The following is a 72,089-nucleotide window of genomic DNA, read 5'->3' on the forward strand; positions in this document are numbered from 1 at the left end:
CCATGTCATAGTTTGGCACGAAGCACATCAAAAGTACTTCTGTTAAAGCATTCATAGTGTAATCCTCATTCTCAACCATGTTATCTAACTAAAATACACATTTATTCTTAAAATTTGTTTACTTTTTGAAAACCTATCGTGCCCGATATCCCATATATATTCATAATCATTTAAACAATACATTGTTTTCACTCATAACCCCCAGTGGCGGAGCCAGAAAATTTTTCTTATGGTGTCATTTTTTATGGATACACCGGTTTATAGTAACCCGGAGTCGAACTTTTTGGACTGGTTCAGATCTAGTCGGGTCAAATCATATAATAAAAGCAAATATCACACTAAAAGTACAATGTCATTGAATAAAAACACATAATAAAATTACAAAGTCATTTAAAATATATAATAAAATGCATTTAATCGTTACTCTGTACGCATTTTCATGTTTCGAGATTCATAATGTTTCAATGGCAACTTGCAAAAAAAAACTCTTTTTCATTATAACAAACTAGTGCACGCATCATTCAAAATGATCATCAAATATCCTAATTGAAACAAAACCAATTAGACATGGGGATATAATGCTTACTGGATTAGAAAAAAAATAAAAATTGAGCATGGACCTTTAATGATTTAAAGTATACTAATTAAATTCAAGTAACTGGGCTTAATTTTTTAAATATAAATTTGTTTATTATGTAATTCTTGTAGAAGAAAACAAAAAAAATGGTGTCGTTTGTAAAAAAGACAATGGTGTCGCTCGTAAAAAAACAATGGTGTCGCTCAAATTTTTCCTATTATACTTTGTATTTGCTGCACAAAATTCAATGGTGTCGGACGACACCGTTGTCCAAAGTGTGGCTCCGCCACTGATAACCCCTCAAAAATATGGAATAGGATGAATAACAAACCCCAAATATAAGTGTTTACTTTAGTTTTTCATATGATTTTGGATATGAGGTATGTGGATGACGACACCAAATCCTTCAATAGTTCAATGCATAGTGGAAGTTAAGTATAGAAACTTCACATTTTGAGTGCTCTAAAATTTTTATTATCAAATGTTCTTTGATCAATCAAAGTGTTCTTTCCTTCTAACTTCCTCTTCCTTCAAGATTAAATGCTGCCCGATGAAATTGTAACAATAAATATGTGACACAATAGAGGCTTTCTAAAGCTACTTTTGTATCTTATATTAGGTTTCTTGTATTCTATTTTTTAGTCAATCCTATTAGCGGTGGATGGAGAAAATTAGAAAGATATTTTTTATGGACACATTATTGACGTTTTGTGGGTCCCTTCACGTTGTCGTGCTAGCATGTCACTTAACATTATATCATCATTATTTTAACAGTTAATAGAACAATTCCTTCTGTCGTGTATCCTCGATTAATGCAGCCTCAGATGCTATGTTTCAAATCTCGATTCTAGTATTGAGCGAAGGGTTATACCTATCGTCCTCGAGATCTACTGGAACAAGTGTGGATATTTCTTTTGCATTTCTGATTCAAGTTCCCATGTGTATTCAGGTCCTCTTTTGGAGTCCCATTTCACTTTAACCAGAACTAATCTCTTATGCTTGAGATTCTTAATTTTTCTATCTTCAATCTGTAGAGGCTTCTCTACAAATTTGAGTTGTTCATTAACCTCTATATCTTTGAGAGGTACTACGAGTGATTCATCAGCTAGACACTTTTTGAGATTAGATACATGAAATACATCATGTATTGCTGCCATTTCCTCTGGCAGTTGTAGCTGATAGGCTACAGGTCCTACTCTTTTAAGAATTTTGAAAGGTCCAATATACCTGGGACTAAGCTTTCCTCTCTTGATGAATCTTACTACTCATTTCCAGGGAGAGACTTTTAATAATACTTTATCTCCTTCTTGAAATTCTAATGGTTTGCGTCTGTTATCAGCATAGCTCTTTTGTCGATCACGCGCTGCTTTCAGTCGTTCCTTGACTTGAATGATTTTATCAGTTGTTTCCTGTACTATCTCGGGTCCAGATAATTGTTTTTCCCCAATTTCTGCCCAACAGACTGGGGTTCTGCACTTTCGTCCATAAAGTGCTTCGAATGGTGCAGCATTGATACTTGTGTGATAACTGTTATTATAAGAAAATTCTATTAAAGGTAAGTGTTCGTCCCAATTACCTCCAAAATCAATTACACAAGCTCTAAGCATGTCCTCCATTGTCTGAATTGTTCTTTCGCTTTGCCCGTCTGTTTGAGGATGATAAGCTGTGCTTAGATTTAACCTGGTTCCCATTGCTTTTTGGAAACTTGACCAAAAATGAGAAGTAAAACGACTATCTCTATCGGAAACAATTGATAAAGGAATGCCATGTAAAGAAACGATTTCATTTACATATAATTTGGCTAATTGTTCCATACTAAAGGTTTCTTTCATTGGTAAGAAATAAGCTGACTTGGTTAACCTATCTACAATTACCCAGATTGTATCATTACCTTTCCTTGTTTTAGGCAATTTGGTAACAAAATCCATTGTTATCAATTCCCATTTCCAAACTGGTATTTCTAATTGTTGTAACAAACCTGAGGGTTTCTGATGTTCAGCTTTAACTTGTGAGCAAGTTAAACATTTAGAAACATAAGCTGCTACATCCTTTTTCCTTCCTATCCACCAGAAATTTTTCCTTAAATCCTGGTACATTTTATCACTTCCTGGATGTATCGTATATTTAGACTTATGAGCTATAAATATAAACGGGACAAAATCATAATTTGGCAAAAAAAAAAAAAATCAAATGGTGGCAGGTGGCCGCCCACCTCCACCAATCCAATGCAACAGCTATTGCGGGCACTGTATTTTGTTGCAGTAGATAATAATTTAGACTGTGGGGTATGGTGGGCTTGGGTTGGGGCATGGGTTGGGGCATTTGTTGACACGTGGAATGGGAAAAAAATGGGAAAAAAACTCACGCCCATGGGGTATGGTGGGGCTTGAGTTGGGAGCTTGGGTTGGGGGCATGAGTTGACACATAGCCATTGAGAGCCTGCCATGTCACCTTGCTAGCCCGCCCCACGCCCGGCTTCAAACCCACGAAAAAGGGGCCACGCCCAAACCCATGCCCACCCGGGGTGGTGGCTTAGGCGTTTTCAGCCCACCCACGCCCAAACCCCCGCCCCATACCCCGCAGTCTTAATATCGCTTCAGATCAAGTAGGCTTTTTCCAGGAAGTGTATGCAAGAATCATGGTGTTAAACGTGTCTTTTTAAATTTTAGATTGGAATAGTATGATGCTTTTTTCTTTCTTGAACTAGTCTTTCCTTTTGATAGATGTTTTTTTCTTTCTTGAAATAGCTTTTCCTTTGATTTTCAACACGGTATAATTTTTCATACAATAATATTTTAAAAAAAATACACCGTATTAAAAGTATTTCATTATTTTTAATTTAAGCAAACTATTGTTATAGTTTCTTAGTTTTTAAAAAATTTATTTTACAAACTACAAAGTTACGTTATTAAGTTCCAATACGTAATTGCGTACCACATGTACAAACAGTAACAAATGCTCAATGTGACTCTACATCTACATGTAACAAGTATAATGTTATGTGATTTTGTATCATTACGTTATTATAGTTTTTTTAATTGTATAATGTTTTTTATATTAAAATTATGCTTATTACGTGATTATAAATTTAGTATAACGAGAACTTAATTGTTTTTATGCTATTACGTGATTTGATCTGTAATATGAGTCGTTACGTAATTATAGATGTAGTGTTACATTGAGCATTTGTTACTGCTTGCACACATGGTAAGTGGTTATTACATTCAACATTTGTTACTGCTTTGTACACATAGTACATGATTCTTACATTGAGTATTTGTTACTGCTTTTACAAACATGATATGTGGATTATAGATTTAGGTATACATTTGAGTATCAGATACGTGATTATAGATGCAGTGTTACATTAAGAATTTTTTACTGATTGCACATATGGTACGTGATTTAGGTATTCATTGACTATGTTCCAGTACGTAATTACGTACTGAAACATAATCACGTAACCTTACACAATCACGTAACTTTATAGTTTGTAAAACAAAACTTTTAAAAAATTAAAAAAAAAAACTATAGGAATAACATACTCAAATTATAAAAAATAAAATGTTCGTTAATAAAATGTTGTTTTTCAGTTGAAGCCCCTTTAGAGCCCCATATCATGTAATCTAATAGCAAATGACTTCTTTCTGTTTATTAACATTTTTTTCCTCTTATCATATATTCATAGCTGACATTCCATTTGCCATCAAATAACTAACAGCTTCTTTCTCTAATTGTTAAATTTTTTTAAATAGAGTTAATTACATAGTTAGTCTATGTGGTTTGCACAAAATAACATACTTAGGTACTGATGAAACAATGGTTAACCGGGCAAGGTTAACACACTGGTCTCGTCAAGAAGGGTTAACCCCTTCCTCTCGAGGATCGCTGGCTAGATCGTCCGCCGGTTGATCTCCTGCACAAGGAAACAAGCCGTGACTCGTAACAAGGAGGATGGGGTGGGGGGGGGGTGCTCCTTGTTACCACTCTCCGGCGTGAGAATCAGTAATTTGCTTGTGACGCAAAGTGTGATAGTAGTAGTAGTGAGAGAGTTGTGAAGAGATACCTCAAACCTGGTTTGGGGTTGGTATTTATAGCCGAGGAGTGAAGGAGGAGTTGAAACGACGGACTGACGACGTGCAGCCCTTATGCAGGTGTGTCAGGCTTGTCAGTTGTGGAGGTGAAGCCACGTCCTACTGCAGTGTCAGTCTGTTGCTTACGTATGGCCTGACAGGCGACTGTCATTGGTGCTACTTGCTCTGTACTGTCAGTCCCACTTGCTCTGTACTGTCAGTCCCACTTGCTCTGTACTGTCAGTCCCACTTGCCTTGTGGGCATGATGCGGTGCCGCGCCGCATCGCTACCTGCGGTAACTGTCGTTGTTCCCGCGTTGTCCTTATAGCAAAGACTGTGGGATGCGGTGCCAGCCGCATCGCCACTTGTGGTGACTGTTGCTGTTACCCAGATCCCTTGTATTGATAGAAATGTTCACAGAATGCGGTGCTAGGCCGCATCGCTATGTGTACACCGTTTTCATACGCCAGATGTGGTGCCATGCTGCATTACTATACCGTTCTCATACTCTAGGTAAGTCCTCTTCCATCATTGGGCAGATTGGATTCGACTTCTGTGTTTGCGCGTGCCCGCGCGGACACAGATAAGTCTTTAGCTAGTGGGGGTTTTGATAAGGGTAATGGTCACTCGCGGTCATGCTGAAGCGAGATCTGGGACCATACCCCTTCAAGTGCCCCTAGTCTAGTGTTGTTTCCGTATGCAAGTTGCATGTGGGAGGAGTACTGGACTATGGTGTCTAGAAGGTAGTGCGTATGTTGTAGAAGATTCTAGGCCATGTAGATGGCTCCTGCTTCTAGAAAATCAAGCGGGGGATCCGATAGAGTCGTGTGATGCCTCTTCCGTACCGGTGAGCAAGTTTCGTCTGATGCGAAATTCTCAGCCGAGGGTTTTGATCTGGTAGCGCGGGCTACCTGTTTCTGATGTCATCACGGTTAGGTGCCACCTGTTGGTGTGTCGAACCAACCGCTGAAATCGTGGCTGAAGATGTCCACAAACTTCGAACCAACCTTTGAGGCGGTGAATGAAGAAGAGAGTAGGATTCGAACCAACCTTTGTAACGGTGACGGAGGATACCCGCAGCCGCAACTCTAGTTGTAACCTTTGTGGTAGCTGACGCAATGCTCCGGGTGGCTTTGCTCAAGCTCTATGTTCAGCAATTGGACATGTAATGATGATCCCTACTTTGTGGAGTTTTCATGTTCTCCCAATTAGCTCTCAAGTAACTGCACGTCCTTTGCGGTTACCTCGTTCCTTTGCATTGTTGGCCATGTTTGGTCGAACAATGTGGGGTATTTGCGTCATTGTTGGCCGTGTTTGGTCGAAAATTTGAATCTGGATAGTGGTCAAATAAACATGGTCATAGGCATGGGTATGCCCACCACTGTTTATTCTATCCATCTCACAAGCGGGCAAACAAAGTCATAAGCAGACTTGTTACCACTATTCGTTCGCTTGTTGCTCAACGAGGGCTCTCGAGATGATTGGACATTTCGTTCGCGCTCGTTCTGTAGCCACTTTCCTTCACGCTTCAATGGGAATCAGTTTTCCTTGAAGTAGGTTCGTTCATCTGTGTAATGACTTAGTCGTGGCTCTTCCGTAGCTACCATTCGCGTAGCTGGATATATGACCGCAGTGACTCATGAGTGTCTACGGTTTCTTTCAGAATACTCGCTTTGAAGGAAGGTTTCCCTTTGATGTAGCTCTTGAAGGATCAGGAGTCAGGGTTGCTGATGTGCGTTCGCGTACATTCCCATCCTTTTTCCCTACGGAGAAACTGTTTGCGTACCCTCTGTGGTTGTGAACCGGACACGAGGGATTTGAAGCTTAAAGAACTTTAAGGTGATGCGGTTTACCTGTTCCTGAGATGCGGTTCTCGCAGTCCAAAGAATAACGCTGGTTCTGAGTATCTGACACACCTGTGCGGGCTCGTGCGTGTCATCTCCGCATATTCCACGTGTGCTCGTGGGAATGTGAGGATATTATTTATACCCCTTTACATATGTAGAGATATATATTTTTTTTGCCTTTTTTGAGGGGTATGTAAAAAACAACATGCGGTATGGGTTATGGCGTGGTTATACCAGAGAAACCGCATGCCGCTTATATTTGGATAATGTTGTCGCTTTTTTGTTGCACACATGGCTGAACGCACGTGTGACTTGGTGAAAGTTGGTAGGATTTTCTGCATGTGCGGATAGGAAAGGACGTTTGCACTGCCTAATGTCATTAATGCACTGTAGCAGGAGTGTAAACGTCTCATTTGTCAGGCGCGTGGGCGGCCACGCGCGCGTGGTAACCGTCAGCGGGGTTGTCGCTGGACACGTGTCGCCGCGTAACTCGTTCTTTTTGATCGTGATGATTCAGTTACCCCTCCGCATTTATTGCGATGAGTCTATAAGGGGAAACCGTTCGTGGTTTCCCCTCACTTGTTCAAAATCTCAAAAATTTCCCAGTGAGAGAAAGAAAGTTCCTTCGTCTTCTCTGATCAATTGCTTGAAGTTTCCGGTGAGGTTTCCAAGTTCTTTGAGAACTCGTTTTCTATTCTCTGTTCCCAATAGTGCTATGGTTGAACCATCTAATCCTCACAATATGGAGGGTGAAAACCCTGAACATTCGTCGCCGGCGGCGGCTGAAGAAGATGAAGATGATGGTGGTGCACCCGGCGGTGGCCTACCGGTATTAAAGTGGTCAAAGGGTCAATTTGAGACCCTGATGACCAGTATTCAAATGCCCAGAGAGTTTGGGGGCTACATACCCACAAGAGGGTGACACCGGTGCCGATGCTCCGGCGGGATTCATCACCCTAGGGCTGACTTCTTCTATGATGGCAACCTCCGACTGCCATTAACGGTGTTTGTTGCCGAGGTGTTGGAGTACTATCATATTCATATCTCCCAACTGAGTCCGTTTGGGATGTTTTAGATCAGAAATTTCGAGTACACCTTTCATATCTCCCAGCTAACGGTGAACACCGGATTCTTCTCCTTCAATCAACGGTATGGGAGCACCAAGCTGATGACCCCTCCCAAGGGTATCACGAAGTGGAAGAAGAAATTTTTCTACGTTAAGGCTATCGCGGTCGTTGCTAACATGACCCTGCGGAATGTAAATGAGGCCATTCCTGCGGAGGATATTGCTCTTCCCACCGCAAAGACGGTGGATTGGTTTCCCAGGCTGAGACCCATTGAACTCAAAAAATTGGACAACTCTGAGCTGTGGGTGCTGCGGATGATGTTGAGAAGGCCTGATAGGAGGGCAAGGCCCGTTGTGCGGGAAAAGAGTGGTGGTAAGTACCTTCTGTTTGGTGCGGTTTTTCTTATTCCCTTACATGTTACTGAATTGTAAATGTATTATCAGAGGATGCTGCCATATTGAGGATATTTGATCCGGAATTCAAGGGCAAGGTTGAGTTACTTCCGTGCGCGGAAGGTGAAGGTTTTAATCTGGGCATTGTTGGCAACTTTCGCGTTCCCAAGCGTGATGCGCTGAATGGACCCCTGCCGTAAGGCAAAGGTATAATCCATAACCTTTGTAATTGCTTTGTAAAGTGCACCCTTGTGATTTGATTGCTTGATTGTTTAAACGTAGGTAATCTTGGAGCTCTGGGGAAGTTTGAAGTGAAGATTGTCCCCAAGAAGCATGCGGAGAAAAAGCATGCAGAAAAACTTGTGCGGGGCCGTTAGAAGAAAAAATTTGAGGCTACTGCTGTGCCTTCTTTGGTGCCGCATGCGGCAGGTATCTCTCGTTCTTGTTACCGTAGACATACCGATTACGTGGTAGTATCTGAAACCCTTGAGGGTTTGGGTGTTCCAGGTGGTGGTGCGGCTGCAGGTGGGACCTCTGCGGGTTCTAAGCCTGTTGATGAGAGGAAGAGAAAACCAGAGAAGGCTGCTGATGCTAGTGAGAAAAAGCGTTCGCGGATACAGACCAAGCGGACAACTGTTTTTTCTCAGGCAAAGCCTGTGGTTGCGGCTGGTAAGTGATCTTTAACCTTTGTAAGTATTTGTCGTTGTAACTTATTTGATGGGTTATTGTTGCTTTGTTCGCAGAACCGCAAGATGAAGGGTTCTCTATCTTTGATGCTCCCCACTCTCCCCCGCATGACACGGCTGCGGATGCGGGGGTTAACAAGGAATTTTCAAGCCCTTTCGTCAAGGTGGTGAGTGAGCCCTCTGTGTGGGCAGAGGATACTAGGAGGAAAACCGTGGCTCATATCTTTGACACGGTTGATTCCTCCGATAATCTTATCTCCCCGAATGACACCGATGATCTGAACTTAAAGTTTTCGGATGCTGATAAGCAAAAGCCTGATGGGGAGAAGCAACAGTCTGATGCTGAAAAGCACGAGACTCCTGCTGCCGACAAGGCTTCTAGTTTCGCTTCTGGGGGTGCGGGTTATAAAGGACCTCCTATTCAGCCTGGAGAGTCTGAATTGGAGTTTTATTTCCACACCTATACGGAGGATAGTAGTACGACCTACCACCGACCCCCCTGGAGTGTTATGCAGGGGGATGGCATTTCAAGTGATCCTTCTGCTTGTAAGGAGATTTTGGGTGGCTTAGGCACTCCGTTTGAAGTTAACCGTGCCCACGCCCTGCCCTGTGAGCTCAGTATCAACCAACTCTCTTCCATGCTTGTGGGGAGTTCCATAGTGGCGAATGCCATTATGGAAGATTACAAGGTGCTGGGGTGCAGGGAGGAGGAAACTGCTCGCTTGCGGGCTGAGCCTGAAGAGTTGGTGAAGGCAGCTCGTGTGGGTGCAGAGCAGCTCAAAAGGGATAAGGCTTCCTTTGGGCAACATAAGCAGACTGAGGAGTGGGCTGCAACTGCTGGCCTTAAACAGGTTCGTACTCTCGCCAAGTTACTTTCTGATGAGCGCAAGAGTTGGAAAGAAACACTTTCTAATGAGCGCAAGAGCTGGAAGGAATCATGGGCAAAACAAAATGAAACGCTGTTTCGTGTTCGTCAGGATCTGACTAATGCCAAGGCAGCGAATGCTACTTTGGTCAAGGAGAAGGCCGCAGCTGAGGCGGTTGCCCAAAAGGCTAAGGAGGCTGAGTCCCACATTGCCAAGGCTCTTGAAGATGTAAAGGGAGCGGAAGCCCGCGCTGCCAGGGCGCTTGAGGAGGCAAATGCTGACCGTGCCAACTTAAACAAGACTGTTGAGGGCCTCCAGGTATGAGTTGTTTTTGATCTTGAATTTGTCTCTTTCATAAGTGTGTTTATATACTTGTTTTCTTTGTTTGTTGAAAGGCTGAAGTACAGAACCAGGTGACCATTGTTGCTGAGGTCACTGCCCGCGCGGCCGAAGCTGAAGCGCGGGCAAGGGAGGTTGCTGAGGCTAGAGATAGCCTTGTGTCTTCATTTAATCAGCTCAAGGACGATCGCGATTGGATGCGTGATCACGGTATCGGGCATGTAAATATTCGATGTCTTTGTTTTTGCTTATGTTTGCTTATGATAACCTTATTGCTTGTGCTTCGCAGATTGTTAAGGCTATCCTTGATGCCCCTGAGAACGCAACTGGTGTAGACCAGATTAGGCAGCGCGCGCGGGATGCTGGTTATAATCAATGCATCAGTCATATCAACGTTCTATCCCGAGGCGGGTATACTGATGAAAGGTCCGGGTTCCATGGCGTTGATACGGAAGGGCTTCTTGTTGCCGCTCTTGCCGCCTATCACAACATGTCTATTTCCGCCCTTGAGAAGCTTGACGAATGTTTGGATGCGGAAGACTTTGTAGACCGTTTACGGATGTTGTATGCTGATGCTGGAGAGTCGGAAGAGGAAGAGACTGCTGGTGACGGCAAAGGTGGCGCGGGCACCAGCGGTACAAAAAAGGACTAGGTTGGCCTACGTGCCCTTTTTTGTTTCCTGAATGTAAGTTTTAAGACTTTATGTAACTCTCTTGTACACCGCGTGGGTGTAGAAATTTATGGAATATAAAGTTTAACCGTTTTTTGTTCAATTTGTACAAGCGTTTCTATTACTTGCATGTTTGCACTCGTATGAGTTAATGTTATTGTGAATAACACTAACTCTGAATTTGCCCTTTGCATATCTAGGTGATATGCAAGTATGAAGAACTCTACCGGCTGTGAAGTGCGGTTGAGTATACTCTACACCTTTGTCATATGAGTATTAGTCAATTCCTGTGTTTGTCCCGTTAAGGTTTAGGAATTGTGTAGGTTTTGTAAAAACCGTATGTGTGTATCCGGCCGGATAGACACTTAATGTTTTGCCTTTGTTGGCCTATTACAATATTTGTGTGTGGTCACCACTTTGTGTGGGTATCGCGAATGAAGATTTTGCCAATCTGTTTTTGCAGATACCGCAAGGTGGAACACGCATTTATAATAGTAGTAACAAACAATATTGCATTGAATCGTTCATTTATTTGTTTGCGAATGGCCTGCGGCCCGATAGGTTACATGGAAAATGTAAAAACATGGCTTACATGTAACAGCGTCGAAGCTGTTGTGCATTCCATGTGCGTGCATAGTTTCGCCCTCTAACGTTTATAGTTTATACGCGCCTTTGCCCAAGACCTCCTGGATGAGGTAGGGTCCTTCCCACTTGGGGGCAAGTTTTCCTAGGCGTTCAGCGTTACATGCTTCGTTATCGCGAAGGACGTAGTCTCCCGGGTTAAAAGTACAAACGCGCACGCGTGAATTGTAGTATTTTTCAAGCTTGGTTTTGTACTTGGCCTCGTTGATGGCCGCGTTTTCACGCCTTTCTTCTAGGAGGTCCAAGTCAAGCCTGCGTGCCTCATTGTTGGCTATTTTGTTGATAGCCAACATCCGAGGTGAGGGAATACCTTCTTCCGCGGGGATCACCGCTTCCGAGCCATAGACCAGGCTGAAGGGTGTCTCGCTGTGACTTATTTTTGGGCTTGTCCTGTGGGCCCATAAGATACTTGGGAGTTCATCGACCCAGCCGTGTCTGGCTGTTCCCAACCGTGCTTTGATGCCTTCGACTAGACTTTTATTGATACTCTCAACTTGGCCATTCCCTTGCGGATGTGCCACTGAGGAGAATATGTGTTCAATGTGTAGTTCTTTTAGCCATTTTTGAAAGTCGTCGGCAGCGAAGTTGGTGCCGTTGTCGGTAACGATGCACATCGGTAGACCGAACCGGCAGATGATGTGTTCCCAGATGAATTTCCTTGTTATCATAGCGGTGGTTGAGGCGAGTGGTTTTGCTTCTACCCATTTTGTGAAGTAATCCACAGCTACCATGATAAATTTCACCGCACCTGGTGCGTTTGGAAATGGTCCTACCACGTCAATCGCCCATTTCTGGAAGGGCCATGCGGTGGTGACAGGGATCAAGTTGTTCTTGGGGCGCAAGGTCTTGGGAGCATGTCGCTGACAATTGAAACACTTGCACAAGACTTTGACTACATACAAGTGCATGCCGGGCCAGTAATACCCAACATTCATAATCTTGGCCACTACCACGCGTGGACCTGCGTGTATGCCACATATTCCCTCGTGTATCTCTCTGATAAGGTATGTAGCATCTTGGGGATCGACGCAGCGTAGGAGTGGGCCCAAGTATGATTTACGGTATAGGATACCGTCTCCCATTTGATAATGGCACGCTTTGTATTGCAACTTACGTGCCTCTGACTTGCTTTCGAGAGTAACACCTGATTGCAAGTATGCAATGATTGGTGTCATCCAGGATGTTGTACCGTACTGGATGACATTGACTTGGCGTAGGGGTACTGAGGGATTTTGCAGAATCTCAATGCGTATTTCCTTTGCCAGGTGTTGGAAGCTGGTGGATGCGAGTTTTGAAAGTGGATCCGCGGATTTGTTTTCACTTCTGTTGATATATCGGATATTGAAGGAAGTGAATTTTGATTTCAGTTGCAAGGCTTGCTCGAGGTAGAGGATCATGATATCCCCTTTTGCGGCATAGTCACCGCGCACTTGCCCTGCAACTAACAAGGAGTCGACGTTTGCTTCCAGATGTTGTACGCCAAGCTTAACTGCCAGACGTAGCCCTGCCAATAGAGCCTCATATTCTGCCTCGTTATTTGTGCTTTTGAAATCGAGGCGGATTGCATAGGTAAGCTCTTGGCCATCGGGGCTGACGAGTCGCAGAACCGCACCTACACCATCATCGTTGGATGCACCATCAGTATATAGTGCCCAGGTTTCTGAAGAGGATGGTGGTGGTGCAGGGTGTTGTTCTTCTTCGCATTCTTGGATGCGATTTGCCGGTACTTCGGCAAGGAAATCAGCCATAACTTGGCCTTTGATTGCGGGGCGCGGCTTATAGTTCAGCGTGTGTGCGCCAGTTCAATTGCCCATTTTGCTAATTTTCCAGAGATGTCAGGTTTTGATAGGATCGGGCCGATCCTATAGTTGGTTAGCACCGTGATGACGTGGTTTGCGAAGTAACGTCGCAACCGTCTTGACGCGTGCACTAGTGCGAGCACCAACTTCTCCATGATGGAGTATCTTGTCTCTGGGTCGTTGAGCATTTTGCTGATGTAGTAGATAGATGTTTGAACTCCCTCTCGTTCCACTATGAGTACCGCGCCTACCGCATTGTCTGCGGCAGATAGGTATAAGATAAGTGGTTCTTTCTTGCGTGGTGCGGTTAGAGTTGTGAGTTGTATCAAACACTCTTTCATCTCTCGGAAAGCGTTTTCGGCCTCTACGGTCCATTGGAATTGCTACTTTTTTAAACAATTCCGCAGGGTTTTGATGAAAGGATAGGACTTAGCTGCGTAATTGGCTAAGAACCTATTCAGTGCGGCTAGCCTGCCGGCTATTCGTTGCATTTCTTTCATCGTGGAAGGCGATAGCATGCGCTCGATCGCCTGAACTTTTTCCGGGTTTACCCTGAATCCATCTTTTGTTACGATGAATCCAAGGAACTTGCCTTCTTCCATTCCAAACGAGCATTTCCCTGGATTGAGCTTCATATTGAAGCTTCGCAGAGTTTGGAATGGTCTTTCAATATCGGTGAGCATGGTATCCTCCTCCATGCTCATAACGACCAGGTCGTCCATATAGATCTCGACACTTTTGCTGATTTTTTCCGCGAAAAGTGTCGTTCATCAATTTTTGATAGGTTGCGCCTGCATTGCGCAACCCGAATGACATTTTTGTGTAGCAGTAATTCCCGGTGGGCGTACGAAATGCCATTTTATCTTCGTCCTCGATTGCCATTTGTACCTGTTGGTAGCCTTTGTAACAATCGAGAAAACACTTCCATCGAAATGGTGCGAGGTTATCGACTTTTTCATCGATCTCTGGAAGTGCGTAACAATCCTTGGGGCAAGCTTTGATTAGATATTTATAATCGACGCCCATGCGCTAGCCCCCGGATGGTTTTTCTACCATGACTGGGTTGGACAACCAAGTCTGGTATTGGACTTCCCGTAGGATGCCTGCGGAGAGCAGTTCCTTGACCCGCTCATGCATCGCCTCGTTTTTTGCGGATCCAAGGTGGCGTTGGCCTTGGATCACTAGTTTGATACCTGGTAAGGTATTCAAGAAATGTTGCGCAATTTCACGTGGGATTCCTGTCATGTCTGCAGGCGTCCACGCGAAAATATTCTTGTTCCTGAAGAGTAGCTGCTTCAGGTGCGCTCTGGTGTTAGGTGACAAGGCGTGGCCCAACGTGACCGTTTGCTCTAGGTGTCTCGCGTTGAGAACCCATTTTTCTGGTTGGGTGTTGGGGGTAGGCCTTGCCATCTTGGTCGGACGCAGCTCATCCGACGACATGACTTCTCTACGTGCATAGATTATCGCGACCCCCGTTTCGGTTGGGAAACCGACCGCAGAGTGGGGTACCGATGTAATCATGTTGAAGTCGCCTTGGGATTCCCTCCCGAGAAGCACGTCATATTTGGAGGTGTGAGGTTAAACCATGAAGTTCACCTCCTCCGTTCTTGTGTGCCTTCCGTTGGTGAGGCGCACATGAAAAGTAATTTGGCCCAGGAGGAAAACAGTTTCCCCTGCGAACCCGGTCAAAGGGTAGTCCACCGCTTGCAACCGATCCTTGTCTTCCTGATCGAACTGGTTGAAGCACTGCTCGTATATGATGTCAGAAGTACTGCCCGGGTCGATGAATAATCGCTCAGTGCAGTAGTGAGCCAGGTGGCCTGTAATAACGACGGCGCGCCTGTCACGCGGACCGCTTCGGACTTTTGGAAAGACGACAAGCTCGTCTTTCCAGTCATTGTCCGGTCTTCTCGCCGCCTTGCGCAGCCTTCCTTTGCCTCCGTTGATCATGTGGGTTGAGGCCACGTACATGGTTCTCTTGCCCGTGTAGGTGCACTAGTTGTGGGGGGTGATGCGCTTGGTTGGCTTTTGCGCACCGGGCAACAGATGTTGTAGCTTCCCCTCCTTTAGGGCCCGCTCAATCTCCAGCCGGAGACTGATGCAGTTGTTTGTTGTGTGGCCCGAGTCCTTGTGGTACTCACAATAGAGTGTGAGATCCTGGTTTTTCTTGAACTTTATCGGCTGGGCCGGTCGTAGAAATTGCGCGTCCGTGAGGAGGACGTCATTTAGCGACTGGGTAATCTCGGTCCAGTTGCAGTCACGAGATTCTTTTTTCAACGCCGGGTTTTCACGTTGGGCGTTGATTGTTGCCCTTGCGTCGGGGTGGTTGTTACGCGGGACGTAAGGCTTGGGATCGCTGTTGCGATTCCATGTGTCCCGGTTGCGCTTGTTATTGCGCTTAGGCTTTTGGCGGGAGGACTGGCCTTCCGCTTGAGGCTGTGCCTTTGCAATATGCGGTTTGAGGGACCGCTGAGTATGGGCGTACGTCTTGACCGCAGCCATGACGTCTTCCCATTTCTTTGGCAAGCCTTCTTTGCCGGAGATAGTCATAACCATTTGTTCGTCTTTAATGGCAACGATGAAATGGTTGCGTGCCATTTGGTCTGCCACGCCACCTATCTCCAGACATTTTTTGTTGTAGCGGACGACAAACGACTCAAGAGATTCGTTGTCTCCGCGCCAGATGTTAATGACGTCCATGGAGTCACGCTCGTGACGTCGCTGTTGGCAAAAATGTGCGAGTAACTTTGCATGTAAGTCCTCAAATGAGGCCATTGATCCTACTGGCAAAGAATCGAATCAAGCCCTGGCCAGACCCGTGAGGATCTGGGGGAAAAATGACAACAGGTAGGTTTATCCCACCTGCCGTTGCACCCTGCGCCGATGAAGATGTTCTTGTGATCGTCCGGGTCGGACGAACCATTGTATTTCCCAACGTTTAATAGGAATTTAGTGGTGGTGACATCGGCGTGGGCTATCTCCGGGACAAACTTTGAGTTTTCGGCCGTAGATTTTGGCCTGTAGGGTTGGCTCTGGGGCGCTTTGCAGCGCGGAGGTATGTATTGCGGGGTTGATTTGGAGGAACATAATTACGTCCTCCCGGTCTACTGCTGGTAGCGTGAGATTCCCCGCAATATGTACGGTCGTCCGGGTCGGTACGACCATACCCTTCGTGATGGGACTGCGGTCCCAGCTGCCTTGAATGCCGGAGCCGCGGTGGGCTGTGGATTGCCGCCTGTTATCGCCATAAGGGCCTAGGCGGCTATGTATTGGGCCTCTGGCACGAGACCCATATGAGGAATCATCCTCATCGATTGTGCGGACCTCACAGTAGGAGGATCCGCGGTCTTCACGCCTACTTGGGGAGGCTGGATGTGTGGGGGCCCTGCCATCGTATTGTAAAATACGACCCGCAGGGGTATGTGGTGCCGGGGTAGGACCGACCGGTACATGCGCTTCTGCGCAGGCTCTGTTGTATGTTGCGGCCAGCAGAGCTGTTTGCTGGTCGTACCAGGCATGAACGTTCATGTCCGGAGGGATCATAGATGCGTACTGTGAAAGATCGTGTCCAAACGTAAGGGATGTGCCCCCTTGCGTTGATGTGCTAATGTGGCCAGGATTTGGGACTGGAGGAGTGGTCCTCGCCGGCCCTGGGTTTGTGGGGTTTAATATCCCCGGTAGTGTTGTTTAGACGATCAGACATGATCTTTTGAGAGGGAGAGGGATGGTTAAAAAAGTGTTAAGAGTAGCGGTGGGCGCCAATGATGAAACAATGGTTAACCGGGCAGGATTAACACACTGGTCTCGTCAAGAAGGGTTAATCCCTTCCTCTCAAGGATCGCTGGCTAGATCGTCCGCCGGTTGATCTCCTGCACAAGGAAACAAGCCGTAACTCGTAACAAGGAGGATGGGGTGGGGGGTGCTCCTTGTTACCACTCTCCGGCGTGAGAATTAGTAATTTGCTTGGGAAGCAAAGTGTGATAGTAGTAGTAGTGAGAGAGTTGTGAAGAGATACCTCAAACCTAGTTTGGGGTTGGTATTTATAGCCGAGGAGTGAAGGAGGAGTTGAAAGGACAGACTGACGACGTGCAGCCCTTATGCAGGTGTGTCAGGCTTGTCGGTTGTGGAGGTGAAGCCACGTCCTACTGCAGTGTCAGTCTGTTGCTTACATATGGCCTGACAGGCGACTGTCATTGGTGCCACTTGCTCTGTACTATCAGTCCCACTTGCCTTGTGCGCAGGATGCGGTGCCGCGCCGCATCGCTACCTGCGGTAACTGTCGTTGTTCCCGCGTTGTCCTTATGGCAAAGACTGTGGGATGCGGTGCCAGGCCGCATCGCCACTTGTGGTGACTGTTGCTGTTACCCAGATCCCTTGTATTGATAGAAGTGTTCACAGGATGCGGTGCTAGGCCGCATCGCTATGTGTATATCGTTTTAATACGCCAGATGTGGTGCCATGCCGCATTACTATACCGTTCTCATACTCCAGGTAAGTGCTCTTCCATCATTGGGCAGATTGGACTCGACCTCTGTGTTTGTGCGTTCCCGCGCGGACACAGATAAGTCTTTAGCTAGTGGGGGTTTTGATAAGGGTAATGGTCACTCGCGGTCATGCTGACGCGAGATCCGGGACCATACCCCTTCAGGTACTAATAGTTTAAAATCACCTTCTAGGGTATTAACGTTTCATTTTGTAACGTTTGGAGGTGTCCTTTATCTTTAAAACTGATGAGTTTTGTACTTTATGTTTCAAAAACTTGCATGCTACGTCCTTTAACCCTAACCCAGTTAATTTTTAACGTTAACTTAGGTCAGGTGTAAGACATATGAGGACAATTTGATCATTTAGCCCTTTTATTTAAACTAGGGTGTTACACCCGCGCTTCGCGGCGGGCGACCCGATTTTTGATCTGGTACAGAAGTATGTTGACATATGTCTTACATCAAGTGGGAAACTCGATTAGAAAAGTTTTTACAAAGTAAAAAGGTTGTCAGTGTGAATGCTTGTCAACTTAAGTTTATAGCGACACGTAAATAAAAATAAAGACGTAAAGTTGATTAAAAAGTATTTAGAAAGTTAGGAGATTGTAAGAGTCAATGCTGAAAATTAAAGGTTATAAGTAAAAAAACAAAATCACAAAAAAGAAAGAAAAAAGAAAGAAAAAAAATTGTGCAAGGAGTAAAAGCGTAAAATTTAAACGTTGACGAAAACTGTAAATTACAAAAGAACTTGGTATTTAAGAAACAACAAACAAAGCATAATGGCCGAAAACGTACATTATAAGAGATGAGAAAAAATACGTAAAAAAACAAAACCACAAAAAATTAGTGCAAGGAGTAAAAACATAAAGTTAAAAAGTTGATGAAAACTGTAAATTGCAAAAGAAGTTGGTATTTAAGAAACAACGCACAAAGCATAAGGACCGAAAACGTAAATTAAGGAAAAAAAAAAAAGAAAACCCAAAGGTTGCTAGGAAAAGACAAAAAAAAAAGGGAAAAAAAAATTAAAAAAAAAAAATATCCTCACCGACATAGCATATTTATAGTTATATAATACGTATCTTAATTAAATAAAGATAAAAATAAAATAAAATATATTAAAATACTAAAGCCTTTCTCTTTCTAAACATTATCTCTCTCAACTCTCTTTGCCCCCTCTCTCCAAATACCACTGGTGTTTTTTCCGGTGAACCACCACCACCACAGAATCACCAATTGCTATGGCCACTCCCTACCATCTAAACCCCTACCACCGCACCCCCACCGTCTCCGTTTATTATCCGTTTTTGTCATAGTTGTGTTGAATAATTTGTTGTATTAGTATTATTGATAAATTGATTCGTTTTGTGATTTTACAAAGTTGCTATTTGTTGTATAAAATATACGTATCGTTTCTGTGTTTTTTGTTTGTTTATACCAGTTCTCTTTGACTTTTTTAAGTTTTGATTTATACTATTTAAACTTGTTTATCCTGATCGTAATGGTGGCTGGTTTTCCAACATTTGGGTATCTGGGTAAGTGAATTTATTGTAAGACCAAATAGGCATTAGGTTTGAGTAAGGAATATGAGGAGAATAGTTGAGAAAAGGCAGTCGGTGGCCGGTGGCAGTGGTGGACATAGGCGGAGGATGACAGGTAGAGAAAGAGAGAGGTTAGAGAGAGAGGGGGGGGGGGGGAGCGGGTGGGAGGCGAGAAAAGGGTGTTATATATATTTAGTATTTTTATAGATAAAAAGACTAAAATACCCTTGGGTGATTATAATCTAACATTAAAAATTAACTGGGTTAGAGTTAAAGGACGTAACATGCAAGTTTTTGAAACATAAAGTACAAAACTTATCACTTTTAAAGGTAAAGGACACCGCCTGAAATGTGCTATATAGATAAAGGACAAAATTTGAAATTCACTCTAGAGTTTCTGTGGTTTGCACAAAATAACATACTTAGGTACTAATAGTTTAAAATCACCTTCTAGGGTATTAACTTTTCATTTTGTAACGTTTGGAGGTATTAACTTCTAAGGTATTAACATAGTCAGTCCCTGTGGTTTGCACAAAATAACATATATAGGTACTAATAGAATGTGATTTTAAACCTACAAATAACGTTAATACCTCGAAACATTACAAAATGAAAAGTTAATACCCTAGAATATAATTTGAAACTATTAGTACCTAAGTATGTTACTTTGTGCAAACCATAGGGACTAACTATGTAATTAACTCTTTTAAATATTTTACTATAAATTTATTTCATTTAGAGAAAAATGCTCGGATAGTCCCTGTGGTTTTGCCTTTTTTCACCTTTAGTCCCTAACTTTCTAAAACTACTTGAATAGTCCCCAACTTTTCATTTTTTGTTCCCGGATAGTCCCTGGGTCTAACTTCAGTTTGTTTTCTATGTTAAGAGAATGTGAAATGACAAAAATACCCTTCCCTTAAAAAGGCCAAACCACAGGGACTATCCGGGCATCTTCTTCATTTTTATTTGTAAAACCCCACCACCACACTTCATCTTCAACCTTCACCCACCATCACCCTCCTCCACCCTCCACGACGCCGGAGCCTCCATTCTCCGATCAGATTCCTCCACCCACCATCACCCTCCTCGACTCGCCTCGACCACAGTTTTCCCACCCGAATTCGTAACAAATGTTTTCACAGACGATGAATCAAAGTTAGTTTCGGAAACTAACTCCACTGTTGTGGTGGTTACAGTTGTGGTTTCCGGTGCAATCGCAAAGTTGTGTGACATTGAATGGACGCTGTAATTAGCTAACAGAATCATAACATACACCATTAAAGTAGGTGTTTGTGAAAACACCTGCTGAAACAACCAAACAAAAGAGGCGTTCATCTCCTTTTGAACTCTGACTAATATATGCTGTAAATCTTCGTAATATAAAAGCTCTCTCATCTGTAGCTTTGAAGCTCACGGATTATAAACACCATTGATGAAAACGCTTTTTTCACTGAACAATAAGTCGATTCACCTGCTTCTTTTATACATTGTTTCTTTCGCTTAATTATTCGCAGCGAAAACGGTAGATCTACACTGTTTGCTTTCCGTTCTATACTCGCCGGAATCATATCCCCCTGCCACTCCAATTCCAATTCCAATTCCGATTCCAAACCGTCGTAGTTTCGGTTACTTTCAACGTCATCGGAAACCTGAAACCGGAGAGCTAATTCATTAATCTGCTTCGAGAATTCCTCATCGGGAAATTGAGCGGAAACATATCGTTTGATTCGATGATGCGTTTTCGGTGTTTCAGATCTGTTCAATTTGGTTCCGAATATTGCTAACCGGTGGACATAACGGTACGCGAGAGCGAGGTGAGTTAAACTGTGTCGTTTTGATGAGATTGCAGAGGCTAGCGTTTGTAGCGATGGAGAAGGAGAGTGTGGGATCATCGAATGTTGCGATATGGTCAAACATTGATTCGCCATTTTTGTTCTCATTTGTGGATACAGAGATTGAAATTGGATTACAAAAGTGTGATTCAAGGATGAAGATTATAGATCCAGTAACGGAAAGTGATATAACTTTCCTTCGAACCTGAAATGAGTGAACATAAAGGAAAACGAATTACAAAAGTCAATTTTCAGAAACAAATCTCAAGAATATAATCATTACAGCACACATAAACATAAACATACACAATCACTTTTGTGCATTAAAATCGGATCGGAATTGGTGTTGTTTAGTCGAGGCGAGTCGAGGCGTGCGAGGAATCTGATCGGAGAACGGAGGTTCCGGCGTCGTGGAGGGTGGAGAAGGTGATGGTGGGTGGAGGTTGAAGATGAAGTGTGGTGGGTGGGGTTTTACAAATAAAAATGAAGAAGATGCCCGGATAGTCCCTGTGGTTTGGCCTTTTTAAGGGAAGGATATTTTTGTCATTTCACATCCTTTTAACAGAGAAAACAAACTGGAGTTAGACCCAGGGACTATCCGGGAACAAAAAATGAAAAGTTGGGGACTATTCAAGTAGTTTTAGAAAGTTAGGGACTAAAGGTGAAAAAAGGCGAAACCACAGGGACTATCCGAGCATTTTTCTCTTTCATTTATAATGGAAGACCATGTGCAGGGGCGGACCCATATGGTATTGGTCGGGCTCCTCGGACCCCAGTTTTTAAAAAATATCTAGTAGAGACGGTATTGTAAATTTTCTAATAACCCCGTAAAAATTATAAGATGAATCCATAATAACTAGGTAAAAGTTATTGCAGTGATTGTAAATTTTCTAATAACCTCGTAAAAATTATAAGATGAATCCATAATAACTAGGTAAAAGTTATTGGGCAGTGGTAAATTCCTTGTGTTGAAACTGATAGGTCAATAGTTCTCGACTCTTTAAGCATGCATTTCTTGTTTTGAATTCCAAAAACAAAATGTATCACTTAAGGTTTTAAACCAACAACAGCCTTCACCTTGAACTCAATTCAAAACACAACATAACACCTCTGCCATCATGTCTTCACACCCTACACCCTTAAAGCATGACCACAGACCATATATAACTTTTTTTTTTAACAAAGTTGATAACATTCTTAGACTAGAAGGTATGGGGAGGGTCATCCCAAGGGAATGAGCCGCCACGTAGGACGCCACATCCCCATCCCATATGGGATGACCCTCCAAGCAATTTTAAGGGGTGGAGGATGAGGCCCCACACTAACTATTTTTTATTGTTTATCTTTTTTATCTGCTTAACTTTATAAAAACAATGCAAAAATTAAATAAAAATAATGCATAAAAGAAGTAAGTTAAATCCATTACATAACATAAACAAAAATTAAATAACCTAAAAAATAAAATTATGAATCCAAAAAAACATAAATTACGAATCCTAAAAAATTAAAACATTAAAGCGAAATGGGTAGATTTTGGATGGAGTATTTTAAAGGGATTCATGATTTTTTTTGGGTTGAAGGGATTCATACTTTTTTTTTTATAAAAGGATGGAGTTTTTTATAAAATGGATGAGAGAAGAGAGAAGTGGGTAGATTTTGGATGGAGTATTTAAAAAAAATGGATGAGAGGTGGGTATTTATTAAAGTAAAAAAACTTTTTTTTATAATATAGCCGTTTACCAACGGCTAGATTTCAAAAAGTGGGCCCGTCGAATCCGGCTGGCGGGAGACGAAGAAGACGCGGCAGGGCATAGGGGGGCGGTGTTCCGCCTAGGCGCCGGGCCTGGACGGGGCCACGCCGTCCCCCATACCGTCCAGTCTAAGAACAGAGAAAATATAATATGACATACAACTTACTTGGAATTTGTAATGTTATTTTTATTTATTTCGAATCACATCGTATTTTTATTGTGTTTTTCTGTCGAGTAATGATCATACATTTGTATTATAATATTGTATTTTTATGTACGACCCGACCTGACCCGAACCGCGACCGACCCGAAAAATCTAATGTTTGGTTGTGAAAAATTCAAACACCCAAAAAAGGGACCGTATTGAAAAAATTCTAGGACCGTCACTGACCATATGACGTTTATTTCACTTAATTATATACCGCGTCGTCTGAAAGCCTTAAAGATGACCATGTGCTTAGTTTACTTATCAACTAACGTATCACCTTTGCCAAAGAATAATAAAAGTGATGTAACATTCGAGAAAACGTATATACATGTCACGCATAAAAAAAAATATGGGAGAACATACCTTTATATTTGAAAGAAGAACACAAATGTGTGGCAAAAGTGGAGAAAGGGGTAACCGAAAAATTATATCTTAGCATTTTAAACAATATAATAAAACTTGGTTGTTTATCCACAAATCAGATTCTATTTCGTTACATGGCAATAAAGCCGCATTGTTTACCTCAAAATTGTGCTTTAACTTTCTATTCATGTCTTGAGCTCAAATGTTTGTTTATCCAAAAGTTGAATTATATTTCTCTCTTCTGCGTGTGGCCATTTCTAGTGTGCAAATATAGGGAGTCCAGTTTCTTATCTAGAAACCAGTTCTATTTCTCTCCGGTCCAAAAATTGAGTTATATTTCTCTCTTTTGCGTGGCCATTTCTGCTTGGATAGTCCCTGTGTTTTGCCCTTTTTTCACCTTTAGTCCATAACTTTCTAAAATTACAGCTATAGTCCCCAACTTTTGCGATTTCGTTCCCGGATAATCTCTGGTGCAAATGGATGTTAGTTTTTGGTGTTAAGTATGTTCGAAATTACTAAAATGCCCTTACTAAAAACAAAATAATAAAAACAATAAAACATATAAAATAATTAAGTGCTTGGGCCTACCACAACCCCTCATCCAATCAGCCTCTCTAACCATTTTTGTGGGACCCACCGACAATCACCACCGCCATTTTCAAACTCTCAACAACCTCCACCACCGTCAAGAACTCCGACCACCATTACCCAAGAAACTCCGATCACCCCTCCGGAAACTGTAAAATGAATCAGTTTCATGGTAAAGTAGAAATAATATAGTGAAACTGATTCTTAATTCAGATGGCTAAAGAATTTGATTTAACATGTTCTACTTTTTTTTTTATAGAATTGAGAAAATAAAATTTGAAAATTACCTCCATGTCTTGGATGACAACATCATTTGTAAATATGGAAGCTTCATCCTGTGGGGTCATATCCAAATAATCCCATGTAGATGGTTTACCAACCTGAAAATTGGTCAAAAAATAAGTTTAAAAAACTTTGTAGTCAAAGAAAGACACCCTCCTTCTTACATCACTAGTCAAAAAATTTTGAAGGCAAAGAAAAACACCTTCTTACCCATATCAATGGTCAAAAGCACCACTCTCAACCATCATCACCACTGCCACTCTCATGGTTCAATAGCCAGAAAGCCATCATCATCATCTCCACTCGTCTTCGTCTCCAACCTCAAAATCCATGACCACCATCGTCACCCGTCGTCTATCTCACTCTCATCGGTTCCTCTCTCTAACAGGGTTCACTCTCTCTATCTCTTTCTTTATCTATATCTCATTGTCTAGGTTCTGCAATTAATCAAATTAAATTGGAAGAAGAAGTGTGTTTGGATTGAAGATGAATCTGAATATGAGGAAGAAGAGGTGTGTTTGGATTGAAGGTGGTTATTGATTTAAATGTTAATTTTTAATAATAGTAAGGGTATTTAGGTCATTTCACGCCAGGGACTATCCGGGAACGAAATTGAAAAAGTTGGAGACTTTAGCTGTAATTTTAGAAAGTTATAGACTAAATATGAAGAAAGCCAAACCACAAAGACTATCCAAGCATTTAACTAAATATTTTATAAGTATTGATGATGAGTAGAGTAGAGTAAGAATACATTTAACTAAATATTTTATAAGTATTGATGATGAGTAGAGTAGAGTAAATATTTTATAAATATTTTATTGTATCTATGGTTCTAGGTTGTTTCTGATATCTGCATATTTTTACCATGTACTATGTTACTCTTCTGATGTTGATAGCATTCCTTATGTACCATGTTCTTTTATTTGTTTGTTGTGTGTTTTAGAGTTGAGGGTCTCTCTGGAAACAACTTCTCTATTCCTTATGGGTAGAATTAAGGTTTGCCTACATCTCACCATCCCCAGGCCCTACCAATAGCTACGCTATTTATGGGATTTACTAGTTACGTTTGTTGTTGTATACATACCCCTTAGTGTATTAGTGAAGTAGACATAAACGCATAATTCATGAATTTAATTTTCAGGATACTCATGTATCCAAACTAATGGGTTTCTAATTTCTTTGTAAAATTCATATATGAATTCGAATCCAAACCCAAATTTTCAGATACCCGAACTTTTTATACCTGTAATTTTGGATATCCGAATTTTAAGATGATTCATGTTTGGAGTTTCTGGGTTTTCATTGGGATATTTGAATTCAAATCTTTTTGCACACCCCTATACTTGGACAGTTGGAGACCAAGTATGATTTTGTTGGGCTTTACTTTGTATTTTAAGTACTTTATTCTAGAGTTTATTTCTTTGAAACGGATTTTAAATGGTTTTTGATCCTTTCTGCCCATTGTTGGGCATTTACTTCTACGGGTCCGATTTAGTTTTGTTGGGCCATAGTTGGGTTTATGTGGACTTTTGGTGTGTAGTTTTTTTCTTTTATTTATTTATTTTGCCATGCGGTGTGTCCTGGTGACGGGGACTGGGGTAGCTAAGGTCTTTCTTGTAATCGTTTATTTTTTTCATTTATTTTTCTTTATCTAAAAACAAACTCAGGAACTTTTGTATCCCTAGTGGCAACCAAAGTTTTCTAAATTCAGGAATTGTATGCGTACATTTGTGACACATATATTGTGAATGAATGAAGATCAATTCATGGCTACATGTTCATATAAGTTAGCGTGGAAAATACAAATGGTTTGGTTAACCAGTTGAATACCATCTCTAATTTTAGTTTCTGAAGAAAACGAAAAAAACTACAACTTTACAATAATTTCGGAATTTGTATAAAGTGATATCTAGTGTTTTAAAATACATTTTGGCCCATGATTAAACTACAGTATTCTCTGATATAATGATACTAGCTTACAACCCCGTGTATTACACGGGTTGAGTGACGAAAAATGTAAATTATAAACTTGTATATATAAATTAGTAAAAATAAAGAACTGTTATATTTTCGTTACTTGTACATGTGATTTGATACGTTATTAGTAATTATTGTTTATATCCAAATAATATATTTTATCTTAACAAATATATGGTTAGGGTAAAATGAAAACTTCTACGAGTTGTGAGAACTTAGAGAACTTAACCTTACAAAAGGTGTTACGATTTTTTTTTTTTACAGAGGGTGTGAATGAGCGATTAGAGACTCAAAGTGTTAAACTTTTTAATTTTGGATTCAAGTAGTTAAAACCACTAAAACATAGGGACTCAAAAAGTAATTTACCATTAATTAAATTTGAAATTATACGTTTGATCTCTAACTATATTAAATAATATTATACTTATTGTATTATTTGATACATTTATCTTTGTTATAGATAATTATTAATTAAATTTGAATTTAGACGTTTATCTCTAACTATATTGATTAATATTATATTATACTTTGTTTATAAAATTAATATGTAATACTATATTAAAAGGGTGGAGACACCAGAGTGTGACACGTGTACAAAAAAATTTTCGTTTATTAGTATAGGAAGATTATAAAATGGAAAAAAAATCTTTTTTTATAAATAACTTGGTTTAATTTTTTTCTTTTCTTAAACGCAATATTGTAATTGTAAGGTCTAGGACGCAGAGTACAAGTTAGGTTGTCGAGATGATTCTTTTTTCAACTCCGCTAAATTACTCGGAATCGATCAAACACGGCCAACGTCAATCAGAATCGGATCTAGTTGGTAAACTTGGGCCGAATTTGACTAAAAAAATAAAACATAATTTCTATGTCTATGATATTAAAAAATGAATATCGTTTTCAAGCAATGAATATTAATTTTTGAAATACTTTACTATTTGAACATGTATTATTTTATTTGTATTGTTATTCACATATTTTGTTATAAATATTAGTAAACTTATGATATTTGACATACATATAATTTCCCATAAACTAAATTCTTTATAATTTAACATGCCCGAGTACTCCCTAAGTAATCTCCGCCTAACCCGAGTACTCACAACTCCTAATCAACCGACTTGAGAACGTTTTGCGACCTCTACAACCATACTTAGAAAGGTAGAGATAATATAACTATGTATCTAAATATTAAATGTTATAAATAGTTAGAGAACTAAGTTAAGTGTTTAATAGATTAAGGTAGAAAATTCATTTGAAAGCCAATTTCCTTCCTGAGAAATTATCTATGACAAATTGTGAACTCAACATGTTTCAAAAATACCATTTGTTAAAACACTTTTACAAGACCAATAAATCTAAGAAACTCATTTCATATTACTGATTACGTTACAAATTTAAAAGAACACCCTCTACTTCCTAACCCTTCATTACTATCTAAAGAGTGGATATATATATAGGGGTTGGTTAATGTACAATATTTCTTAACGTATGATGTGTACGAGATGGAATTACGTATGTTATAAAACTCAAAAACCCTAATCACGTAGTTGAAAACCATAATCACGCATGTTGAAACCCATAATCACGCATGAACATAATCATGCATGTACAAAATCGGAAATCACGCATGGGGTAAAAAACCTAATCACGCATGTTATATTTTCACAACGTACGTTAAGCAAAATTGTACAATACACTTTCACTATATATATATATATATATATATATATATGGGTTAGTTAACGTACAATTGACCTTAACGTACGATGCGTACGCGATGAGAAATCTGCACGTTATAAATGTCAAAAACGAAACCCCGCATGTTATATCTCTCAAATCCGCATGTTCACAAACTCGGCAGACTTCATCAAACTCGGTAAGACTTCTCATAAATCCACATGTTCAAAAACTCAGAAGACTTCCCAAAACCCATGTGTTATATCTCTCAAATCCGCATGTTATGTTTTGATCGCGTACACATCGTACGTTAAGGGATATTGTACAACATACTTTCTCTCTCTCTCCGTCTACATATATATATATATATATATATATATATATATATATATATGAGGTTCTATAGTGAACGCTAGTGTATTTGTGAACTAAATGAACAAATCCTGACCATTGATTACATCATCAAACCGTAAAATACACTAGTGTATTTTCATCCCCAAATCCTGACAATTGATTTACACTTGTGTATACATTTATGTATTGATAACCAAGGGCTAGGATTAGTTTACTAGTGTTCACAATCAAGGGGTTGTTCACAAGTGAACCTAACCCTGTGTGTGTGTCTATATATATATATAGGGGTTGCTTAACATACAATTCATCTTAACGTACGATGTGTACAAGATGCGAAAATAACATGCATCTTCCACCATCTTTTTTAAAAGCCCGTAATTTTTTATACGTAATTATTTCTATAAAAAATTACACCACAAAAACAAGTATACTATTGCTAATATTTTGAAATTAAAAAAAAATAACTTGAACTGAGTATTCGTGAAAGTGGATGTTTTTGTTGAGTTTTTGCACTGTACAATTTTATGGAGTTTTCGGAAAATGCCACGAAAAATGTCCACTTAAAAACACCATAATGATCCAATTTAGAAAAAACACACAAATAATGTCCCAATTTAAAAACGCGATCATAAAACCTAGGTCAGGAAAACATCATAAAATGTCTAATTGAAAAGCGATATTATAAAACCTAGTTCAGAAAAACGACATAAAAAACCAGTTCAGAGAACGCCATGGAAAAACCCAGTTCAGAAAACTCTGTAGAAAAACCCAGTTCAAAAAAAAAAATATAAAAGTAGTAGTTGAAAACGCCATAAAAAAATCTCAGTTCTTTTATTTTTCAAAAGTTTATTAATAATATACTCATTGGAAAGATAAAACACGTTGGATTTTATAGTGTATTTTTTTAAATAATCATGTATAAAAAATTATCGACATTTAAATCATGGGGGAAATTATATGTGATTAATATGTGCACCCTTATTTGGATCTTCCCATTCTACCCCTCCCGGTAGTTTTAAAGTTCCCAGTATTTACAAAAATGTCACCACATCAATCTCGGCCACAAATCACTGAGATCCTGTCGCTGAGATATGTTCCTAGCGCTAGTAGGGTTTTGATTGTTTGTAGCGAAACCCGACACTATATATATATCTGACTCCTCCACTCCGAATAAATCTAGTGTACGCTGCTTTCACTAACAATAACAGTAACAACATACAACGGTGATTACCACGCCGACGATGATAACACAAAACAACTAAATTACTCAAATTGATGCAAATAATGGAATCAATTCAAATGGCACAAGAACACGATTTTTAAAATTAACGTTTAAATGAAAACATTCAAACGACAAGCTTAAAGCTTTGCAATGTTTACCATAATCAACAAAAACAAAGAAACACTTATGAGAATCCAAAACTTACGCGATAATTGGATAAATATAATACAAAATATATATATTTAAAATTACATGATAGATAAACATAGAAATTAAATAGTAATGTTAATCTTGACCTTGAGTGGTGAGCTCTCCAATCTTCAATCATCACATCAATGGCCCACTTTTTCATCCCAACATGTTTTTGGAAGCCCAATAATGCCCCAAAACCAATCCGTAAATCAAATGGCACCGTATACTCCAAGCCCACTTATTGACCAATGAATTGACTCATGGATGCTCCTGCATCATATCCTTAGATTTAAAAAAAGACTCGTCCCCCGGTCTTGTAGTTGATCCGATCAATGAAACCCTTGAATTTCAACAACTACTTTTTAACTCTGATTCAAGATCATTAACCCAAACGGTTTCCTCAAACTCTATTTGGATCCGGTAAATATGATATTCAAAATTAGCGATGAACTCCGATATAACTCCAGCACCTGCAACAAAGAATGTAGACATCCCAAGGCAAACAACGATCTTGAGAAGAACATTGGTCAAATACTGATCGTGGACTCTCATGCAACATGCATTGCATAATAAGCCCTCTTCCACCAGACACTTCTTCTTCTTCTTCTTCTTCTTCTTCTTCTTCGAGGAATGAAGATGACTTGCTGGGATTGCATGCAAAGGAATCAACCAAGGTCTAACCCATATATACAAGGATCGCCAAACCTACCATCTGACCCTGACAGATGAACTTCATCCCCTCAAACATAAACTCGTAACTTGCCGAAGGTGGAACAACTTTCTTGTTGTTAAAATTCCATTGTTTCCATCATGATATAGCGTTTCTATTCCAACCAGACCCACAACACACATCAAACCAACCTAAATAACTCACATACAAACATCAAACCAACCCAAGTCGCATCTTGCCACGATAGAAACTTTGTTCTGCTTCCCGCCAAACAATATTTAAAACAAAGTTGTATTCAAGTATAGTGTTTTTTAACATAAACTATAGTGAGTGTCGGTACGTGACGAACTGAATCGATTTTGCGTGAACATCGATACCGGTGTCAGTATCATCTAGGGTGTTCAAGGTTAGGTTTGAAACCGTCGAAACCGGACACCAGTTCGGTTTCAGTGTCAGTTTTTTTTTACTTCCGTTCGGTTGGTTTATAAAATTTCAAAACGCAATGAACGGTTTGGTTACGGTTTATACCAAAAACCGATCGTATAAAACCGAACCAAACCATAAACTTTTGAGGATATTTATAAACAAAGTTACGTATCATATTAGGTTAAGAATTGAAACAGAACTTGTTTAAGTAATTTAATATTAGTAGCATAAACTTTGAGTTTTAACTTTTAGTTATTTTATGCCGTGGTGATTTAGTTTTTTCTCTTCAACCTAAAATATTTTGAAGTATAAGTTTTCTCTGGTAAAATATATGAGCAACCCGATATGAAATTTGTGGTGAACCAATTGTGCATATGTTTGTTTGTTAGTCTTGACCATATAAGCGATTCAACCTTAACTTCAATCTAATTTATTTTAGTGTGAAATTTATGCTTTCAATTTAGTTTAGTTTGATCCAACTATGCTCGTTTGAACCACGCCCATACTTTTTTTGAACAATTAAACATAGTTACCTAGAAAGAAATCATGATACAATTTTATATGAAATATAACCCAACGTCTAAACCATGAAACCAAACCGTTAGTAACGGTTCGGACCGTTAGTAACGGTTCGGTTTGGTTTGGTTTAGGTTTCAAAACTGAAAATCATTACTAACGGCTTTGTTTACTGTTTAAACTAAAAACCGTCCATTCTGAACCATGTACACCTTAGTAAAATATGTGTCTATATTCTTTTAGGCATATCACGATTTTATTTTTTGATTTTTTGAATTTCGTTTGCGATATATACCCAAATACAGGTACGTACCATACCAATATCATAACATATGATGGAATTCACTACTTTATTTAAACATACAAGAGTAAACTGCAATTTTACCCCCGGGGTTTAGGCCTATTGACATTCTTAACCCCCTAACGAAATAATTGCAATTTTACCCCCCAACGTTGATGTTCTGTCGCAATTTACCCCCTGCCGTCAGTCAACAGTTATTTGACTGTTATAGGCAGGGGTATTTTGGTAATCTTACCCCATATTTATTATTATTATTATTATTATTATTATTATTATTATTATTATTAAAATCAAATTATCATCATCTTCAAATAACCCAGATCCATCATCATCATCTTCAAATAATTACTCCAACATATTAGATCCCATCTGCAAGGTTAACTTGGAGCCTATCCACTAAAACCCTTCTTCACCAAACACATATCCAAACTGGGGATCAAGATTCTCACTTTGACTCATCAATGGCGGACGACGACATTGAAGAACCAGCCGCTCCGATTTCTTCAAACCGACCAAAAAAAGAAAGAGGCTCACATCGATGCTTCTAACAGGCCAAAAAGTTGAAGTAATCTTACACCCATTTCAATTTTCTCATCAAGTTTCCTTTTTTATTCATCTTTTTCCGATTATAGGGTTCTCCATCATTGATTTGTCAGATTACGTGGCTTTTTGTTTCTGGGTTTTGTTTAAATCTTGATTTTTAGGGGTTTTGAGGTGGGGTTGTGTTGTTTTCTTGTTTATCACTTGTTTGACTGATTGCATGTGTTAATTGTGGGTACATTGTGTTGTTTGGTTGCTAGATGTTTCTCATCGGTGGTTCTTGGGATGATCAGTTTAGGGGTTTGGTGTGTGTGTGTGTGTGGGGGGGGGGGGGGTATGTTTGATTTTAGAATGGTAAGAAATTTGGGGCTTCTTGAATTTATTTCTGTTTTTGTTGATTACTGGATTGGTTGTTTTTTTTTTTTGTCTGTGTAAATGTGTGATTATTGAAATTGTTTCAGGTGAGGAGTATTGAAGAGGGGTTTGAAGGCTCATGGCATTCAGCATCGGTGCATTGAGCAACGGTTAAGAGGGGTTTGAAGGCTCATGGCATTCAAAATATCTTCTCCGTCTGTTTGTTACAGAGATAGTTGAGATCTCTGTGATTTTCCTTTGAAAGTATGAAATGAAAATTGTTAGTTTGTTTTGGTTCATCTTGTGCTTCATTTCGTAGTCTAAGTGGAAGAGTTGATAATTTGGTTAGTAATTTGAGATTCCTTGTTATAACTATGGGGTTGTGAATCGGTGGGGTTGGTGGTGGTTGTGGTGGTGAATGGCGGTGGCAGTGGTGGTACCCGGTGGTGATTATTGTGGTGGATGAGAGAGAGAGACAGGAAGTGGAAGCTCAGATGGAAGTGCAATACAAACGAAGGCAAAAGATTCTGCAGAAGATGTTGCAAACTGATCTACAGATGTTCTTTCTCTTATCAAATCTACACGGTTTTATAAAGGCTGCAGACAAATCTGGTGGTGACCTTCTGTGACGCTTAAATGGCTAAAGTTCTAGTTGCTGCATTTCAGTTTGTGATCTTGAGTTAATTTGAGGTGTAGTAAATTGACTTTGGCTTTTTTTTTTTCTTGTTTTTGGTGTAAAACCATTACAATGGTAATTAACAGTAATTTGAGGTGTAATAATTCTTATGAAGATTATTCAAAGCCAACATAGAACAGATTATTCAAATGTAATAATTCTTGCAGGGGTAATATTGTTCCTTAACACAAAGTATAAGGGGTAATACAAAGGACATTTTAGTAATTTACCAGTGGGGGTAATTATGCGACATAACAAGAACCTTAGGGGGTAATATTAAAGGGTAAAATAGTCATTTCACATTAAAGTTAACAGATCTGTTAACAAATTTGACACCGGGGGGTAAAAGTGCGACATAACACCAAACGTTGGGGGGTAAAATTACAATTATTTTGTTAAGGGGGGGGGGAGAGTGCCAATTGACCTAAACCCCAGGGGATAAAATTGCAGTTTACTCAACATACAAGCTTATCTTGATAACATTTAACGATTAGAAAAGACAAAAACGATACACTTCCAACCCATACTTAAATCTTTTGGAAATTAGAGTAAAAGTCGTAATAGTTATTCACACCCATACAACCATACTTTAGTAAAATAACAGGTGTAACATGTGGACGTTTGAACTGATTATTAGTTCACACCCATAACAACCATACTTTAGTAAAATAGCACGTGTAACATTTGGACGTTTGAACTCATTATTAGAGTTTAAGCTAAACAGATGAGCCAAAATTTTGTTCTATTTTAGTTTAAGGACATTAAAAACTAAAACGATGGGAAAAACGTAATTTTGAACTGAGAGCGAAATCATAATTTTTTTTAGGGATCAAATCGTAAATCAAATGGACCAATGAGGGAATGCCAAACATCTGCCGGCATGAATGTAATTTTACACTGGGGGCAAATTTGTAATTTACCCAAGTAAACAAAAAAAAAAACGGCGGAGAAAATGTAAATTTAATTTGAGGGCAAAATTGTAACTTGAAAAACTAATGACAAAAGTGTAAATTTAAACGAGCAAAATCGTAATTTTGAACCGAGGGCAAAATTGAAATTTTTAGCTAGGAGCAAAGGCATAAATTTATTTTTAAGTCGGGGAAAAAACATAACTTTGAACTGATGGCAAAATCCTAATTATAATGAGAAAAAAACAAATGGCAAAACTGTAAATTTAAACGGGGCAAAGATGTAATTTTGAACCCAGGACAAAATTGAAATTTTTAGCTGGGAGCAAAAGCGTAAATTTGTTTTTAAGTGGGGGTAAAAATATAATTTTGAACTGATGGCAAAATCGTAGTTTTAAAGCAGGATAAAAACGTAAATTTGTTGGGGCAATGCGAGAGTACCAGACAGCTGCCTGACACTATTGAAGTTGCCGCCCATGTGACCCAATAAAAGACCTGCACTATTCCCGTCGACTTTAAAGATTGTAGTTGTTGAAAACGTGGTGTAAATGTAATAGAAGGCTAGGAACTAATGTAAATGTGAACCATGTCTAGAACCTGGTAGAGATTATCGTCTGAATAAAGTTTGCTCCCTTTTTCTCTTAATAAATAGTGTAAAATGGTCTCTGAGTTTAGGTTGCTTTTGTCTCTACAGTCTAAAAATTAAACTTTTTATATCCGGATTGCTGAGGTTTTATTTTTGTTGCCATTTGATAAACTAGGTTAGAATTTTCTGTTAACTTCTCTCCTTTTTGTCGTTTTCCTTATTTTGTGAAGGATATAATCGTCATTTTATGCCATAATATATTTTAATGAAATGAGGAAAAAACAAAAAAAAAGGAAGAAGTTAACAGAAAATTTTAACTCAATTTGTCAATTAGATAAAAATGATAACAAAAAATGAAACATCAAAGACCTTAGATACAAAAGTTTTTATTTACTGAAGTGGTAAAAATGGCGTAAACTAAGCGATTATTTTTACATTTTAGTCTAAAAAATAAATAAATAATTGCTGGCATGAATTAATGGATGAGATGGTAGATGAATTAATATGTTATATGTTAAGGAATTAATTTTATATGGTGACGATATGAATTATTCGTGGACGGCACTAATCATATGGGGCAATTGTGTATCTACTCTTTTAAATTTTTAGTATTGCATATTTTCACAAATCATACTTGAAGCACATTGTATATTATACATTATAAAACTTATGTTTAAGATAATGGCCAATTGGATTTTAACACCTCTAACTTTGAAGAGTTGGCCGATAACACCCGCAACTAACACTTTGATCTGTGACACCCGAAACTTCTAATTTTGTTTGTCATTTCACCACTCAGTTAAAAAATGACTAACTGAGTTAGTCCTTCCATCCTACATGGCATCATTAATCCTACGTGGACTATAATTGCAGATGTGGCACATTCATGGTATAAAAGCCATCTTCTTCTTCGATTTTAACCCTGCACAAACAAGGGAAACCCTAAATTAAGGCCATACGCATGAATCGACCCAAATCCAAACCCTAATTTGCTCCCTAATTTGCTCATCACGAGATCAGAGCAAACCTTCAACTTATTGGCTGATCGACATGTCTACTTCTTCCAACTCTTCATGTAATACCAACCGAATCCCTAAAATATTCAAGGTGGACATGGATGGGAAGTTGTATTGTCATCACGAGATCAGAGCTGTTATTCGCGTAGCAGGAAGGAGAAGTGTTCGATGTGGTGCTGAATTTTACGGTTGCTCACAATGGCTGGTAAGTCTTGTGTATCCATGTATTGAATTTAACTTGTTTTTGGACTGACGACATGATGTTGGTTTGTAGCGAGACGACTGCAAGTTCTTTATGTGGAAAAAAGATTTCGACAAATTATTCGAAGTTCATTCAACTTGCAGCTCAAGTGCAGTTACAAGAAGCAATGCTATGACCGGGAATGAATATAATTTTCAATTGCGGAACAACTTGCTATCTCAAGAGAAAAATATGTTGAAACGACAAATTTGTGCGAAAGAATTCATGTTGAAGCAACAGTTTGTGTTTAGTTTGTTTGTTATCATTGCCATGTTGTTTTACGTAGTGTATCGAATTTAACTTGTTTTTGATTGTACGTTCTTTGAACACATGAATGAATGTAGTGAACTTGGACTTTGATGTCTTTATTTGAACACATGAATGAATGTACCATATGTGCATACCATTTGCAGACCAAAACCCCTGTGACCATAAGAGACTTTGACTTTGAAAACTCTATGTGACTATTTGAAATAAGTAAACAGCTACCAAAACAAGTAAATAACTACCATTGTGCAGACCATTTGAAACCACATGTGCAGACCAAAACGATACAGCACATGCAGACCATTTGACCATATACCCCTGTGACCATATATATGCAGAATGACCATATACCCCTGTGACCATATATATGCAGACTAAAACAAGTGTGCGGACCATGCAGACCATTTGAATCCACATGTGCAAACCAAAACAAGTGTGCAGAGTATGCAGAATGACCATTATACCCGTGTGACCATATATGCAGACCAAAACAAGTGTGCAGACATAAGTTAACTGCAGAATGACTTTAAGTTAACTGCAGAATGAGTTTAAGTTAACCGCAGACATAAGTTAACTGCAGAATGACCATTATACCCCTGTGACCATATATGCAGACCAAAACAAGTCTGCAGACATAAGTTAACTGCAGAATGACTTTAAGTTAACTGCAGACATAAGTTAACTGCAGAATGACCATTCTACCCCTGTGACCATACATGTGCAGACAGAAGTTAACTGCAGAATGACCATTCTACCCCTGTGACCATACATGTGCAAACATAAGTTAACTGCAGAATGACCATTCTACCCCTGTGACCATACATGTGCAGACATAAGTTAACTGCAAAATGAGTTTAACCAGTTTAACCATTCAAAAGATTCAGCACAACAGTCATAAGTTTACATAGTCATAAGTTTACATAGTCATTACACAACCAACAAAAGATTAACCATTAACCATTCATAACATATTAACTAACTGCAGCCTTCTCCGTTGGTCTTCCCCTTTTACTTGGCCTTCCTTTTTTAGTTGGCCTTCCCCTTTTACTTACTTTTTTCCTTCTGATTTCTGCCGCATTTTGAGAATCTGTTAACATTAAACAAATTTAGGAAACAATCATATAATCAAAAAACCAACTGAATATATTGAGTTCACCTTCAACTGTGCATTTTCTCTTGTTGTGACCTCTTTCTCCACAAATCCCACATGTCATTACAACCCCATGCTTAGTCAGTTTGCCTGGTTTCTTGGGATCCTCATGAGGGTCCCTCTTTCTATTTTTCTTAGGCCTACCAGGTGCCTTTTTGATTGGAGGTGGATCCATTGGATAATCAACCTTCGGCCAAAACTTTTCACTAGGCAATGGTGGGATTGAGTACTCATAAGTTCTCATGTATGTTTCTTTGTGGTAACATGGGTCAACATAATCCTCAACATTCTTATGCAAAAATCCAGCCACAGCACACACATGCTTACAAGGATACCCCCTTAATTGCCACTTTCTACATGTGCAGGTCTTATTTTCCAAGTCAACTGTAACATCATCAACATCTCTAACTTGGAAAACCTGATAAGATGAGGGGTATACCTCACACCTAAAGGCTGCATCTTTTGAGAAATCAAGTTTCTCCTGGATATTGTGGCAAATGACCACATCTTTGGCTTCCATTTCAGTTCTTTTGATGACTAACCTACTCATGATTTGAACCCTAATGTCCTCTAGCATGTATATAATATGCTTTGACCTTGTAGTTATGATATAACCATTAAATGTTTCTGCCATGTTGTTTACTATGACATCACATTTAGTGTGAGTTTTCAAGTAGCACCTGTTAAATGCTTTGGGATCCTGCTTTAAGATTGCCTCTACTGCATCCTGGTTTATGGCCCTCATTTCATCAATAGCTTGGAGGTAATCAGGTTCACAGTATGCTCTTGCAGCTTTCCAATACAATTCCTTGAGCTCCTCATCCTTAAAATTCTTGTGCCAATTTGCATAGATGTGCCTTGCACAGTTTCTATGCTCTGCTCTTGGCCAAATAAGTGCCACAGCATTTAAAAGACCCTGCAGATGAATGATTATTAAACTTAGACATTACAGCAGAAGATAATTATTCATTGTAATAATTGAAAATGGCTACTACCTTTTGTTGATCTGAGATGAATGTCCATGCCTCACCACCATCACTTACACCCAAACACTTCCTGAGCTCTTCCATAAACCATTCCCAGCTATCGTTATTTTCACCATCTACAACTGCCCATGCCAATGGATACATCTGATCATTAGCATCTCTGCCAACTGCAGTTAACAACATCCCTCCTAGGAAGGTCTTTAGAAAACAACCATCTAGACACAAGACCTTCCTACATCCAGCTAGAAATCCTCTTTTCACACCATCAAAACACACAAAGAGTCTGAAAAAAGTTTCACATGTGGCTGTTGGATCTAAGTTAATGAAACCTGGTGGTGCAGTAACAAGCACAAATGTTGATGTTGGGTTTACTTTTTTCAAAATCTCCATGTATGCACCAATTTTGCTATAATGATCCCTCATTGATCCATGAAGTTTCTTATGGGCACATGCTTTAGCCTTGTAGGCCAGCCACTTGGTGATTATTACTTTATACTTATGTTTCACAGCCAATATGATTTCCTTAGCCAACCAGTTGGGCTTGGATTTAAACACTTGCAGGAACTCATTAGCTATGAACATTGCAGTTAGCTGTCTATTCTTTACCATGTTTCTTTGGCAGGTATGTGTATGCTTCACTCTCTTTACCAAGTAACACTCTTTCCCTTTATGAAGTGAACAATGTATAAAGAATGAACACCCTTTAACACAATTAACAACAATACGGCCACATGCAGTCTTTTCGCTCTTTGCAAGGTACAAGTTCCTACCATTAGCTATTGAGTACTGCCTCACTGCCTCTTTAAAGGCCTCCCTTGATGCAAACCTTATTCCCACCTTCCAAATAAATTTCTTCCAATTTGTATGTTCACCTACAGATGGGACTGCTTCCTTGTACTTCTTGCCCCTGATATCATCATCCTCACTATCACCAGGTGTTAAAATGTCCCCGTCAGATTCCTCGTAACTACTGTTTCCATCTACCCTTGCCTCTTCATTTTCATGCAAATTACCCTCAGTTTCATGCAAATTACCCTCTGTTTGTCTTTCATGTACTACCTCATCAAGCACTTTCTTTTTGGCTTCCAAATGTATCTTGTTTGCCTCTCTAACTGCATGTTGTGACTGTATCCACTCAACATCCTCTTTGTCTGACTCTAATCCATGTACATCATCTGCATCTTCCTCTTCATCACTGGTCTCAACTAGTTCATCATAATCTTCATCATCAGAATTTGACTCTTCATCTTGCACGATGAACTCACTATCTTCACTGTCCTTGTCTGCTTGCTTACCTATTGAGTTAGAGCTGCATCCAGGGGAAACCCTAGAAGATTGGGCTTTTAGTTTACTGGATTGGGCTTCAGGTTTACTGGGCTGGGTAACAGGGTTACTGGGCTGGGTAACAGGGTTGGGCCGGGTATCGGTTTAATTGGCGTAGAACTGGAGTGGGCTTCAGGTGCACTCAATTGACGTTCTTGAACAAATACTTCCATAAATGTTTCACTCCAATTAGAAACCTTCTTAACCAACTCCAACACATCTCTAACATCACCAAAATGCCTAATTTCACCATCATCCGTATCCAACCCATACATATGAAAGTTCCTTGATTTATAGCATTTCGTTTCCAATGCATAATCTGCTAGCTCAAAGTATGAAATGTGGTCTACATCAACTTTAATTAACCTAGATTCACCCCCAACATACTGTGGTACACCAAAACCTAACTCAATATAACCACCATACCAAAGCATAACATCAGTCGTTCCCCCCATTGCATAATCTACTAGTTCTTGTGAAATCTTACCTTGATCGTTGTTTAAACTTGATGGATTGTTGATTGTTGAGAAGCTAGGTCACTGTTGCCCTCCTTGATCGTTCCCTCCAAAACGAACAGATGAACAATGCCAGGGTCCCTCATATTTTGCTTCTTATAACATGTCTTAGCCACGTCATATAGTCCACGTAGGATTAATGATGCCATGTAGAATGGAAGACTAACTCAGTTAGTCATTTTTTAACTGAGTGGTGAAATGACAAACAAAATTAAAAGTTTCGGGTGTCATAGATCAAAGTGTTAGTTGCGGGTGCTATCGGCCAACTCTTCAAAGTTAGAGGTGTTAAAATCCAATTGGCCTAAGATAAATATATGATTTTTGAAGTTTAGAGGAAGATATATGCATTTCTCTCTTATATTAATTATATTCAAGATTTATATTAATACGACCTTTTTAAGAGGTAATACAAAGGCGAAAACATTTTATTAAGAATTTATTAAGTAATTTTGTTTCTTAAAATATAGAATCACAATTTCTTATAATTGAAGACGGAAATTGTAGACGGTACCGACTGGAACGCCACCCTACCACCCTCGGTATCGTTTAATTGTGATACCGATCGGTGGCTTCTTCCTTGTGGCTTCCCGCATGGGATTTGAGCGTATATCATCTAGACAAAGACACAACTCCAATTATTTATTATTTTATTACTATTAATATCCTTTGTTTGAGTTTGAAAGATACATCTCATCATGATATCGTATAGTGACCAAGAAAGACAAAAAAAAAAAAAAAAAAAAAAAAAACAAACATATTGACGCTATCTACCCCCATACTTGGCACTTGTTTTAAACCCCATACTTGGCACTTCTTTTAAAATAATACAAAACGACATTGGCACTTCTTTTAAAATAATACAAAACGACATATATGGATGTCTATTTAATTTGTTTATTTCTTACGAACTCGTTACGAACTCATATATATATACACACATATATTGGGTAAGGATAGTGTAAAAAAGGTCTAAAGTGTAAGAAATATAAGAAGTGTTTAAAACCATTAGATCTTTGATCTAATAGTTGAGATCAATAGGAGGCAAATTGTAAATTGTATTTTAATTATTTGGACTGATTTGAAAATTGTAGGGGTAATAGTGTCTTTTTATATGTTTCAAATAAGGTAATCTCTCCTAAATTCCAGCGATCCTTGTTCATCCTTATTCTACGAATCCGGAAACTTTTAACTGCAACCAGAATACATAACACTATATAAAACATATAATATCATGTAACACTATACAACACTATACATCCATCATAGAATCATAGACCTGATACCATAAAATATAACACTATAAAACTATATAAGACTACACATCTATCATAGACTTGCTACCAGAAAATATAACACTATAACACTGTATAAAAAACTTCATTCTGCATCCATCACTATATAACACTCTATAAAACCATCATTCTGCGATCTTCGGAAATTATAATTGATAAACGATAACAAACAAAGGTCTCGTTCATTCGATTAAGTTCGTGAACGTTTAATAATATGTTTGTTCGTGTTCATTTCTTTATGTGAATTTGTTAAAAGTCTTTTATGTTTTTTAATATTGCACTTTCCCTTTAAGTTTTACTTTCTCCCATAAATATTAGTTAATAGTTATATTAAAAAACTCGTAAAATGTAAACCCTTATCTAAATTTAAAATACATTTTTTTGGGATATGTCTAAGTAACTTTGGATAATTATGTATTTCTTTAGCTACACTTGATTCATCTTATGGTGGTAGACTTCTTGCGTCCTAAATTCTTAATATATCATTTAATGGTTGTATTTGATTACTCGTGTCCGATGTTTAAGGTTAAGGTGTTTTTTTTAATTTCAAGTTTAATGTTTGTTTGTGTTCGTGAATTGTTCGCGAAGAAGCGAAATTCTTTGACAAACAAACACGAACATAAACTTTTGTTCAACATGTGTTCGCGAACAATTACGAACATCTGCATTTCCTTAACGAATGAACACTGGTATGGCCTTGTTTGTGTTTGTTTAGTTTGTTTACAACCCTAGTTTTATTGAAGCACTCCGGATCCAATATTGGAAAATGTTTTCTTTAGAAAGCATAAGCTAACCCACCTGGTAGAAGTGCATGCTCTTTAGAGAGGAAGTCACATATTCAAACCTGGGCAAGAAGCGTTATTTAAATAATTTGTGAACCTGAGCAAGAAGAGTTATTTAGATAAGGCTGGATCTATTTGGACACCCTCTGACACTATTTGCACACTTTTTGTGCCCTAGACGCCTCGTATAGGGCTATACGAGGCGTCTAGGCACTGAATTCAAGGGGTTCTTCAGAGGTTGTCAGGCACAAAGTTTAAGAAACCCTAGACGCCTCGTACAGGCCTATACGAGGCGTCCAGGCATTGGGTGTTTTTTTGGTTGAAAGAGGGGTGTTTTGGTGAGTTTTGGTGTGGTTATTTTGATAGTTTTTGAAAGAGTTTTTTTTAGTGAATTTTTTTTTGTTTTAAAAAAACTTTTGTTTTTTACACTATAAAAAATTTAACCGTTTTATGAGATCGGTTCTTTAAATAGATTCTATCGATTAAATATTATAATGTTTTAGACATTTTACTTTTTTAAATATTATTCTTCCGATTAAAATTTTATCTCGTTTAAATATTGTTTCCGTATTATATTCAAAACATATATTGTTTCCGTATTATATCAATATAAGACAACAATCATTAAGTAACCGAATAACTGAAAACAAACGTAAATATGACATATATAAGATAACTTTTGTACATCCATAACAAAAATATATGAGATAAGTTTGTACATCCATAACAAAAATAAAAACTACATCTGGTCTACGCATCAGGCTCCGAATCTGGATCTGCCTGCTGCGGCTGCGGCTGATGTGGTGCTCGAGGTGGTGGAAGCGGTATCGGGGGTAATCTCTCTCTCTCTCTCTCTCTCTCTCTCTCTCGTCTATCCTGCTCGGCCCGTACCAACCAACCTACCAAATCGTTGAGCCTGTCAAGCTCGGCTCGTACCTCCGGATGTAGCACAACTCCTGGGGCATGACCTAGAATAACGTGACGTGGAAACTGAGGCGCCCCGAGAGGTGGCGGTGGCTGTGGCATCGCTGCACCGTCTAAATCTACCGGAGGGTCCGGCATGGGCACTTCATCATCAGGATCTGTCGGAGGATAGACTAGCTCAAACTGCTCTGGTAGGGGCTCCTCTGTCCATATGCCCCCGTTACGGTTTTTAGACCGCAGGCCAACGGCGAACCTCTTGATCAGTGTCATCCCCCACAGCGATGGAAAACCCATCCGCGTCGGCATGACTGGCAGCGTCCGTAAATGTGGGTCCTGCTCCGGTACGATGCCCAATGAACGGGCAATGACGGTCACGTACGCGCCGCCATACAAAAATCCGCACTCCTGCCGGTGATGGGCGGAGGCATAGTACTGGGCTAGACCGTGTGCTAGTGCGCACGATCTCCTGTACAACAGACAATAAAAAAAAGATTTGTGGTTGTACACCACTCACGGCTGTAGCCGCGCGCTGCAATAGAAGTAGCGAGCATATGGTGCATATACCTGCAGATAGTGTTAGCGAAATACAGAAACAGAGATTAATAAACAATACACACAATCACAATAATTGCTGTAATAAACGTACGTACCTGTACAATGGGTCGCTAATAAATGAAACCCTCCCCTTCGACTTGTCGTGCTCCTAAGTATTTGGCCCCGCAATCACCTGCCAAAACCCTAAAAGAGTGGGTCTATCAACCACCACTAGCCCCGCTGTGTAAATGTCCTTTTTGTTAAATTTAAATTTTGAAATTCAAATTTTAAAAATTCAAAAACCCAAAATGCCGCTCAAACAGACGACCCGTCCAGCTCTATACGAGGCGTCTGGATTTGGTGAAATGACCTTTTAGCCCCTCATTTAAGCCTAGAGTGAGGGCATATCAGGGGTAGGTAAAATGGTCTTTTGACCATACGTATACGACCCGTCTAGGTCTATACGAGGCGTACATTTGTAATTTTTTTTATAAAAATGTTATTAAACTATTTTAATCAATTCTAATTATAAAAATGATAGAAATTTTTATAAAAATGTTATTAAACTGTTTTAATCAATGCTAATTATAAAAAATGATAGAAATTTTTATAAAAATGTTATTAAATTGTTTTATGCAATTGTAACTATAAAAAAATTAAAGAAATTAATACAAAAAATCTTATTAATTACAATAAGATTAATTATCGATACAAAAAATACTATTAATTACAAAAATCATTCTTCCGTATCACTGTCGATGTAATTAAGACTGGGGTTTGATCTTGGTGGAGGATTCATTATCGATGTATACAATTCTAGACGTGGCAAGTACATATCTTCCCATTGTTTCGTATGGGGTCTTCGGTGGTTCAACCATAGCCTGTGTGCTGGTGGCATTGGATAATCTCCTTCCGGCTTAACATGTATGAAGTGGTTATCGTTAACATGTGCAAGCGTTATGAATAATGGTTGTTGATTAGCCGGAGGACTTAGTATCGGGAAGAAAGTGGAACTTGCACCCATGGTTGTCGTTAACAGGTGCACCCCGATACCGTACGTTTGTGCAATAAGAAGTCTTGCTAAAGGGAAGTCCATCCAGTGATCCGAGGGACTACCGGACACTGAATCCCAAATTAGGCCCTGACGATGCGTGTAAAAATAACCTTCATCACATGCTTCAAATATTGGGAACCAGATCGATTCGTTCTGATCCATTTGTTGGACAAGGTTCCTTCGAATGAGCCCCCATGAACTCTGATCCATACCTAAGCCCACAGCCACAGACCGAAACCCACAATGACCGTCCGGCATCACATCACGTATGCACGAGACGTGCAGATGAAACACTGGCGGAATGGCAGACTTAAACTGTTTGATGATTCCCAGGTTCTCGTCCCCAATGATTAAAGGAAAACCGTGATCATCTCGTGTCTCTTTCTTCTTAGAACTCTTTGAACGGCTTAGGCTCGCTTTGGGTTTTTGGGACCTTATAACCGACTGTTGAGAGGCCTGTGACGGAATGTACGAGTTGTGGTGAGGGTTATCTTACTTACTATGTCGGGAACCTTCAAAGCACGTGTTTACATCACCGAACGAGCTTCTCCTCAATTCTTCATCTATACAAGAGGCCTCGTCCAACCTTTGCTGTACCTGCTTTGTTGTTGGTCGGCCACGAGTATTTTGTTGGACAACCGGTGGTTTCTTGGTAGATTTCTTTGGAGTCAACACCGCTTTAATCTTTGTCACCAGGCTTTTTTGCTGAGCTGGGGGGTGCGACTCTAATTGTTGTCTAACAATATTTAGCTCTTCGACCACGTCAACGTCATCGTCTATCAATTTACAACTTTGGAAGTTAAGCTTCCGCCAGAAGACGTCTATGTCTTCGAGTTGAATCGGATGCTATGCACGGTTAAAAACAACATTGTTTAAGTCACATGATTAACGGAAATATATCACACAAGTGTTGTATGTTTAACAATTATTACCTTCACGCATGTACTTTTCTATCCTACAAGCACAGGGCAACCCACAACTGTACCACATTTGGCAACCACATGATGAATGAAAGCGCTCCAAGACATCTAGCTTCCTAATAGCCTCTCCACTCAACAAGTCAAGGGCTGTATGGGATACTTTTCCATGTAGGTGTTGAAACAGCGGGTGTTTGTGGTGGTTCATTCTTTTTTCGATGTAGTCTCGAAAACTCTTCCTTATTTCACCGAACTGTGTCTCAACTATATCCCGGACACAACCAACTACACGGTCCAGCGAGCTCCTATCTAAGACGTATCTCTTTAAGTTGGCGTGGTGGCTCTCAACTCTGTTTGTGGTACGATTACTAAAGTTGCGCCTCTTATCAGTCCACGAAAAGACGAACATCTCCTTATAGTCTTTTAGCCAGTTATCATACATGTAATTGAAGACTCCTAAAAAGTAAAAATAATTTAATAAAAATTACATAGGTGAGTCGTATGTTATTAGAAAAACTTACTAGAACGTTTGCACTCCACAAGTCGCTTTCGCAAGTTGCGCAAGTGGTACTCTAGATGGGTATGGATGGAGACTCAATCAATGTCCCCCAGAATGACAAAAATTTATCCCAGTCTTTTTCTATGAAGGCAGCCTTGCAGTGCTTCATAACATTCTGTTGTATGTGCCACCTGCAAAGAAGCCTGGAGGCGTCTGGAAATACTTTAGCACACGCGCCCATAAGGGCCAGGTCTCTATCCATTACAATCACACGTGGCTCCATACATTCATCCAACATTGACTTGATCCTCTCATGCACCCACACAAAGTTATCACCCCGTTCTTTACTAACAACGTTATGCGCGATACAAAACGAATGGTTGGTAGGCGTCATACCAACAATCTGGATAAATGGCATATTGTATAAGTTTGTCTTGTACGTCGCATCGATCAACATGACGTGGGGGAATGCACACCAAATGTCTCTCGAGTACTGATGAAGAAAGAAGATCTCTGTTACGATCTCTGTTCCGGGTTCCTCCCGTGTCTCGTAAATAAGGTCGTTGTTTATCAGCACGTTTTCTAGTGACTGCATGGGAGTCAATCCTTGTCTTTGTTCGGCCCTAATCTTCGCCACAACTTTTTGAACGTCTTTCTGAACATGAAACCTGTCGGGGTTATGCTTCCTTATCGTTTGAAATATTTTGCGCGGCTCCATGTTTTGAGCTGTCAGCTGCTCGATCAGTTTCTTTTCGCTTGGAGTAAACCTTCGCACAAACGCGTGGGCCGACAGGTCCTCACAAAGTTCGTGGTTATGTTCAATTTTTCCATCTTTTATCTCACAGGTTTCATACGGGTGGTTTCGCACAGCCAGCAGGTAAAACGGGCAACCGGTTTTTTTGCTTCCGGCTTTTCTAAGTGTTGCTGTAGTGTGGTGCTCACCACCACAGTCACATTCAAGCCATACCCTGCCGGTTCTTCCCCCGATTTTCTTTGATCGACGGGTGACAATAACGAAACCTTCTTCGTTTGCTATTTCTTGTATTCGTTTCTTTAGTTCATCTAAAGAGTTGAAAACCTGTAACATCGACAATAACAACAACAACAACAACAACAACAACAATAATAATAGTAAATAATAATAATAAAATAGTAATTGATACCTGCTTTTTTAAGTACGGATTATCCGGGATGGGAGGTGCCTCACCACCATATCTACCATATCCACCATAACCACCATATCCACCATATCCTCCAATGTCCGGATTGTTTTGATGAACGTAAGGAGTGCCCGGGGAAATGAATTGCTGATGACCACCGTCTCCTCTGTATCCACCGTATCCACCATATCCACCATATTGTCTCCTCCGTATACATCGTCTCCTCCGTATCCATAGTCACCTCTGTATCCATCGTCTCCTCCGTATCCACCGTCTCCTCCGTATCCACCGTTTCCTCCGTATCCATCGTCTCCTCCGTAAGAATATTCACACCCGTATCTATAATCCGGATACCCTTGTTGCGTCGGATAACTTGGTTGACCAGCATGGTATGAGTCATCTAAAGGGGCTGTTTTATCAACAGGGGGATGCGTGTTCAAATCTAGAAACGGTCTGTTTTGTTTTCCTTGTATACTAGACACAACCTCCTCTTGCTCATTAGAATTGGGAACGCTGGACTCCTCCAAAATAGACGACCGTATCATCGTTAGTAAATAATAAACTAAAACAACAAGTAATTAAAACATTTAAGCTAAGAACTGTTACCCGAACGCTTTCGGGCACCCAGTTGTCGCTAGAATACTGCCCAAAGACATAGTTGCCGTCCCAGTATGATGACATTTCAACACTTCGGGATGATAAGAACACAAATGCAAACAACAAGAGTTTCTTTCGAAGAAATAGTAGAAGAAACAGAATGAAATGAATGTTGAATGCTCGGGTGGACCAACAATGCACTATATGTTGCACTTTATATGAAACAAGTTGATTCTAACTCGCGCGTTGCGGCGGGAATCATGTTGCCAGTGACGGATCTAGAAAAAACGTCAAGCGGCAACGTTTCAAAAATTTATTTTCTATAAGGGCAGCGAAATCGAAAAAAACGTTATTTTTTTTTTCCAAAATTTACACTACCGCCGGAGCGTTAAGGGGCAGCCTGGCTACCCCTAGTTATATGGTATGTCCGCCACTGCATGTTGCTTTAGTATTTGGACTAAAAAATGTTAAAAAGTTAAACCACGTACGCGCCTTGCGGATCTTTACGTCAATTTTTTTATATTTATAAAAAAATAACTAAGTCGAAGCGATAACACTGGTTCATTATGCTAAGGCCAATCGCTACAGTAGTAAAAACCCAAGTATTTTCATCCAACCACTAACTCAATTATTTTTTTCTATTAAGGTGAAGAATCTTTTAAATTTTATAAAGTAAGACAAAAATTAATTTTTAATTTTTTTTTAAATACATCAGTTTTATAAAAATAAAATCTACTTCCAACCACTAAATTTTATAAAACTAATATGCTAGTGACCTTCTAGAAAAAGGTCAAATAAACAAATCTTATAAGTGTACCAAGACTGTAATTCATCTTCTACTCTTTTAAATTCGCTCATAACAAAAAACAGAAGCCACTCCCCCCCCACCCATGAAATAACGTATCATTACCAAATCTTAAAATTACCCACCAAATAGTAAGTATAATGCCATGAACCAAAAATTTATTTACTCAAACCACTCGGAATAAATATTAGTTAGTTACTATCATAATATTAATTATATAATATTTTATTTCTTAGGTGCTCAACACATTTAAAAATATGTAGCATTTTACAATATTAAAACAAATATTAGTTACTACTACCCCAAGACCACCATTGAGCCGTTGCTACCACAACACCACCACCGAACCATTGCCATCACAGCATCACCACTGAACCATTGCTACCGCCCAATTGTTGTAACAACATATCTTTTGTTTCATATCTCTTTAGTGGAGTAACCACACTTTTTATGACAGAGGGCTCCCGATGTAATTTTCATATATACAAACATATTAATTGCCACTTATTTAATTGATGCACCACGACCCCTATAACGGTTTTAATTTGCAATTGGTATGCCATGCATTTTACGGATCAATACATGTTACAATAAAACAAATCCAAGACGTGTTATAAAAAAATACATCATTATATGTATTAAATATAACAATATTAAAGGTTATTATACAACATACATACAATCAAACAAATCCAATTATACAACATACATAACAATCAAGCAAATCCAATTATACAACATACATAACAATCAAACAAATCCAAGACATGTTAAAGTATTATATGTATTAAAAAAACAATATTAAAGTATTTAAAACAATGAAACTAAAGTATTAGATTTTATCAAATAATGTATGAAATGTTTATACTTCAGACTATTCTGTCATGTTTTAAGTGGGCAACAATTCAAACCTCAAAAAAGCGCATGTAATATACACAACAAATAGGGCAGATCCATCTTCAGTCTTATCTTCCATCCCTAAATCAGCACCGACCAACGATCCCTGAACCGCGCCGCACTTTGCCGGATGCAACATTTGTTGTTTCTTTTTTTTTCTTTTAAATAGGACGATACCTTTTTTCTTCTGTTTTCATCATCCTTGGCGCCATTTTGAAGGAATTCAGATGGATGAAAACATGGCCGGAGGGGGTATATAGGGTGTGAGACGGTGGTTGGAGAAGATGCCTTGGTTTGGTTATATAGGGTATTTTATTCAGACGGATGAAAACACACCCCTTCATTTCATTTCATTTCATTTCAGAAAGGTGGCGCCTAGGAGTTATATTGATTAATTTATTAGCGCACCGCTTCATTATGGAAAGACAGACATGATTTTTAACCTACGTGATGTTTAATACTTCATATTGTATGCTAGATATATATATATATATATATAGGGCTTGGTTATATAAGAAACCCTATCTTTTTAAGAAAACTATGGAAACCCATTGTGAACCATTGATTAGCTTACATCAAACTTGATCAAAGGCCATGATTATTTTGGTATGAATAAAAATAAAAAGAAATAAAAAGGACTGCCATTTTGTACCATCCAAGGGCATTTTCGGAAGTGAACATACACAATGGGAAATAAAAAGGACTGCCATTTTGTACCATTGATTATTTCTCTTACACACATGTTATCTCTCTCTCCTCTCTCCTCTCTCCTCTTTCCTCTCTCTTCAATCAAGATCATGATGAACACCAAACACAAGTTTCGATCTTCAAGTTCAGATCTACGTCGTGAGAAAGAAAAATGTTTGAAGATTGTTGTTTTAGAGAGAGAACGACGGCAGGATGAAGGTTTTTAGAGAGATGAATTTTTTTTTGTTTTAGAGAGAGAAACAACAATCTTCATCATGTTCATCTATAATCTTTATTTTTTTAGAGAGAGAGAGATTTGAATTTTCAAGTGTGTGTGAGAGAAGAAGGTTTGAAGACCCTTCTTCATGTTCATCGGACGGGTATAGATCCGGTAAGTGTTCTTGAAATATCATTTCACACTTGATTTTTTGTTGAAATGGTTGTTAATATGTTTTTATGTGCTGAAAGTGTTTTAGTAATGGTTAATAGGGTATCCATGGTTAATGTTCATGTATTTTAAATAAATCAAAAACTTTAGGATGAGATTTTGAACGAGTTTTTTTTGTTGGTTTGGTTGCTTGTTAGGGGCTTTTGATCTTAACACTAGCTGTTCTTATGTTGGTTTGGGTTGCTTGTTTGGGTTTATGATCTGAACAGTAAGTGTTTTTTTTTTTTTTTTGGTTGCTTGATTCACAGACTCAGGCCCATAACATGTGTTAAGCCCCCTGTTAGAATCTTATATAACGTGTGTTAATTTATAGAAACAAACCCATAAAGATATTCAATTGACAAGCTTGATGGATTTAAATAAATCCAAAACTTTAGGATGAGATTTTGAACGGGTTTTTTTTGTTGGTTTGGGGCTTTTGATCTTAACAATAATTGTTTTTTTTTGTTGGGTTGCTTGATTTACAGAGACAGGCCCATAACATGTGTTAAGCACCTGTTAGAATGATATATAATGTGTGTTGATTTACAGAAACAGATCCATAAAAGATATTGAATTGACAAGCTGGATGGATGTAGGCGACGTTAATGCGGGGACATTGAATAAGTCACATCCTTTGGGAAAGATGTCTTCGTTCATTTATAGCATGTGTTGGTGGTTCATGCTGTAACAGAACACCATGATGTAACGTGTAATATGAAACGAGCCATTTATGGTAACACATGTACCGGTAATTTTGGAATATATAATATTGTATTCATGTATAAGCTAGTGGTTTACAAAACACCATGATGTGTATATACTGATCTAACATGTGTTACAATTTGTCTGTTCGGAACATGTAATTGCTTAACATGTGACAAGGGTGAAAACAGTCGACGGGGGCGATGAGTTTAATGGGGAGCTTAGTTAATATCGTAATCTTGTTGTAACCCCACTTGTATACATATGATAACATGTAAGCATCCATTATAACCCGACTTGTATTCAAGTATATGAAAGTGGTTTGCAAAACACCATGATGTGCATATACTGATCGTAACACGTGAACAAGTTAACATGGAACATACAAGTTAATATCGTAACACCGTATACCTGAATAAAATGTGTTAAGCCTCTGTTATACCTAACTACATGAGTATAAGCTAGTGGTTTCCAAAACACCATGATGTGTATATACATACTGTAACATGTGTTAAAGTGACTGAAAATGTATAACGTGTGTTAAGCATCTATTATAACGTGTGTTAAGACTTCCATAATGGATGAATAAACTACAATAGTAACTTAACAACAGAGTAAACATGATATAACGTGTGTTAAGCCTCTATTATAACATGTGTTAAGACTTCCAGAATGGATGCATAAACTTCAATAGTAATTGTAACAGTAGAGGTACAAATACGGGCGCCTCCACCATTATAATCTTGTTGTAACCCGACTTGTATTCATGTATATGAAAGTGGTTTGCAAAACACTATGATGTGCATATACTGATAGTAAAAACGTGTACAAGTTAATATGGAACATACAAGTTAATATCGTAACACCGTATACCTGGGATAAAATGTGTTAACCCTCTGTTATAATCTTGGTTTAACCTAACATGGTGTCATGTATAAGCTATTGGTTTCCAAAACACCATGATGTGTATATACATACTGTAACATGTGTTAAGCGACTGAAATGTATAACGTGTGTTAAGCATCTATCATAACGCGTGTAAAGACTTCCACAGTGGATGAATAAACTCCAATAGTAACTTAATAACAACAGAGTAAACCTGATATAACGTGTGTTAAGCCTCTATTATAACATGTGTTAAGACTTCTAGAATGGATGCATAAACTTCAATAGTAACTGTAACAGTAAAGGTACAAATACGGGCGCCTCCAACAGAAAATGTGTTAAGTCTAGACCGTTTTAACATCGTGTACTAGAGAAAACAAGAAGAGTCTCACATTACATATTACTAGTAAACAAAAATACATAGCACTAATACGTGTTACATTGTACATGGGTTTCATGTCACATGTAACACATGCATGTCCTGAAGTTCAAACTATAACACGTGTTAGTTGTGTTGTGCTGTAACATAAACATGGTCATGATTCTTAAGCATCTGATCCACGTTTGACGAAACCAACGGTCCCGAGAATTGGATCTTGTTTCCCTTGTATCCATCACCATCCTAATAACAAAAAGATAAGATAACCGTTAAGTCGTTAACCACACATAACTATTAACACATTCATAGCCAGAAAATCTTTTTCTCAAACAACATCACAACTTTTTAGCTAAATTGCAATCTTTTTCTCAAATAAAATCACAACACAACCAAAAATCAGTTCATATGCAAACCAAGCATAACTTTTTAACACAAAAATAAAAACCTGTAAATTACATTAGCAAGTAACCCCTTTTAAGAACCATTTTAACAAAAAAAATCATGTTTCATCTCTAAAACAACCATTACACAAAAACCTATTAACAACCAGGTTTTATGAATAATTTTTGATATTTTTTCGTCTTTTTTTTTTTGAAAATTGTGAAAAGCAAGGAAACAAGATTAAATATTTCAGAGATTTAAACCTGGGTTGCCTAGAACACTTCTTTTAATTGACATATATGGACAAACCTGGAGCATTAAATTCCTCATCGTTTTGGAAGTCGCTGCAAAAGAACCGGTTTGGGAAACTACGGACCGGCGACATTAATTCAGAGGTTGGTGGATTTGTCTCCATTGATATTAATGGAGATGCTTGCTACTTTGGTGTAAATATGAAGTTTGGTGTTTCTCTGATGAGTGATGAAGAAGAGATAAAAGGAAAATATGAAAAAGAAATATGGGGGAGAGTGAATGTACGATTTGATGGGTTTGATGGGCAATTAATGAAAAGGTCACCTCATAATTCTTGGGGGTTAAAGAAATTTACTAATATAACCTTGATGTAAAAGTTAAAATAAAGAGATCAGTGCAACGTGGCAACATGCTAGCCACATATATAGTTTGCTAAGTTTCCTAAAAAAATGGGGTTTTTTACCAAGCATTATCCTATATATATATATATATAACTATTCTAACGTACGTGTCTTTTAAATAAAAGGTTACAACGAAAGTTGGTTTTGAAAGATTGTGACTTTTTGTAAGGGTGTGATATATTTAAAAGTTGTGACTTTTTGTAAGGGGTGTGATATATTTAAAAGTTGTGACTTTTTTTTGTAAAGGGTGTGATACATTTAAAATGATTTGAAGGGTTGTGTCTTTTTGAAGGGGTGTGATTCAAACCATGGTGTCTTAAGTTGCTTTTTGTAGGATTATATAATATAGACGACTCGTTTAGCTCTAGACGCCCCATATTGCTTTAAGTCACATGTCAGACACATAGTCAAATCAGTCTCTAAGACGCCTCGTATAGGCCTATACGAGGCGTCGTAGTACCCTCGTATTGGTCACTCGTACAGGCCTAGACTCCCCATCTGATGTGACTAATGTGACGTTGTACGAGGTTTAGAAGTTGGTCGGGAAAAGGAACCCTAGACGCCTCGTATAGGCCTATACGAGGCGTCTATCAGGGTGTGGAAATAGGGATTTGAGTGTAAGAATATGTAGACCCTTAAATAATTGCTGTAAAGTTGGTAGAAGTAAGCTTTCCGTAAAAAAATACTTAAATGATGTATCTCGTGTTTTGTGGTAATGAGCTAATCATGCTTTAGCATGTCTATGTAACCGGAGGGTTTTTCATTTCCAACTTTTATTCCTTTTAATGAGTTTGCTAACAGAAAAGATAAATAAGAAAAACCATTAAAAGTCCTATAGCACGACTACTCTTTTCCATCTTTTATGGATATTCAAAACATGAATGCAACTTGGTTTATGGATCAGAATTTCCTGTAATGGATGGCCAATCAGTTTTTCATACGTGGCATTCAATTATTATATCTTAATATCATTTACTATAATAATTTCACGAGAAATATCGGCACATGGAAATAAGAGTTTCTATACATTATAAAACTTTAGTAATTAGCACGGGTTCATACAAACCATTAACATTATTTTTCCTATAAATAGCGAACAACTGGAGGGACACTTACACATCCTCCTCACCTTCCTTCTATTGTAAACCCAAAACATACAGTCACCATGGCTACTGAACTCAGCAGCACAAAAATATGTGACAAATCATTTTGCGAAGATTATCTGCTACTAAGTCCAAAAGATGTCACTTTATGGAATCTGATAATGCTTTTGTTGTCCAAAAATATTGGACACAGGAGTTTCATCGATTGTCCTGCCGGGACAACTGAAGAAAGCTTTTCACGGCGGTTTGTCATCGTCATATCCATTGTTGCCCAAATGGTTCTTACTTTACTTTACAAACCATTGAGTTGGGTTGGCTCAGCTATTGAATTTTTGCCCAACTTTATGGATGCCAATGGAGGCTTTTTGGACATTCTTTTGAATCTATTATCAGGTTAATTTAATTCAATTTTCCTTTTTTTTTATTAATCTATACACACTCTATTGCTTTCAAGTGATTGATATTTACGGTGGATGCAATGTAGGAAAATTGGTGCTGCCTAATAAAGAGTCACCTGAGTTCTTAACTGTGGTTGGGCTCTTGGACATACGAAGGGATCTAGACAAGACGATTAAGCATGAAGATCCTAGGTACACAAGTGCGCTAGCCGTTATGGCTGCTAAATCTGCCTATGAAAATGCGGCGTATATCAAAGACACTGTCGAGAAATATTGGAAGGTTAACAACTTAATTTGACAATATCTTCATCTAAATATTATTACTACTATAGAAATATATGTCAATCCCTAATGACTAACATAACCAATGCCCTGATCGCAGATGGAGTTTTTGGGATTCTTCGATTGTTGGAATGGTAATTACGAATTAGACCTGAAGTAAACTGTTCTCCTGAAATTACAAGCTTCTCATTTTAGAGCTATATATATTCAACATATGCAGCACACTTTGTTTTTTCTATATATAACCATCTAATGAGAAGAGGTTATTACTCAATATCAAACTAACTAAACCTTGTTAATGAGATAAGCTACATATTTTGCTAAGAATATATGAGTATTTTGCTTAAATTTTCCATCTATTTTTCAGATTATGAAGAGGATTACACGACACAGGGGTTCATGTGGAGCGATAAGACTGGGGATTCTGAGCTTATTGGTGTTTCCTTTAGAGGGACATCACCTTTCAATGCTAAAGATTGGTCTTCTGATGTTGATCTATCGTGGTACGAGCTCCCTGGTATAGGTAAGGTACATGCCGGTTTCTTGAAAGCTCTAGGATTACAAAAGAAACAAGGGTGGCCAAAAGATATACAACAAGACAAACAAAAACCCTATGCTTACTACGTGATCAGACAAAAGCTCAAAGAACGTCTTGAGAATAATCCAGATGCTAAATTTTTGGTGACCGGGCATAGTTTAGGAGCGGCATTATCGATAGTCTTTCCAGCCATTTTGGCACACCATAACGAGACTGAATTGCTATCGAAGCTCGAAGGGGTGTACACATTTGGACAACCTAGAGTTGGAGATCATAAATTTGGTGAATTCATGAAAGATGTGTTGGTAACTCATGGTTTGAGGTACCGGAGGTTTGTTTATTGCAACGATTTGGTGCCGAGAGTGCCCTTTGATGATTCGGATGTCTACTTTAAGCATTTTGGTGACTGTCATTATTACAATAGCTTCTACGAGGGTCAGGTAACTTATAATACATCATATATCCTAGTGCAAATTAAACACCTTTTGTGACGAAATGTGTTAATTAAACTAATCCCTATTGGTTTTTACCCGGTGTAGGTGCTCCCCGAAGAACCAAATAAGAACTACTTCTCCATGTTTGCTTTGATTCCCATGTTTATAAATGCAGTTTGGGAGTTGTTGAGGAGCTTTATCATGTATTATCATAATGGACCAGAATACTATGAAACCTATACTTGCAGAGGTTGTAGATTGATCGGACTTTTGATCGCAGGATTGCCAGCTCACGGTCCAACAGATTACGTTAATCTTACTAGGCTTGGTTCACCTGAACTCTTCATGGCCTCATTCGTCAATTAATCAACTTACGGGGTCAAATAAGGGGAACTTATTAAGCGTAACATATTTGCCCTAAAAAGTTACCAAGAATATCTTATCATGTGTTTTGTTTCAATTAAATTTACGTGCTCAGAATCATTGTTGTATGTTATTTCATAAAAATAAATTATTATCTATGAATAAATCATGATGTGGACCAGCCGTAGCAATCATCGTGGGAGTGTCAGCCATGCAGTCACAAGTTGGCTTAATGCCATGCAAGCAACAGTCGTACAAGTTGGAATTTCTTGCAAGTAGTTATTTAGTAACAGGTCACTAGTTGAGTCTTGTAAGGCGTGTAGCCATTTGTTTTCATCTTCGAGTCATGAATGAATTTAAACAGAAAATTGCCTTAATTTTCTTCTCTTGTTCTTCTGTTTCTCGATCTTCAAACCAACTTGGTTGATCATAACTAATAGCTGTATATTAGTATTATGTCTATATTTATAATATTCTCATGGTATCAAGCTAGGTTACCCTCTCTCAAAGAAAAAAAAAAACCCTACTGCGACTCCCCTGCTCCCACCTCTCTCTGTTCGTCTTTTACCCTCCTCCTCCCACCACTCCCTATTCATCTATTCATCTTCCTGTTCATCTTCTGCTGCACAGTCATGTCTTCATCTATTCATTCTGCCACCACTGTCACAAACATAAAAACCCTAATTCCTATCACCTAGAGATGGAAAACGCACAATATGCTTCATGGAGTGAGTTGTTTAAGATTCAGTGTAGGGCTTTCTTGGTTATAGACCACCTATCTCCACGACCTGCAACTTCTTCTTCTTCGGATAAAACCAAAGACGCAGACAAAGACACGGGTCCAGCCAAGCCAACCGACGATTCTTGGGAGCGATTGGATGCTATTGTCCTCCAGTGGATATATAGCACAATATCCAATGACCTGTTACATACCATCCTCAAACCCAATACTACTGCTCATGATGCTTGGATTGCACTAGAAAATATTTTTCAAGATAACAAAAGCTCTAGAGCAATCCACCTTCTACAAAAATTTTCAAACACCCGTTTGGATGGCTATCCAAACGTCTCTGCTTATTGCCAACAACTGAAGGTTTTGGCCGATCAACTGGCGAACGTCGGGTCTCCTGTCGATAATGAAAGACTCGTCCTACAACTTTTATCGGGCCTCAATGAACAATACGAGGGCATAGCAACGATCATTCAACAACAAGATCCACTCCCCACCTTTTACGAAGCTCGGTCGAAACTTGTTTTGGTTGAAAGTCGTAAACAGGAACAAGCACTCCACTCCGCACAGACTACCGGCACGGCTCTCACGGCTCACACAACGCGGTCTCCAACCTCTTCGCAGCCGAAGATGGACTATCGGACTGATACTGACCGTAGCCGTGGACGTGGTCGGGCTCGTGGACGTGGTCGCGACAGGCAAGGAACTCGAAGCAGGGGCTCTGGCTCCAACTACGGCCAACAGGCTCACTACGGCTGGCCCATATGGCCTGGCAACAACTTTATGCCTTGGGTTGTGGGCTTCTTGGCCCGCGACCCAATCAAGCCCACAACGCAGCATACACACCCACTGACATTGAGCAGGCCCTTTATACCATGTCTTTGAACCAACCTGATCCGACTCCTTACATGGACACTGGAGCCACCGGGAACACGACGAACAATTCAGGTGATTTTCATTCTATTTTTTTAATAATAGCATGCCTCAAAATATAATTGTTGGAAATGGCTCAACCATCCCAGTTGTTGGACATGGCACTAAAATTCTACCACCACCCTTCCCACCCTTTGCACTCAAAAATGTCCTATATGCCCCCAAACTAATAAAAAACCTAATCTTTGTCCGTCGGTTCACCACCGACAATTCTGTTTCTGTTGAATTTGACCCGTTTGGTTTTCTTGTGAAGGACCTCAAGACTCGGATCCCTATCCTCCGGTGCAACAACAGCGGTGATCTATATCCTCTACTACTAGGATCGGGGACTACCACCACAACACCTTCCGCATTTGCTGCTATTTCATCCACTTTATGGCACCAACAACTCGGGCATCCGGGACGACCTTCTTTGCACTCTCTTAAAAATTCTTATTCTATTGACTTTGCAAATTTTAATAAACATGCTTGTGGTTCTTGTGTTATTGGCAAAAGTGTTCGCTTACCATTTGCAACTTCCCATACACAGACTCATTTACCTTTTGATATCATACACAGTGACCTATGGACCTCCCCTATTTTCAGTTCAGCGGGTCACCGATATTATATATTATTTTTAGATGACCTGACAAATTTGCTATGGACTTACCCCAATTGCTAAAAAGTCGCAAGTCTATTCAACATTTTGTCACTTACATAAACTTATCGAAACACAATTTGCTAAACCAATCAAAACGTTTCAATGTGACAATGGTAAAGAGTATGTAAACTCGTCCTTCCAACAATTCTTTAATCAACATGGCATACTTTTTCGGCTCTCATGTCCTCACACCTCATCTGAAAACGGTAAAGCCGAAAGACAAATCCGTACCATTAACAACATGATTCGTACTCTATTATCTCATGCCTCCCTTCCGAACACATTTTGGCATCATGAACTTGAAACCACCACCTACCTTTTGAACATACTTCCAAGCAAACTTCTAAACAATAAAACTCCTATCGAGGTCCTTTACCATCGCACACCGTCCTACGAACACCTACGTGTTTTTGGTTGCCTATGCTATCCGCTAATCCCATCCACCACCATACACAAACTAGACCAACGCTCCTATCCATGTGTCTTTTTGGGATATCCACTGATTCATCGTGGTTATAAATGTTTTAACCTTAGCACCAAACAAATCATAATATCTCGACATGTGGTTTTTTATGAAACTACATTCCCTTTGCCAATACCTTATCACCCACCCCATCCTACACCTTTCTCGACACCCATCTTTCACCACTATATTGGCCCCATATAAAAAAACCCCTAACCCTACCCCTCTCTACGATGCCCAATACCATCCACCTGTTACACCTCAGCCGACCCAACACAATTTTTCCTCGCCACAACCATCACAAATGTCATCCCCTTCCCACAGCCCACAACCTACCTCCCCAACACCATAGCCGACCTCCCCGGCCCACAACACACCACCACACTCCTCGGCCCATAACCAGTCCCCGGCCCACAATCACTCCACGCCATCTCCGACCCCCACCCAAGCCCACCCCACTTCGCCCTCATCCTCGGCCCATATCCCATCCTCACACCATCATCCACCAGCTCACGATATATCCTATCCCGCTCCCGCTTCACATCCACCTGCCACCGCACCCACTCGTACTATGCGAACCCGGGCTATGGATGGCATTCTCAAGCCCAAACGTCATTTTAATCTTCATACCTCCACCATCATACCCATTCCTAAAAACCCGTCCGTTACCTTATCCATACCCGAGTGGTACGATGCCATGACCAATGAGTATCATGCTCTTATTAAAAATGAGACATGGGAATTAGTGCCTCGTGAACCCCATATGAATGTTATTCGAAGTATGTGGCTATTCAAGAATAAATTTAAATATGATGGTAGTCTGGAAAGATATAAAGCCCGGTTAGTGTGTGATGGTCGATCTCAACAGGTGGGTATCGACTGTGGCGAAACATTTAGTCCAGTGGTAAAACCTGCCACTATTCACACTGTTTTATCTATTGCTCTTTGCAGGTCATGGTCGGTTCACCAACTTGACGTCACTAACGCGTTTCTACATGGAAACCTAAATGAAACAGTCTACATGTATCAGCCTATGGGGTTTCGACATAAGAATTTCCCGGATCATGTTTGTCGGCTAAAGAAGTCTCTATATGGTTTGAAACAGGCACCTCGGGCCTGGTACCAACGATTCACTGACTATGTATTGACGCTTGATTTTTGTCAGAGTAAGTGTGATGCTTCTTTGTTCACTCTTCATCGGGGCCAGGATGTTGCTTTTCTCTTATTATATGTGGATGATATTCTGTTGATCACCTCTTCGGACAGTCTCCGACACCACCTCATGGCTCGCCTTGCTGCTGAATTTGCCATGAATGACTTCGGTCCTCTTAGTTTTTTCCTTGGTATCTCTGTTTCCAGAACCAAGGATACTATGTTCTTATCCCAGCAGGCCTATGCTCAAGAAATTATTGAACGGGCTGGAATGCAATCTTGCAATCCTGTTACTATACCCGTTGACACTAGTTCCAAACTTGGTGCTACATCAGGTGATGATTTTCATGACCCTACTCTTTACAGGAGTCTTGCAGGGGCATTGCAGTACTTGACTTTTACTCGTCCAGATATTAGCTACACGGTTCAACAAGTGTGTATTCACATGCATGCCCCTAAAACAGACCACTGGAATGCTCTAGAGCGAATTATACGGTATATTCAGGGTACCACGACTTTTGGTCTTCTTCTTGGTAGCTCACGTGATCCTCACTTACTTGGTTATACCGATGCCGACTGGGCGGGCTGCCCAGATACCCGTCGCTACTAGTGGATATTGCGTCTATTATGGGGATAATCTAATTTCCTAGTCTTCAAAGCGCCAACCCACGAGTTCACGATCTAGTGCTGAAGCCGAATATCGTGGGGTTGCTAATGTGGTCGCCAAAATTTGTTGGTTGAGGAACTTGCTCCTTGAACTTCAATGCCCGTTGTCGCGTGCAACTCTAGTTTACTGTGACAATGTCAGTGCCATTTACTTTTTCGGTAATCCGATACAACATCAGCGCACAAAGAATATTGAACTCGACATCCATTTTGTTCGTGAACAAGTCCAACGCGGTCAAGTCCGTATTCTTCACGTTCCTTCTCGCTATCAGATTGCTGACATATTTACCAAAGGCCTTCCTCGACTCCTCTTTGATTATTTTCGTTCCAGTCTCAGCATCCAGTCTCTTCCCGCTTCGACTGCGGGGGTGTAATAGTTATATATTAGTATTATGTTTATATTTATAATATTCTCATCTATATCTCCCTAAAATAGGGATTGTAATTTATATTTATATGAGGTAATAGAGGAGAGGGATGGAGGAATCTAATTACCAAACTATCAATAACATTAACATTAAACAGTAGTCATTTTTTTCAACATTTCGATATGGTATAAGACTAATGATTCAATATGAAGTGTGAGACAATGTTAATGTTATGCTAAAGTTTCACCATAGAAAAGGTGACCCACGTTACGAAAAGTGAAATTTGAGTTGAAAATAACAATAGTTGGCTATCTTTTTCAGGGGTGATTACAGGTCCAATACCTGGCAACAGACAGTTGGTTTCCTAGCTATACACGTATTCTAAAAACTCTAGGTTTCATAAACTTAGTAAGCAAACGGGCTTCACAGGTAAGTAACGAAAACCATTGAGTAAAACCCGTAACCGATTAGGATTAAATTACAGAACCGGAACCAAACTATTATTATTATCTAACAGGTCTGTTTCCATGGGTCTTGCGGGTTAGATAGACGTTAGGATACATGTTGATTAAGATATGTCTAAAGGGTATGTTATAATTATATCGTTATGTTGTCCATTTTTCCTTCAAATAACACTTTGGTTTTTTTTTTCTTTTTCTTTTTTTTTTTGCTAAACCCTATGAGTGGTATTATAAGGATACCTATGACAACCCACAATGATATTCAGTTAATTTATAATATAATTATTGTCAACGAGGGCCCCTAGTTGGGCTCCTCGTTTGGACTCCCCAAAAGGCTACTTATAATAAAAGCCCATTTCACACTCTTAAAGATACCATGTACAATAAAAGGAGTGGGAACGAGAGAGACCGTCATTTTCATGTCATCGTCCGTCATTTTCATGTCATCGTCCCTAACAGAGCATTTAATGATCTGCAACAGGAGAGAGAAGGTTATAGCCGGAATAGTACGAGGTTAATACTGACCTCATTTATAGCAAGGATCATCTCCCCGGCGAAAGGAAGACATGTATCCGGCGCTGCCAGAGATCTCCTCTAGCAAGCAGCGGACCGTTGGATCTCACAGAGATCTTCTCCATTCGATAAGCTTATCTCTCTATATAAGCTATCCTTGTGATTGCCGAAGGTAAGCATTGAATAATCCTTTCTCACTAGAAAAGAATCACATTTACTTCAAACATTCTCTGATTCACATTGTATACTCGCATCTTAGAGTTCACACCATACATTCCGGTGACCTCATCCTGTCGAAATACCGTTTCTTATCCGTCAAGTTTACTTATCCTCACGCCGGAACTTGGTCACGGACTCCCCTCTGGGGCCCTCTGTGACGAGGCTAACGGTGTTCTCTTTTGCAAACCCTTTAGAAAATCTCTTTGGACGCTAACGAGTCTCTTCAACTACGAACCAGAGTTAGGGGATTCGAAATTAACGCCATCCATGGGACCCCTGTCAACAAAGGTATCCCAACAAGAACACTTGCGTTCAGAAAGATCATTCCTCGGAGATAAGCTTACAGGATGGCAACACCACCTCCCACCAACGCTAAGATTTCAAAGGTGACCTAGACAGCCGAGAAACATGTCACAGTTGAGGATATCACTGGTGAGTTCGAGAACGTTACGAACACAGAGCCACCACCATAAAAGAAGAGCGATAGCACCAGAATTTGTGTTAAGACACAAAGAGGAGTTACGAAAACAACTCGACGATTTAGATAAGATTGAAAAGTTGGAAAGCCTCTGATCAAGGCTCGTTTTTGACACACCCCGGAAGGAGGGAAACACCCTCTCTCGCGATGGGGACGTCAACCAGATCCTTTGGCTACCTCTATGGCGGTTTTTAAACAAATGACATTTGAAGAAAAGGCCATGATGATGGAAGAGAAGGGAGGTGATAAAGAAAGAAAAGACCATAAACACGATGAAGGCAAAGGTAACGACATGCTGGACAGACCTTATTTGCCAAAGGACCTTGCAGAGGTCTCCAAGCTCACTAGACTAGACGAATAGCCAAAGCACCATTACCTTTGAAACTCAAGCCACCCAGTAACCTGGACAGGTATGACGTGACCAAAGACCCTGAGGACCACTTGCATGCCTTCATGGGAGTCGGCCAGGTGGGCCGGAGGCCCATGCCCACATGGTGCTACATGTTTGTACAAACCTTGACCGAGGGAGCTCATCTTTTGTTCGATAGTCTTCCGGCAGAAAGCATAGATAGCGTAAGACCTATGCGAAAAGTTCCTGAGGAACTTCAACCAGCAGAAGAAAGTAGTAAAAAACCCTAATGAGATCATGCACATCCGTCAAAGGAACAACGAATAGGAGAAATTGATCGATGGGCATGAATATAAAGGCAGTCCCTCAGGTAATGATGATAAGTAGCTTCATCAATAGACTGAAAAACACGCAACTATGTGAGAAGTTAGAGTAAGAATTCCCCGAGACCTTCGATGGCCTTATGGACAAGGTCAGGGCTTTCGTCATGGGAAAAGACACCAGCAGCAAGGCTAAGGAGCTGGACACTGGATCCCGGAAAACACAAGACAAAGGTAACCACTACCCCAAGAGACCTCTTTATTATAAAATGCAACACGACAGGTCCCGACCTACTTTCTCCTCTTACAAGCCCTAGGAAGGGGACCAGCCCCTTATTATGACACTTTCACTCCCTTGACTAAGACGCCAAGCGAAATACTGCAACCGAACGAGTCAAAAACTCCTTCCCAAGATCCCCTACCCAAATGAATATTGTGAGTTCCATAAGGGATGCGGTCATAAAACAGACAATTGTATGTATTTGAAAAAGGAAATTGAACTAGCAGTGAAGACTGGAAAGTTGTTTCTTTTGATAAGGGAAATAAAGGAAGGGGGAGACAAGAAAGGGAAGGATGTGAAGCCAGAAGAACCGGAAAGAAGTTTCGTGGACATGATCAGACGAAGAGATGAATATAGCTCTACCCAGAGTATCAAGGCCAGGTGCTGGGACCCCTGTATTGCATGAAAGCACCTATACTCATGCCTCACCTTGAGGAACATGAGATTCAGAGGCCCCCCCTCAACATCTCAGCAAAAATAATAGGACATAAGGTAGCACGAATATATGTAGACGGCGGGAGCAGGGTAGAAGTGATATACGAACACTGTTTTCTCATGTTTGACAGAGACATAAGGGACAGACTGGGAGAATACTCCATGCTCCTCGTAGGTTTCAAAAACAGTATCTCTCACCCTTTGGGGAAGATAAGACTCCCGCTCATGGTGGTTGTAGGCGACATGGTGAAAACCATAGAGCTGGTATTCTCAGTAATAAGGTCACCCTCAGAATACAATGCCATACTAGGGAGAGCGGGTATCGGGGACCTTTAGGCACAAGCCTCAACTCCCCACGGGGCCTTGGTGTTCTAGACCCCCAAAGGACTCGCCTGGGTAAACTCCTCTTATGAAGTGGTGTCTTCAGTCTCAAAAGGAGAGACGTGAAAGAAGTCTAAGGTAGAAGGAGTAGAGGAACGGGTTTTGAATGAAAGATTCCCAGAGCACACCGTACGAGTAGGCGCACACCTAAGTGATAAATGTAAAAGCTCCATCAAGGAAATGTTGCTTTTTAACATAGACGTCTTCGCGTTTCAGCATGGGGATATGTGTGGCATACCTTGAAGCTTAACAGAACACCAGCTCAATACTCATAGTTGGATAAAACCGGTCAGGTAAAAGAAACGAAGTATGGGGACAGAGAAAAGAAGAGCGGCATGTGAAGAAACCAGGAAGCTCCTAAGGGCCGGCATCGTGAAAGAGGTCCAGTATCCTACCTGGGTCTCAAACCCAGTGATTGTAGGAAAAAAAGATGGAGGATAGAAAATGTGTGTGGATTACAAGGACCTCAACAAAGCATGCCCGAAGGATTGTTACCCCCTGCCGGAGATCGACGTTCAAATAAACTCCCTGGCCCAGTACCCCCAAAAATGTTTCTTGGATGCATACAAGGGTACCACCAGATTCAGATGTCCCTGGAAGACGAAGAAAAAACAGCATTTGTAACAGATGAATGGACGTTTTGCTACACCAAGATGCCATTCGGGCTAAAACATGTAGGTGCAACCTACCAGATGTTCATGAACACATTGTTCACGGACCATGTTGAACGAAACCTGGAGGTATACGTGGATGACATCGTGATCAAAAGCCTCACGGAAACCATGATGCTCGAGGACATAGAAGAAACGATCAGAACCATGCAAGAGGTAAACATGAAGTTAAACCCAGGATCATACACGTAATTGTAGACCCCTAAAAAGTAAAAATAATTTATTAAAATAATTTTTTCCCAGTCTTCTTCTGTGAAGGCACTCTTGCTGTGCTTCATAATATTCTGTTGTATGTGAAACCTGCAAAGAAGCTTGGAGGCGTCTGGAAATACTTTAGCACACGCGGCCATAAGGGCAAGGTCTCTATCCGTTACAATCACACGTGGCTCCATACATTCATCCAACATTGACTTGATCCTCTCAAGCACCCAAACAAAGTTATCACTCCGTTCTTTACAGATAACAGCATGCGCGATACAAAACGAATGGTTGGTAGGCGTCATACCAACAATCTAGACAAATGGCATATTGTATATGTTTGTTTTGTACGTCGAATCAATCAGCAAGACGTGGGGGAATGCACGCCACATTTCACTCGAGTACCCATGAAGAAAGAAGATCTTTGTTACGACCTCTGTTCCGGGTTCCTCCCGTGTCTTGTAAATAAATTTGTTGTTTATTAGCATGTTTTCTAGTGACTGCATGGGAGTCAACCCGTCTCTTTGTTCGGCTCTAATCTTCGCCACAACGTTTTGAATATCTTTATGAACATGAAACCTATCGTTTGAAAAATTTTGCGCGGCTCCATGTTTTGAGCTGTCAGCTGCTCGATCAGTTTCTTTTCACTTGGAGCAAACCTTCGCACAAACGCGCGGGCCAACAGGTCCTCACAAATTTCGTGGTTATGTTCATTTTTTCCCTCTTTTATCTCCCAGGTTTCATACGGGTGGTCTCGCACAGCTAGCAGGTAAAACGGGTAACCGGTTTTTTTGCTTCCGACTTTTCTAAGTGTTGCTGTAGTGTGGTGCTCACCACCATGGTCACATTCAAGCCATACCTGTAACGCCCCAAAATCCAAATGTCATATATTCGAAATATGTCCTTATGCGTTATATTATGAAATAAATAACTAGGCTATTTAACCTAGTTAAGTGCATGGTAAAAACTATTAAAAGAGAAAAGTAGTGCCAAAAATGTGTTGGAAGTAAACTTGAGGGGTTAAAGTGGATGGGATGAAACTTGGTTTCTAATTAAAAGAAAATATCAACACACACCACACATATTTCGTGTGTGTGTGTTCTGGATCGTTCCAGAGCTCCCCAAGGGAGCCAAACCCTAACTCAACCATATTCATCAAATTGAAGGGCGAATCGAAGCTCAAATTCACAACCGAACGTGAATTACTGATCACCAACACAAGGGGATCATAAGGTATGTCTCAAAACTAAGATCGGTGATCATGTAAGAAGTGGGTTACGTTTTAATCCGTGAATTAGTATGAAATTGATGATGTATAAGGGTTAGAATCATCAAGTAAAACATAGGTTATGTATAGTTTGTGTTAATTTGATGTTTAGAAGTAAAAATCCATTAGTCATGGTGATGATGATGACTTAATCACCATCTATGTCAAATTCTTGTTGAAAGATTGATGAATTATGGTGTATAACGAATTATGGTTTGATGAATTGAATAAAATGTGATGATAATATGTTGAATGTTTAATTGTAAATACTACATGATGGTGAGTAGAAAGATTTGATGAACTATGTATGAATGTAGAAGATTTATGCATGAAATAGTTGTACATTATGCTTAGATACTGGTACGCACGCCAAGTGTTTGATGAAATGACTAAACGACGATATTATATGAAAATGTGTGCAAGTAGTGGATGAACATACATACAATGTGTAAATGATTAAATTGTTAGTAAACTTATACAAGGAACATGTGTAAGATTGAATCCATGTGGAGGTTTTATTGATGTCTTGTTTGGGTAGAAATGTGCACTAGTATCTTTCGTTGTTCACTCACATTGTATGGTACACACTATGTGTTTAGTCGGCGGTTTAGTTGAGATTACGAAATGAAATTGGCGTTAATGTATAGCAAGTAAGGATGGTAAAATAATGTTGGTTGTGTACGCCAAATATGGCCGTCTTTTATGGGATCCCGAAAGCTTTAGTATGTGTAGTGTTGATATTATGTATGGGTGTGTATGTAATGGATTGATCATGTGGTTGTAAGCATATTACATCATGAATATGAAGTGTATATAATGCCATTGTTATAGCTTAATGTGATGACACGGATATATGAGGTTAAGTCGAAAGTCCATAAGATGGGTCGTTGACTTTTGGAAGTCAAACCTTGCATAAGTAGTATGGCTAGACTCTTGTCAAATTTCAATGCAATAAAGTCATATGGTGCATGTATAACAATATGTGTTATATGCAATTATGTAAGGAATTGTACGAGTTGGAAGAGATGTGATTTTGGGTATATGTCTTATGTTTGTTAGACTTGACTAATGAAAGTCAAACGTGAACCATGCATTTGACATGATCATTTAAGCGTACAATCATGCATACTAACAAGAATGTGATTGTGTGATGTGAAAGCATAGGGATCATGTGGAAATGGACTCAAGCAAGAAAGGCAAACGGGTCAAAAGGAGGCAAGGGAACGGACGCAAAAAGGTAAGTGATTTCCGTAATCACTTCTTAGTTGTTTAAGTAATGTAGCGTTTTAACTAATAAAACATGATGTTTAAAGTTAAATGTGGATTAGATTGTATGAAATCGGTGAATTTCGCTAAGTAGACCAATGGGTCAAAATAAGGTCTCATGATTATATTGAAATGTTGCATAAGAAATGGCTACACCGGTACTATAACCGGTTAATGGGTAGAATTGCTTATAAGTACGCAATCCGGGAATCGGAGATGCGGTTTAATAGTCAACAGAATCGGATGTGAGTTTGTTTTAATAGATAAACAACTATGTAAGTGGAAATTTTAGTAACAAAGTTAGGTTCGTAGATTTGAATGAAACGTATGAGTTTAGTGAATACCGGGTGTCGGGTGCGTAAACCCCAAGTGCGGAACTCCGGATAAGGTAAAAATATTATGGCTATAAGGTTCGTGTATGATTCGGGTTAGAACAAATGAGTGGTTTGATGAAAACATGAACGAGTCGAATAAATAGAAAATGACTAATAAGCCGAAAGCGCGTAAGATAGGAATTTCCTTAAATCGGATATGGGATTCCAAGTCCATATCATAGAATGTGAATTTACAAGCATGTAGGAAGAAACGGGAGGTTAAACGGGTAAACGGTTTAAAAGCTACGCAAGTTTTAGCGTTTTCGGACGACGAAACGAATCTGCAGCAAGAAACACCTCTTAACTTAAGAGGAGTGCAAAAGAAACACCTCTTAACTTAAGAGGAGTGCAAAAGAAACACATCTTAACATAAGAGGAGTTCAACAGAACACCTTTTAACTTATGCACAATGCAGAGACCGTCGGCGACGGCCCCTTGTGGCGTCGGCGACGGTACCCCTTCACCCGACGGCCCCTCCTTATCCGATTTTCCTGTTTTGCTTGTTTGTTATAGATTGTTTATGAGATGCAATGAGCATGTACGCAAGCTTAAAACGGAACGAAATAAGTATAGAGGTATTTGTAAGTATAAGTATGGAATTACTTACTTGATTAGTAAAGGGAATCCATAGGCAAACGCGTCTAGGAATGTATATATGTGAGTGGGTATGTATGTAGGTATGTATGTATGCAGGTATGTATACGTGTATGTATGTTCGTAGATATGTACGTATTGTATACATGGTTTCAATACATTTAAGTATTGACGTTATTAGCCGTATGCCTTGAGAATGAAATGTAATGCAGGTACCTTATTGATGTCTTATCAAGGATTAGACACCCAGATGGAACGATTAAATCTAGAAAGATAACGGATGGAAAGTATACATGGATAGAACGTAACGAGACTACATGATTATGAACCTTGTTTGTATATGATGTATGCTAATGTTGCGAATGTATGTGGTAGGTGCAGGTTGTACGGATCATAGATTATCATCAAGAGGAGTAGCGATCAAGTCAAGAGCAAGGATTATACGGAAAGTGCGGTCACATAGTTAGGGTATGTATTGCCTTGAAGTCTTAAAATTGAGTATGAATGTTGCGATTACTTTTTATGAAACGTTTGACAATTTGTAACTTGAACCGTCATGTAAGTAATGTCGTTACCAAAGAAATAAATTTTAAGGTTCGTAATTCCGTTGCGTCGTTTTAAGGTTAAACGTGTTAGGGTCTTACTAGTTGGTATCAGAGCCCTGGTTTGAGCGAAATCAATTATGAGGAGGCAAATACTTGAACTCAAACCTGTGTGCTCTTGTGACAAGGAACCCGTACAATCCAAGACTCGATCAAGATCTAAGGGTAGAAGCCAAGGTAAGTATGTGCTTAAGTATGTATTGGAAGATAACTAACAATATGTTATTTGTAAGGTAAGCATGGTTGCTTGGAAAGAATGATCTGTGGATGCGGTCTAGCACCGACACCCAGGGTATATAATATGACATATTGACCCAGGTACGTATATTTAATATATGTAAGTACATGTAATGGTAAAACCTATCAATGAAAGGAAAATTTTAAAATGGAAAATAATGATAAGAATGGTAATGAAGTTTTGGAAATGTTACATGTGCCGAAACCTAATTCTTCGGACATAAGGTGACAATTACACGAAGACACGAAACTAGTATGTGGATTGTGCACCTGGCCAGTACACAAGAAGCATATGACGTTCGTGAGACCGTGATAATTGCTACAGGTATGTCCGTTAGAATTAGGTAGTAGGTAGACGTGAGGGTGAAAAGAAATGTAAGACTTTCAGGAATGAAAGTACGAATGAAATGTTAGAATCCGCGAGACGGATTCGAAACATGAAAGAATTGAAAGCATGAATGATATGTTAGAATCTACGAGACGGATTCGAAACATGAAAGAATTGAAAGCATGAATGATATGTTAGAATCTGCGAGACGGATTCGAAACATGAAAGAATTGAAAGCATGAATGATATGTTAGAATCTACGAGACGGATTCGAAACATGAAAGAAATGAAAGCATGAATCATAGGTTAGGAACCGCGTGGCGGGTTCGAAACATAATGAATGATAAGAATGGGAAGATTCGAATATATAAGTAAATACAGACTAAGTAAGTAAATATTCTTTAAAAAGAAAATATTATCCAAGCTATGCCTTAAACTGGTATATATAGATATGTGCGAGTAAATGTGTATATATATATGTATATATATATATATATATATAAGCGAATGTGTTTTTATGTAAGAAGGGTTAAAGAGACGAACAAGTCATGCGGGTCAAGGGGTAATCGCCATTCAAACCCGATATATTTAATGTTTTGATTTGTTAAGTTTTATACTTATAGGTGAGCATAATGTTTAGCACGCAAACCTAATTTTGATGAAAGAAAGAAATTTTGAACATGATATGTGTTAGGTGTATTAGTAATCGACTCTTAGGAGTCGTAATGAATGACGGGCTATAACCCGGACAACAATCTAAGTATGATTGGGAAGGTGAGTTTTGGCAAGAATACCGAAATGAAGTAATGAATGTTTGAATGAAAGCTGCTAACAGCCGATTTTGTAGATATTACTGGTTGAACTATGAATGTGATTAAACCAATCGAATTGGTGAAAGAATGCGCACGAGTGGAAGCCCATTACAAGGATGAATGGAACATAGCCTAGTACTGCTAGTACTCACGAAGAGGCGGATAGATCTGGTTTACGGACCCTTGAATTATGCAAAGAAATCGACGTTAGTAAAATATGTAATTTATGTTGGATAGGTGTGAATTGGTAGGTTGAGAAAGACCTACGAAATGACTGATAGGATATGTGTGGTATGGTATGGAATGTTAACATTTTTAACAATTGATGTAAAAAGAAAGTATGTCATTAAAAAATGGATTTCAAAAGTTTGAGGAGGAAATTTTGAGTATCTAATGAACTTTGTACAATGAAATTGCACAACACATTTATTTATATAAATTATATAATGCATGAAGCGAAAGCAATAGTAAAATGAAATGCATGAAATGATTTGAAGGCAATGTAATGGTATGCAAGGTATAGGTAATTGTAGAAAACGTAGAATGATGTCAAATTAGAGCTGGGCACGTAGCTGTGACTATGAAATAGTAGTTTTGTTGTGATAACAAAACAATAGTTAAATATTATACAGTACATGAAGAGAATGCAATTTTAAGAAACGAGATGAAGGTATTAGATCCGTCATGAACGGATCATATGAATGTATGTATAACTACAAGTTGAAGAAGCATGTATATTAACCCATTATTT

General features: G+C 39.3%; 2 protein-coding genes and 2 long non-coding RNA genes across 4 annotated transcripts; 3 read left to right on the plus strand and 1 right to left on the minus strand.

Moving 5' to 3' along the window:
• Positions 1–23,189: 23,189 nt before the first annotated feature.
• LOC118482162 lies at positions 23,190–24,696 on the minus strand. The gene is made up of 4 exons (XR_004867518.1): positions 24,216–24,696; positions 24,011–24,103; positions 23,724–23,872; positions 23,190–23,602 (listed from the first exon to the last, which is right to left on the minus strand). It is a non-coding gene; the product is annotated as an uncharacterized LOC118482162 (long non-coding RNA).
• Positions 24,697–31,658: 6,962 nt separating this feature from the next.
• On the plus strand, positions 31,659–33,043 carry LOC110879080. Its single transcript, XR_002558450.2, has 2 exons — positions 31,659–31,908; positions 32,345–33,043. It is a non-coding gene; the product is annotated as an uncharacterized LOC110879080 (long non-coding RNA).
• A 21,566-nt stretch (positions 33,044–54,609) lies between these two features.
• LOC110879081 (triacylglycerol lipase OBL1) lies at positions 54,610–56,957 on the plus strand. The gene is made up of 5 exons (XM_022127487.2): positions 54,610–54,979; positions 55,071–55,264; positions 55,367–55,400; positions 55,634–56,244; positions 56,344–56,957. The coding sequence occupies exons 1-5, from the start codon at positions 54,649–54,651 to the stop codon at positions 56,602–56,604; spliced, it is 1,431 nt and encodes a 476-aa protein (XP_021983179.1). The 5' UTR covers positions 54,610–54,648; the 3' UTR covers positions 56,605–56,957.
• A 156-nt stretch (positions 56,958–57,113) lies between these two features.
• On the plus strand, positions 57,114–58,752 carry LOC110874792. Its single transcript, XM_022123218.2, has 2 exons — positions 57,114–58,279; positions 58,518–58,752. The coding sequence occupies exon 1, from the start codon at positions 57,302–57,304 to the stop codon at positions 58,214–58,216; it is 915 nt and encodes a 304-aa protein (XP_021978910.1). The 5' UTR covers positions 57,114–57,301; the 3' UTR covers positions 58,217–58,279; positions 58,518–58,752.
• Positions 58,753–72,089: the final 13,337 nt, after the last annotated feature.

The sequence above is a fragment of the Helianthus annuus genome, chromosome 9 (genome assembly GCF_002127325.2).
Source record: "Helianthus annuus cultivar XRQ/B chromosome 9, HanXRQr2.0-SUNRISE, whole genome shotgun sequence".
NCBI lineage: Eukaryota > Viridiplantae > Streptophyta > Magnoliopsida > Asterales > Asteraceae > Helianthus > Helianthus annuus.

Excerpts from the sequence above, each read along its gene's own strand:
- LOC110879081 (XM_022127487.2), top strand. The coding sequence starts at position 54,649 with ATGGCTACTGAACTCAGCAGCACAAAAATATGTGACAAATCATTTTGC. Across the intron at positions 55,265-55,366 it reads CTGTCGAGAAATATTGGAAG|ATGGAGTTTTTGGGATTCTT; the intron begins GTTAACAACTTA and ends CCCTGATCGCAG. Across the intron at positions 55,401-55,633 it reads ATTCTTCGATTGTTGGAATG|ATTATGAAGAGGATTACACG; the intron begins GTAATTACGAAT and ends TCTATTTTTCAG.
- LOC110874792 (XM_022123218.2), top strand. The coding sequence starts at position 57,302 with ATGGAAAACGCACAATATGCTTCATGGAGTGAGTTGTTTAAGATTCAG.